The sequence below is a fragment of the Electrophorus electricus genome, chromosome 17 (genome assembly GCF_013358815.1).
Source record: "Electrophorus electricus isolate fEleEle1 chromosome 17, fEleEle1.pri, whole genome shotgun sequence".
In the NCBI taxonomy this organism is placed as follows: domain Eukaryota; kingdom Metazoa; phylum Chordata; class Actinopteri; order Gymnotiformes; family Gymnotidae; genus Electrophorus; species Electrophorus electricus.
Window position 1 is genome coordinate 2,654,774 of NC_049551.1, and position 71,933 is coordinate 2,726,706.

A 71,933-nucleotide genomic window follows, 5' to 3' on the forward strand; every position below is an offset into this window, starting at 1 on the left:
GCATTAACTGATCAGGGTAAAAGGAAAGCTGAGTTTGTCTGTTGTTGCAGGTCTTTTTTTTTACGCTGGATGCTGATCTGTGTTTTCTGCTGGGTTTTGTTTTATAATGTACTTATGTGTAAACACCACTGTGAAGTATTTATCAGACAGAAGAAAACTAATTTTCTCCAGATATGCAGAGTGCAGCTCTGCATATAGCTCTGTGTGTGTGTGTGTGTGTGTGTGTGTGTGTGTGTGTGTGTGTGTGTGTGTGTGTGTGTGTGTGCGCTTGTGAACGTGTGTGCATATGCAATGGCAGATTTAGGTAGGTGTGTATGTGTGCGCATGTGCATTGGTGGATTTAGGTGAGTGTGTGTATATGTGTGTGTGCACACAGTAGCAGATTTAGATGTGTATGTATGCAATGGCTGATTTAGGTATGTGTATATGTGTGCGATTTAAGTGTGTGTGTGTGGGTTAGGTGTGTACAGGGCAGCATCTTTTGGGGGATGGCACCAGATGGCCACACACACACACACACACACACACACACACACACACACACACACACAGAATCGTAATTTGCACAATGTCATCATCAGTCAGTTAACCTTGGCGGAGCGGCTGGCCTACTGCCTGGGAAGGTTTCACTGAAAATTACAAGGTGTGGAGGGGGCAGGACTAGGTTGACCTCAGGTGTTCCCATTGGAAGCCCAAGACAGAAGGGAATAGGGGAATGTAGTCAAATAGTGCACCTGTACTAACGCAATTTATTAAAATCACCAAATACATTCATTCATAATAGAGCAATATTGTTGCATCTTTGTTCAGGTTTGTGCAAATTAATTAAGAATAATATAAAACCAGCCTGTACACAGTATACAAACAATGTTTTAGTCTTGGGTCGGGGGGGGGGGGGGGTGTATAGGCGACCAGTTTAGGAAAAATGGGAAAATGGGAAAGAAAAAGGAAAAATGCACAAAAGATAAAGCCCTGCAGCTAATATGTCATCGCTTTATGAGTATATTATGAATATAATGAATAGGCTGGTATAATAACATTTCTTCATTAGCCCTTGCTATGGTAATCGATATTACACACAGGGTGACAATATTCTGATTTCTGTCCAACCACCTTACATTCGATATTTCACACATTTTCATCATCATAATGAGTGTAGCCTGAAGCAAAACAATTACAACAATAACTATAAGATGATTGAATTTGTGTTTATTTGTGTTTTTGAGTTTATCTAGCACTGCCCGAGTGAAATGGCAGGTATTGAAAGTGCACTAATGTAATTTGTGTACTCCTGTCTCCATCTTGTGGTGAAAATGTCATACAGTGAAAATGACATTGACATGCAACTTTCCTTAAATGTATGGAGGCTCACAAAGAATGCTTGCTACAGCCTATTACAAAAGCATAATCTAATAATGAACATAATTTGGTGTCTTTTAACGTGGAATATTGGTACTTTATCCTTCTAAAATGCTCAGTGATTTAAGATTAAATGCATTGCATTTGAAGCAAATAAATATCAGTTTAAGTCAGCAGTAGAAGATTTGATACATTAAGAAAGAAATATTGACAGATAAGTCATCTTGTTAATGAGAGGGCTCATTAATGGTGGCTGTAGTGAATAGAACAGAACATAGTCTCTGATCAGTTGTCAGATTTAAATTAGATCTGATATAAGTCACATTAAGTAGCTAATATTACACTTCAGAATCTTATTCCTTTTCATTATACACAAGAGTGAGGTACAGGTAGAGAATGCTTCCAAGCTTTTATGGTTATTGGCCATCCTGATTAGGCTACAGCCTCCACAATGCTGGAGGAGAAAGTCCTAAATAAAAAGGGCATGAAAAGATCAAACATGGGGAATTACACTTCATAGTCCTCTCCGATATCTGCACAGGCTCCACTGTTCATACACATGGCGTTTCAGTAGCACCCAATGATAAGATTTCAAATCTCAATAGCAGTTAATGATTAAACTTCCAGTCCCAATTCTCTCTACTACAAGAGCCTGTCTTACTTAGAAAGAGAAACAATTTCATTAGTGTGGATGTTTTTTGAACATGCTATTTCAAAAGCATCTGTCCAGTCTCTGTGCTCTTAAAGCAGTATATGAGTGGGTTCATAAGTGGAGGGAACAGCCCATAAAACATAGCTATAGCAATTTTTAAAAATCTATGTTCACCTTTAAACTTGGTATGTAAGGCATAATATACACTAAGAGACGTGGAATGTAGTAGATGCTAATTATACACACCTGGGAGGCACAGGAAAGGAAGGCTTTCAGCCTGCCCTGATTATCGGTCTTTGTGATTACAGTCACCACGATGATGGTATAGGACATGGCCAGGGAGAGTTGCACTTGATAGGCAGCCCTTATGTCTGTACAGGCTAAGTTATTCATAGAAATTGTGTCACAATAGCAGTTAATTATCAGGTTTGGTCCACAGAAAGGCATTTGGGCAGTTAGAGATGTAGAAATGGGGGGGAGAGATCACTGCTGAGGCCCAAATGGACGCTGCCAAGATCCTCATAGTCTGGTTGGTCATCAGTGCTGGGTATCTGAGTGGGAAGCAGATAGCCAGATATCGATCTAGAGCCATGATCATCTTGATCAGAGAGTTCAGTGTGCCAAAATAGTGGATGAGCTGGAAGGAGATAGATCTGTTGTTGAACCAGTAGCGAGAGATCAGTTTAGGTAGAGCCACAGTGCAAAATCCAAAATCAGATAGAGCCAGATTCAACATGATAATATACATAGGCTTGTGAAGTCGTGGTTCAATCGCAAACAGCACTTCCAAGATAGAATTCCCCAATTCTATAATCACATAGATGCTAAAGAAAAAGGTGCCCATGAGATTATAGAATTCAGATGGAAGTCCAGGGAATCCCACAATAAAAAACTCTGTGACAACAGTCAGGCTTTTCAGCAACATCCTGGAAAATTTTAAAATAGGTGAAAATTCTTATTGTACTACCATAAACAGAATAAACAATATCTTAGAATTCTGTTAGATTTTTACTTGCTTTCCTGAGTTACATTTTTGAATACCTATTTTAATGCCCTACTATGCATTGGTCTGAATAATGAAATCAGTAATAAAATCAATAGTAATCAAAATACATACAAAATTAAATATTTGGGAAATGAATGATTATAATTAGAGAGTTTAGTGTTCAAAGCCATTGTTGAATCAAAACATCTAAAATTTCAGGTAATCTATGTGTGTTTCTACTGGTGCACACATTCAAGGGTTTTGTTTAAGTGAAACATAAAATATAAATATAGCCTCTACAAATGTTTGCATTTTGCAATTAAAGCAGTCCTTAGTTAATATTACCCACCAGTCTGTGTGGAGAATTCCAATATGACGTGGTGGACAAATACAGCGAATTTATTGTTTTTAAAATTTGTTTATTTATAAAAAATATTCTTATTACACCAAATTAAAGCAGTATTGAGCACTGTGCTGTTTTCTTGTGGCCAATTCACACCAACATGCCTCTTTAAATTGTAATATTGTATAAAGAATTCAATAACATATCTATGGCTAAGATACGGCCATTAAATATGCACTGTTAAGTGTCGTCAGGGTTTGAAAAACCATTTGATCACTTTTGCTTAGTTCATTTTTAGCTCAGTCTTCATATAGTGTGATTCAAATTTCACACCAGATTGTCAAGGTTGAAAACATGTTGGAAAAAAGGAGGAAGCAAACACAAGCATCCAAGAATTTAATGCAACGAGTGTAAATGAGACTGAAACGAGTATAAACGAGACTGCTAACTAGAACATAAGAAGCAAAGGTAACACTGGTGACTGACAAATAGTGTCTGAAACAGAACAGGCTTATTAAGAATAAAAACATAACACAGGTGGTGTGGAGAATGAGGCAAACATGAACCACCTGAGTGGGGTGTGGCGATAAATTAAAACAGACTTATAAACCAACCAAAACGTAAACAGAAGCCATTGGCAAATAATTTGCTGTGGCTTCAAGATGCACACTTTCTGGCCCATAATATGTGTGAACATGACTGAGTATCTGCATTACTCTGAAATGGGAGCATCTAGGAGCAACAGAAACTCAGCCATGGAGCAATAGACCTCACACACTCACAGAGAGAGAGAGAGAGAGAGAGAGAGAGAGAGAGAGAGAGAGAGAGAGAGATAGAGAGAGAGAGAGGGAGAGAGGGTGAGAGAAAGAGAGAGAGAGGGAGAGAGGGTGAGAGAGAGAGAAAACGAGAGAGCGCCAACACAAAACCTGAGGAGCAGCAGAGGGCGGCATCAGACCACAAGTAAAGCCATGATCACAGCTTCATAGTGTTATGGATCATATACATCTCAGTGTGGAGCAGGTCTGAGTTTAGTGTAAATAGCAGCAATTCCTCCATCAGAAACTACACCTTGCCTGCATTAGCAGTCCTGGCACCCCAAACTCCTGCAGTCCATCCTGCATGGCGTCACTGAGTACATGGTCATGCACTTTCAAGAACACATGTATGCTGCAATGGCATGCTTTCAAGCACCCTCAACAATCAGGGAGAGGATAAAGCGTTGGTCCAGAATGCACTTTGTTCCTCCTGAATCTTCGACAGTCAGCTGGTCTCATTTCCAGTTCCCTGCAGTTTTCCCACAACTATTTGCAGTTGTAACGGATATGAGGCTACCAGAGTCTCTCAGCTTCATTGCAAGCATTGACATAAAATCACTGTTGGGATTAACAGCACATTCTATCCACACATCTCACAAGATCACCTGGAGCACAGCAGCAAGGGGCAGTGGAAGAGGAAACCCCATGTACCGCATGGACAGCTATGTAACCATCCTACGTTGGTTTGCTGTACAATCATTGCTTGGTAATGCCTGCCATTTGTGGAATACCTTAAGGACAGTGCTGATAGTGACAATGGAAATGAAAACAGAGTTACCTCGGGAGCTGAAGGAACAATTTTTTGACAGCATTTTGTCAACCTAAATTTTGCTTAAGAGAGCAATTAATCATTCTACTGCCAATGTCTATGGAGATTGCATGGCTGTGTGCTTGATATTAAACCGCTATTAGCAAAAGGTCTGTCTAAAGTACCTGAACTTAATAATTGGGATGGCTGTCCAAATATGTTTAACCATATAGCATATGGTAATTCAAAACTATCATTAACACGTGATATTACAAGGATTTTCTGAACCTGATGTGACACAGTTTAAACTGCGTTTACAGCAAAAATGTAAGATAAAAGTACAAAACTTCTATTTTATTTGGGGGGAGGGCAGCTGTAAATGACTTGTGTGACAGGTCTGTACTACTTATTTATTTTGTTCTTGTCCAGGAGAAAATTCTAGAAATGGGTGAACATAGCAAGGATAAAGGCAAAGCAAAATGTAATAGCTGGAGGGAGGGGGACTAGATGGATCTATAAGTGTATATGGGCTCTTTGATTCTGAGAAAAGAAGCCACCCCCAGTTTATAGAACGCACAAGACATATCTGGCAACAAAGAGACAATCTGGCAGCCAATAGAAATGTCTAGCACAAATGGGTTGAGGTTTTGCAACTCATTTATAATCCTGGTCCTGAAGTCACTGGATATGAACCCTTAATCCTTTTCAAAGGCTGTCGAAACACGTCAGGCCCAAGTGTGGAGGAAGGGTAAAGAGTAGACATCCTTCAGAAGGCATAAGGGTTGGAGTTGAGGGTGGACTTGGTAAAAAGTTGCAGTTGCCACCATCATTGAAACAGCTTTGCGGCAAGATAGTGTTATCTGGTCAGAGCAGGCGAAAAAAGGTAATGACAGTCCCACGGGAAGAGGAGTGTGAAAAAACAACAACAACAACAAAAAAAAACCCACTGCTAAATAGCAGGACCTTATCCAGGAGTATAAGGAGAAATGGTGGCAAGCATGTCTTGTTCCAGTCAGAGTTGGGTGTAGAGGGTTCCCAGCGCAGTCAATGTGGACGATGTTCACTGCACTTGGAATATCAGGGAGAGGAAGGAGAACAGCTGTGTGCAGGATTTCGGAGCATAAAGAGCCTCTTTCTGGTTTTGGTATAAGAGGGAGGATGTGAACTGGAGGCCTTGACCTGATTGTCAGTGATTTGAACAGAAAGTTAAGAACTGTTTTTGAAAAATGCATACTATATACTGACTCTGTCCAAAGTAACGAAAAATTAGGACGTCGTCAGCATGAATTTCTCCTGTATGCCAGTGATACACGGCTCATGTACTACTCCAACTGCCACATTGCAATGCTAAGGTTTGCAAAAGCATCACTGGATGTCATGAAGCAAATGGCACCAGCAAGTATAAATGGTTGTGGTGTAATATATTTTCATGCAAATACTGCAAATGAGTCCTAGCTATTGCTAATGTTATAATATGAACTGGAAGCTTGAAAATTGGTAAATTAGCCAAAAGTACTGACAGCTAACAAGCTAAATGTCATTCAATTGAATGGTCTGATATTAGCAACTTGCCTTACCGATATTAGCAGTTATACCATTAGTAGCTAATTAGTCTAGTTTTTTATTTGATGTTGCTAGGTGTTAGATTTCACATTCTTGCTGCTTCTGTTACCTCAGAACCTTCATAGTAAACACCAGCAACATGTAGATTAATGAATAAAAATTGAGGTCTGTACACCATCCAGTCTTTTTTCATTTTCAGTCACGTTCAAAAAAGTGCATTTTTCCAACAGATCCCTCCCTCGGACATGTTTCTGTCACATCAAGTGCACAAAGCAGGTGGACCGGCGGCAAGGAGGAGTAAGAGGGTGTGTGCCAACGTGGAAAGTCTTAAGAACAGCAGTGGACGAGGAAAGAGAAGAGAGCTCCCAGCACAATAAGGCAGAAGCCTTTCTCAGATGAGCAGCAGATGCCCAAGTGTGGACCCTCCAGACACAGTGTTTGCATTAGTTAGGCTAACCTTGCTCACTGAAACATATGTTCTCTCAAAGCATCAGCTTTTTTACAAGCTTGCATATTTTTCTGCGTCATGGCAAAACGGTTTAAAGCACATGGCAATGTTTTTGTCTATAAAAGTCTGCAATTGTTGGTGATCCAAGGATAAAGACAGCATGCATTTTCATTCTAGATGCCTTTGGTGTTGTCTCTAAAGAGCGATCCAAGTTGTTTGTGTGCTGATTTGCAGTGTAAAAAGGAGGAAAAAACTTTTGTTGTAGTCATGCTTGTTGATGTTGTACAGCTCCTCCTCAGTTTCCACTCACACCATCTCTTAATGCTCTCATTGGCTGTAGCTTGTTACCAGACTAGCTGCCAGTCAGTACTGGGTCCCGACACTTCTTCACTAAACATTTGGACTCACTAACAGGTCCAGATATTTAGCTTGCTTGATATTTTTCAGTTCACACATAACAATTGAGAGCTGATTTTTGAGTCTTAAGCAAATACACATTTGCCTCTGATCTGGGGCTTTTCTCGGCGAACTTCAAAAACTGTGGATGATTTGAAAATCGGGGCTAAAATCATGTAGTAAAATTAACTCCATATAAGATTTTCAAACTAGGATTCTTTAGGTGTCTCTAACACGTTCTCAATGCAGATGGCTGATGTGACTCTCCAGGCTACTTAGCCAAGTACTGTGAGTCAAGATGTTGTGGCCTAAAAGGTTATAAACTGCACCAAAGTTTCCAGCCCCAATACCATGGAACTGATAGAGCTCTACAAATTCCTAAAGAAATGAGGGTCTGCAGTCCAGAAAAAAAACATGAATTTGATCCCTGGCACGTGGCAAAAGGAGTTTAAAAAACTGGCCACTGCAGGTTAGATATAGGAATGTAAAGGCTTGTGAGACCATGTATTCTATCCATTAATAATTTGTGGTGGAGAGCACAGGCTGTGAGGGTAATGCTGAGATGTTGAAAGAGAAGTGGGTGTTGGTAATACACCATGGCGCCAACCAACACGACTGGCCAGGAGACAGGCACTGGCACTGGTGTGCTCATTTAGGCCCTTGATGGGCGAGCCAGAGAAGTAAGCTTTTGTTAAAGCCATGATCAGAAGCCCACAAAACATTCATGAAGACTGTAAAAGACAAGGTGCTTTTGAAAGACCTGCACCCACACTACAGCACTAGAAGTATGTTCAAATATTAGAAAAAGTTACACCTTAATGTAATATGGCAGCATTTTGTATGGCAGGATGTGACTCACATACCTTATTTTTTGTTTTTTAAATTCAAATGTGTTCAGATGTACCTCTCCATATTGTTTGAATACCTTCTGAAGAGAACCATTTCAGAAATGAAGTGATGATCCATGTCTCTATGCTTGCTGCTCTGGCTCATAATATGACCAGAGAACAGGTGGGTTAACTATCATCATTTCTCTCCTTTGTAAACACCGTGTGTCTGTGTGTCACTGGCCATTGTACATCAAACTCTTCTTGACCCATGTTATCTCTAATCTATTTTTGATTAATCTATTTTCTATTTTTGAACAGGCTATTTTTCAAGATGGGGAGAGTATTGGTGAAGTTCAGGATCTCAGAGCAAAGGCCACAAGACATCCAGAGCTAGCCCAGTGGCTGTTGAGGACTGTAGCTTCAAGATGGCTGTGAGGGCAGACGCTCTCTCCTCTGTGTCAGAGTCAAACCAGGGCATGGACATGAGAGAAGCAAAGAAATGTCATGGCCCCACAGGAAAGACTTCCCAGAACACAGAGCATTTTAAAACACAACAAGTTTCATGTTTCAAGCACATGGTGTAAAACAGCATTGTTTAAATCTTTAACTTTAATTTTAAATTCTAGTCAATAGGTCAGTGTTTTCAAAGACATAATATATCATAAATGGCATGAAACACACACACACACACACACACACACACACACACACACACACACACACACACACACACACATATATATATATATATATATATATATATATATATATATATATATATATATATATATATATATATATATATTTTTTTTTTTTTTTTTTAAATATACTTAAAATTTCACAATGCTTCATCAACTTCTGTATGATTGATATCCATATCAAGAGGACCTGTTCATATTTCACATATTTCACTGAACTATCACCATGGAAACTACACAACCTTTGGTCCTCCACTGTCCTGAATTACAAACATGCTACCTGAAGTAGGCAAATAGAATTCAAAATTCACAAGGATATTTTTTACAAGCTTGTATGGTTTCTCATTTGAGGACATCAGTTACTGATTGAGTCAGATAGAAAATGCTACTTAAATATAAACACTGCTTAGCTGTCCTGTAGATATGATAAGGTATAATGAAATATATGGTCAAAATTATGCATGTATGGATGCCATGTAGAGTAATTTCAGACATTTCAAATCTTTTTGGTCAGAAAACATTACGATATATACATATACAAATAAGCAGGAATCAAACTGAATTTAATGTATGAGGCACTTTACACAAGATACATTTAGTTAGTATGAAATAAAATACTAAAATAGCATGACACAAAATACAGGTGAACATGGGATGGTGTTTTGATTTGTGTGTTGGTGACCTGGTTCTGAAAGTGTGAGCTTTTTAACTGTTTAACACAATTAAAAATCTTATCTTCTCTTTGAACAGCCAGCTGGGGTCATGCCATTATGTTTTCATTGTTCTAAACCCTCTGCAGAATTTCTATTGCAGTGATGCATTCATCTCACACAAGTCTGTTCATTTAACTCACACATCTCACATGGGCCTGTTCATTTAACTCTCACCCATCTCACAAGTCTTTTCATTTAACTCTCATTCATCTCACACAAGTCTGTTCATTTAACTCTCACACCTCTAATATGGGTCTTTTCATTTAACTCTCATTCATTTCACATGGGTCTGTTCATTTAACTCTCACCCATCTTCAGCTTTAAGAAACAGACCAACACCCAGTTTAATAATTAATGAGGCCAAAACCTTAGTCTAAAGTATAGCTTCTCTGAAATAAATAAGGCCAAGTGCTTTTTAAATCATAAATTGTTCTACCCCTCACCTGACTTAACATTATTTTTACCTCACACTAAACATGCCTGACCTGTAGGGGAAACAACAGCTGACCACTGGACCGAGGTAGTCCATGCATCACAACCAATTTGGCTCGTTTGCAGAGAACTTTAATTGCTTGCTTGAACTCCTTTGTCTTTAGAGTGTAGATTATGGGATTTAACAAAGGTGGAATTGTCTGTGTCAAAGTGGAATTGATTATTCTGTCATTTGGGCTTATGGATGAGATCTTAACTGCTAAGTTTGTACTTAAAATTGGAAGATAAAATATGGCCACTAACAGGAGGTGGGATGTGCAGGTTTTCATGGCTTTGATTCGCTCAGTCCACTGTGAGATCCTAAGCAAGGCAGTGCCAATACAAACATATGAGATCATTATTACTATTACAGGGGTGCATATCAGTCCATAAAAACAAATAATTGCCATTACATAATTCATGTAATTATCATTGCAGGATAACATATAGACAGGCCCATGATCACAGAAATAGCTGTTAACAGTAATAGATTTACAGAAAGACAGTCTGGTAATCAAGGCTACAATGAGAGTGACAATAATTACAGAAAAAAGCCAATTAACACCAATGATTATAGCCATTGCCATTTTGTTGACAATAACATGGTACCTCAGTGGAAAACATATAGCGATTACCCTATCATAGGCTAGAGTTAAAAGAGTAAGAGACTGCAAGTTCATAAAAAGATAAACAAAAAACATGTTTGCTAAGCAAGCTCCATATGATATGTACTGGTTGTTAAATAGAAATGCATCCAGAATCTTTGGAACGAGAGCTGAGCTCCCACACAGATCAGAGAAGGCCAAGTTGAAGACTGCTATATACTTTGCTGTGTGTAGACTTCGTGCCAAGTAGATTGAACACATTACAGCGGAATTACCCAAAACAGTCACAACATAGACAAAAGACAGAAATATGTAGTAATACATTGTGTGTGGGACATTGTAAAATCCACTGATGAAAAACATGTTAGGAGGAATGAGTGTTGCATTCATGACAGGAGATGACTCCACAGAAATCACATAAGAAGTTTTACAGATTTATAAAGACCCAACCTGTAAGAAACAATGAACTGCATAAGTTAAAACTGATTCTGCACCTTATATTAATTTCCCCAATGCAGATCAGGACAAAATCATAGAAATATATTTAAAATGCTAAAATTAAAACAAAAATATAATCTAAATATTGCAGCACTATTAACATGAGGATATTAGATATAAGTAGATGGAGACAGTGATCCACAGTTGATTGATGTCCTTACCTCTGCAGCTAGAGTAGTATGTCAGTATACCTGATAGGATCAAACACATTTATACTTAAGCCGTGCTATTATCATGTGTGCATATAATATGTATCTCAGTCAAAGGAATGCTGCTAGGTAGGCCACATCCTTAGCAGCAGTGATTTGTTGAGGACCCTTCCTCTGTAGCTGGCAACAAATTATACAGTCTATCAAGCTACTGTGACATCATAGGTAATTCCTGCCTCTGATAGGCTAAGGGGCTAAACTTTGGTGTATGAAGAAAATGAGAGAAGAGAATGAGGGAGTTTGCAACATTGTTAGATATACAATGTTTGTGTTTTGTTTTTTTTTACATTTGAGGAAGTGCTGAGAATTTTCCAACAGATTCTAGAGAAGGGTGAGAAAGGTACTTTATCTTCTCAGTCAGTCTGGTACCAGTTGTCATTTAAACACAATACATTTTTTAAAAATAGATTTTTACATTCAGCTACTATTAATTACAACAATTTTGTCTGGCTTTACATAGGCAATAGTTTAGCATGGAATAAACCAAAATCTAACAATGACTGTATCTAGCATTTTATCTGATATAACTCAAATCAGATTTTCCCTGTATGATAATTAGAATTTTTAAAAAAAGATTATTTAAAGTTAAATGTGTTTATTAATGATGCAGTTATGCAACATGCAGTTATGATTTTTTAAAAACATTTTTATTCGTACATTTATTAGTATCATCAATATTAACATAACCACAGAATTATTCTAATATATTCGTATTATAGGATGAACAACAAGAATATTAGTAAGCAATCATTGTAAGTGATATACACGGTGACGGTGTGGCACAGAGAAGAGACGAGGATAAGATAAGTCAGGCTGCTGAGCTGCGATGCAGTGATAAACAAAACAACAGTAGTTGGTGTGTAGGCTTAGCGCTGTGGTGAGCAGTATGCTGCTCAAAGGTCCACTAACGTGCAGCACCTGTGGGCTTAAATAGAGACAGTGGAAACAAGGAACAGGTGAATGAGATCAGTAAATGGGTGATTGGGACCGGGACAGGTGCCTCCTCCTCGTCAGAAAGGGGACCCTCCACCCTCGTGGAAGACATATGGAAGGTAGACAATGCATGCAACTCCCTGGCAAGCCTATCCTGTATGTGACCTCGTTAATCTGACCAAGTAGTGTGTACAGATCGGCATATTTTGCGCTCATCCTGCCTGCAGGTCCCACCCGGAAGTCGTTTGTAGCTACCTATACCTTGTCACCTGACTTATAATGTGGGGTCTCTCCATGCCTCTTATCTGCCTTCTGTTTCAAAAGCCGCTATAACAGAATGCAAATGCTGGTGCATCTCTGCCACACCTGTTCGCTGCACTGACAGCATGTCTGGACAGTGGGCTCGTCTGACGTAGAAGGGTTCTAGGGATATAACGGTGGTTGGTAACCTAGGATGCACTCAGAGGGAGTAAGCCTTGTCCTTGCATGGCAGAGAGAGTTTTGGGCATATTCTGCCAAGGAGAGGTAAGTACACCATATCTCAGCGTGCTGCTGACAGTACAAGCGAAGGAACTTGCCCAACTCCTGATTGACTCTCTCAGCCTCTCCGTTAGCCTGGGGGTGATACCTGGACGTTAGGCTCACAGTGAAGTTCAGTTTTCCTTGTAATTCTTGCCATACCTGTGATGTGAACTGAACCCTCCTGTCAGACACGATGTCCTTGGGAAGCCCGAACTGTCTGAAAATGTGGTGAAAGAGCAGATCGACTGTTTCCAGAGCGGTGGGTAGTGCTTTTAGGGCAATGAACTGGACCATTTTTGAGAACCATATCCACAGCAACAAGGATGACAGTGTTCCCCTCGGAGACAGGAAGGTCAGTTACGAAGTCGACGGCCATGTGAGACCAGGGATGTTGGGAAATAGTGGAGCTGTGCATGTTGACCCGTGGTGTCCTGTGTGGAGTTGTGTGCCCATTTGATGAGAGCTCTGCAGTATCTAGGTGGAACATATAACCGATGTGATGGGCAGTGAGGATGGGGGTTAGCTGCCTCGATGTTGTGGTCCAGATCCCACTGTACAGCTGCCAAGAAGCAGGAGGGAGAGAGCATTATCTCCTGATTGGTGAATTGCACCTCGGCAGTGTACTGCCTACTGCGTGTCTGCTCACACATTCTTCTCTTCTGGTCTGAAGGTAATCCGGAAAACAAACCAGGAGAAAAAGAGAGACCAACGAACCTGCCTGGAGTTCAAACGTTTTGTTGTCTGGAGGTATTCCAGGTTCTTGTGGTCACCAGGGATCACCGTGAAAGGATGCTGTGCTCCCTCCAGCCAGTGCCTTCACTCCTCAAATGTGAGCCTCATGGTGAGAAGTAGAGATACTTTATAGTGATTTCACTTTGGCCTCGATAATCAATACGAGGGTGTAGACCATCATACTTAGAGATGAAGAATAATCTTACTGCAGCTGGGAATTTTGAGGGATGAATGTATCCTTGCTCTAATCCTTCCATTGGTTTCGTTTTCTGCCAAGGAAAGGTGGTATGGATGTACATGAGGAGGTGTAACACCTTCTATTAGATCTATAGCGCAGTCATAAGGACAGTAAGGAAGTAGGTCAGCACCTTTCCTTTTACTGAAAACCTCTGCTGATAACTAAATTCAGCATATGAAGGCAGTTTTGTCTACAAAAGGCAGACCAAGAAACAATGTCAGTGTGATGTTGCGACAAAACAGAGACAGAGTCACATGCAGTATTGTGAATGCAGTTTAATAGTGAATATGGGTAGTCCACAGACATAGTCCACAAAAAATATGCAAAGGTCTTAGAAGGGAACCTAGACCTACATGGAGACAGACCCTGCGGAGACAGGCCTGGTATGAGGCATGGGGACAAGCTTGGTACAAGGCATGAGGACAGACCTGTTACAAGGTACCGGGACAGGTAGAGTGGCATACTCCACGCTGGAGACAGGAAAAGGCAGGGCAGCATCCACCATGCCAGGAACAGGAACAGGAACAGGCTGGGCAGTGTCCTTCATGCTGGGAACAGGTACTGGAACAGGCTGGGCAGCGTCCTTCCTTGACAACGGGTCCCGGAGGTCTGGAGGATGTCCACGGGTCCAGAGGTACAGCTGTGGCAGGCGACGGGTCTAGGGGAGCAGCGTCGATCAACAGCGTGTCCATGGGAGTGGCTGCTCCTAAAGGCATGTCCTACTGTACTGGAGACCTGAGTTCACCGGGTGTGGCCTGAGCATCCCAGATCATGCCGGACACAGCCTGAGCATCCCCGTAGTCCAGAGACTGGCCGTTGCATTCCACAACAGGGTCTGGAGCATGTAGCACAGGGGAACACTGAGAAAGAGAAGCTCATGTGCAGTCCCTCAGGCCCCTAGTCCCCCCCCCACATGTTCTATTGGGCAGGCCTGCTGGGCCTTGAGGGCCCAATGCAAGTAAATAGAACCACCCCAAGAAATACATGGATGCCTCCATCTCAGCAGTCAGGATGTTTGGCTGAGGGGCAGGATCAGGCTGGGATTCCATTAGAGGAACAGAAGACACCGTCAACTCAGGAGCAAAAACCTTAGATTTCTTTCTACGCTTCTTTCCTTTGGCTTAGCCTAAACTGTCTCTGACATAAGGGAATAGAGGACCATTTAGAAGCTGGTACAAAAACACTTACCCTTGCCATACATGAATAACAGGGCCACCGCATCAGCTGTGATGGATCGGATTCGGTTCTCTCCCCACCCAGTAGCATTGCGTTTGTATAGCCAATCCAGGGTGTCTGATAGTTGTGATAGTTGTCCAGATATGTTTTTCCTCTGTAGTCCCATTAGGAACACTAATTCACACCTATTGAGCACCAATGTGTTAGGGAGAAAGCGGGTGGGGGGCTATCAAATTACTGCACAAGTGTTTTCCAGGTGCAATCGGTGTAATTGGCAGCTGTTTCAACAAATACAGGACACACACGAAAAGGTAGATGCCTCACTTGCCTTATTTGGTTACTCACTTAGTCAGCTACAGCCGTGTGCACAGCAAAACATAGCTTGCGCATTCTAAGAGAGATAAAGTGTTGTGCATGCGTGTGACACTGTTTCACTGTTTAGTGAAACTGGTACAGTCATGGATATTTTAATTATTTAATAGCCAATACTTTTGGACATCATAGAAAGGAAGAGGCTTATTTTATCTGAAGTTTACGTGGAGCTGTTTTGGTGCAGTTATGAGCTGGAAGCTGAGAGATGGTTGAATAGCTTCTAGCATGGACTCGTTAAGATGTGTGAAGTTTCCTCAGGACGCCCATTATGTGAGTCCACTCGGCATTTATGAGAAGAACAGTCGCAAAGAATGTGCCTTGACTCTACACAATACACACACACACACACACACACACACACCACAAGTCGGTATCTGTCTTCTCTTGAATGAGCTGAGATGAAGCTGCAGCAATACGAGAACCTTGCCGTAAACTGAACAGAATCTCACCACTAGCTCTGCCCTCTGAAGGGTGGTCGAAAACAGCCCGAAATTGATTTATGAGGAGATTATGTTCTCTTGTGACCTCTCCACCCTATGTCCACACGGCGTAAGCCCAGTATAACTTTTCCTTCTCAACAAAGATTTAATGAGGGAAATGTGGACAGAGTCTGTTCACGGAGGTTGATGTGCAAAACGCAAAGAGCACTGTAATAGGATTTCCTTACAGCCTGTTGGATTGCCGTTGTACTTGTCAGGAAAGGCACGAGGAATGGGAGAACTGTTATTAGCGGGTGGAGGGAATGTGACAATGCTGGGAGCTCTCACCTCACTGGTAGTTAGCATCGCTAGACGATGCGTCAACTCAGTGACTGAACAGCGAGTTGTTGCGTTTGCCTTGTAAGCTCTTCCACCATATTGCCCAAGGATTCCAGACACTGATGACACTGGCTTAGTAGTTGGCCTTGAGCAGCTAACGTGCCTGGTAACAGACCCTTACCTGCTGACTCCATACCAGGCAAAGTCTTCCGTCACTCTCAGGGAACACAGACGGAGTAGCATGCAGTAAAACCAGGCCTTATATAGGGAAACATAAGGAAAACAAGACGCAGGTGAAACTAATAATCTGGGGACTGAGAACATAGTCCACAGTAGACGGTGTCCTTGCGGAAGGCATGACATCTGGTCAGTGAATGGTAGGTATAGGAATTTTTTAATGAAAAGCAAATACTGCAACTAGGCAATGAATCGTCAGTTTGATTTTTTTTTATGAAGATGTGAAAGTACATTAATATTGGGACTATAAATCCTGTGTGCAAGGACTGTACTATATGCAAGGCATTGTCTTCAAGGCTAAACACTGCAAATAAAGTGGCATACATTTCCTACCCTACAAAAAAATAAATAAATCTGGGACTATCTTGAAAAGCACAGAGAAATAAAACATTTAGGCAATAAGTTGAACAAATGTATTATGAATGCAACATTGCTTTTGGATGACTGCAACTCCTTTTTTTCTGGAGGTGCGCGTCAGTCACTGACATCACCACATAAAGAGTATAAATGTATGATGACTTTAGGCAATGTTGAAATGTTCTCTCAGCTGCAAAATGTGGTATGCCTCAGTTTATCACTCCTCTATTTTTGTCCAATATGCATTATTGATATCACAAGTAACCTAATTGTTATGATACTTTAAAGCAATGCACCATAAATGACTATGTGAACTGTCCCAGAGGTTATATAAAACTCCTGACATGACTTCCCTGGTGTCAGCTTTGACTGCAAATGCAACATTTATTGGACCTTCTACTTTTTATATCAATGGATTTTACAGCATGCCAAATGCAAAATACTACTATGTATTACTGTGCTTTGTCTATGCTGTGGTTGTTTTAGGAAATTCTTTTATAATGGACACCATCTACTTAGCACGCACTCTCCATACAGGAATATATAGCAATCTTTAACTTGGCCTTCTCTGATCTGTGTGGAAGCTCTGCTCTCATTCCAAAGATGGTGGATAGTTTCCTTTGTGAGAATCAATACATATCTTATGAAGCATGTCTGGCTAACATTTTTTGTTCTAATCTTTATGACTTTATAGTCTCTTACTCTGCTTGTTTTGGCCTTTGACAGGGTGGTTGCTGTTTGTTTTCCTTTAAGGTATTATGTCATCGTCTCCAAAACAGCAATGACTCTGATCATTGGTGTTATGTGGATTTTCTCTGGAACTATGATTGCATTTCTTGTAGCTCTGATTACCCGCCTGTCTTTCTGTAAATCTACTACTTTTGATAGTTACTTCTGTGACCATGGCCCTACCTTTGCACTGGCCTTTAATGATACATCTATAAATCATATCTTGGCATATATTTTTTTTGTTTTAGTGGCTTGCTTTCCAGTGTTATTAATAATTGTCTCTTATGTTTGCATTGGTAATGCCCTGCTGAAGATCACACATGGTTCTGAGTGAACCAAAGCCATAAAAACCTGCACATCACATATCATTGTAGTGAGTGACACAGACTATTCCACCCATGTTAAACCCCATCACTTTAAAAACATAGGAGGCCATGCAGGCAATTAAAAAACTCTACACACAGGCAAAGGGTGAGGTGTTACCTAGGATCAGTCTGCACAGGCAGGTTTGTGATAAAAATACATTAATCAACAGGTCAGGTTAAAATACATCTATACCTGAATTTATGTTACAGAACCCTTTGTTTTATCATGTTCATAAATGGAAAATAATCTAATCACACAGAATAATTGTATATCAAATTGAACAAAATTCATCAACACTATTTTATGATGAAACTGTGAAGTGGGCTTGAACCCAGGTCAGCATGCCAATAGCCTACTGGGTGAGCAACCATGCTCTAACAATGGTGTGCCCATGCGCAGAACAGTTAGAGCTTGGATCAAGTGAAATAAAAGGAAAAAACTAAACACCACGCTGAGCGTGGAAAAAGGGAGAACAAAGGTCGCCACGGGAAGAAATGGCAACCCCGATACACTGGGGAAAACCAAACTAAAACTTCCCAAATAAAACCAGAAAATGGGGAGGAACTAGAATGGCTAAGGGAAGCCTCGGGAGAGAGACAGACTCGAGAGGGGAAAACTGGAGAAGGGAGGGGACGTGTCAAAACACTGACACCCTTGCAGAACAGAAAAGAGGCATAGCACAAGGGCTCACAGACCTCAATACCCAGAGTTACCGGCTAGGAGCTTGGCTCAAAACTTTAGCAGAAACCCAGCTCTGAATGACTGGGTCACTGGGCTTATATAAAGTTTAGCCCAGCTGTTGGGTGTTAAGCCTGATTAGTAGCCTATTTGACTCAAGGCCTCCCTCTGGTGGCCGGAGGGGGCCTTGGCCTGGTGCCAACCCTTACAGAAAGACTGAAAATCTTTCTGTGAACAATTATGAAAGCTTTTGGGATTATTCAGATTTATGCATAAATAGCACTTAAAATTTAATCTGTCATAATAATAAATGTTTTTATTTATTTTATTTCTTTATTTTAATTTAATTTAATTTTATATAACCCAAACTCTTTAGAGTTTTAAATCAAATGCACTGATGCGACCCTGTACAGTAGTTTTTCCTGATACAAATAGTAATTCATTTGTCCCTCTATAATATTAAGCTGTAGAGTCCAGGCAAAGTTGATTACTTCAAACTTACAAAGTAAAAGTCTTCTGCACTATGACCAGGGTTTGATCTCTAGCTCAAGCCTGCAGTTCGATGTACTGAAATCACATGGCTGAAAATCATGGCAGGGCATTTATTGATTAACCTGAGCTTTCTCACTGTGGTATGCAGTGCATTGTTTCTCCAAACATAACATTGTGTATATTTACCAGGCAGTTCACCTTTTTGCCTTATGTATACATTGTATCAAATAACACCCCACATTTTTATTTGGAAAAAAAAGCTTGATATTTTAAAAAGTGTTGTCAAAGCATAAACAGTCCCACATCTCATACTGAAATAAATTCGCCATTGCCATATTCTGCCATTCACAAATTTCATATGTGAATCAAAAACAAGCCAGGTACAAGTCCATTGCAATCACTTGTTGTAAACTACCATCAAATATTAACTCTTTCTAGTCTATGTGGAACATTAGCACTGGTTGGCAAAAAAAGCTTGTATAAATATTGTACACCATAGATGCAATATATACAAATCACTTTAACCAACAGACCCAGTTCTTTAGAGAATGTGAGCTATTCACAGTTATGTGAGTTATCCAGAATGAACATGTCATTCAAAAAGTTCTTTGCAATATTTAGTGATATTAAAATGTGCATATCATTCCTATTTCACATTACCTATGCCCAACATCATAAAAGGTAAATAAACTATGAGTATGTGTTTATACATATTGAGTTATATTACAATAATAATTTTGTATTATTTATTACATTTTTACTATGGATTGAATTATTAAAAATGTGTTACAATTTTTGGTCCAACCTCTTTTGTACATATTGAACTTTAAAAAACAAGACAAAGCAAACAACAACAACAACAACAACAACAACAACAACAACCCCCCACTGATGTACATTCATGATAAATGTTATATGTATATTTATTAGCATTATATATAACCTTATATAAAGTATGTTTGACCTGAGCCCATCAGCAGACAGGTCCCCACTCCTCCTCTTGGACATCATGTTTTAAAAGACAACATCTGTATTTATTATTTTGAGATGGACAAAGGCTTAACCACCCTCAAAATAATATATACAGATGCCATAATCCTTTAGCAAATTGTATCCATTTAGTATTATAAGATTTTAGATTACTGTAGAAAAACAAATCTTTATTGTAGACATTGCTGTTGACTAACATATTGTGGCAGCTGCCACTGGCCAGGAGAATTGGAAAGACCAGGACAACACAGACTCCCAGGATATAAACTGGTTTAAAGTTTCACTTAGTTTTTGGCATGTGCATGAGTTATTAGTTAATCTGTTGCATCTGCTTTTGTTAGCTAGTGTGCTAAAGTTATCTAACCTTCTTTGTGTGGTATATGCATTTCACCCTGTGAGTTTTGTTTCTGTTTGTACTCTAGTTAAGGGAACAGTGGTAAATAAAAAAACTTTTTCCTTCGAGCAGAAATGGCATTCTTTGACCCTTGTGTGCCGATGCTACACTGGTGTCAGACGTGGGATGTGGCCGCCAAGTTAGACAAAATTGAGTGGCGCATCAAAGAAATTGAGAGTGGATGGTGAAGAAGGAGCAGTCGGGATGAAGGGGTTACCAAGCGCTGTCTGAAGGGTCCAGCCAGCTGAGAGTAAAACGACTGGCTGGGGAAGATGCAGAACTGAGCACTGCTAAGCAACGGCGCCCGGCTGGTGCCTGGCGAAAGAGAGATGGCGAATATCCGCCTAGCACGCCTCTACTCTGCACAGATGCAGGTGGTTGCTTGGCATCACAGCTGGACAGTGACTGTCATCGCAATGATGATGTGTCTGGTACTGGAGGGGAAAGCACTACAGGATACTCGTGGATCTGCTGTTGTAGCAGCGTGATGACCTGGCGACATTGACAACAGCCCTCCAGCAAAGTTCCAGAGACAAATGCTACGGTCTCTGAGCAGTAGTGTTAACTTTATCATTAGCATCAGTATTAGATGATCACTAGCAAGGGTGGAAGACTAGAATACAGACCTGTATGTAGCAGGCCATTTGGCTTTGGTTCCAATGTGGACCCATTGCTCATTTATGTCAGTTGTACTCATGATGGACGTTCCATCCGTCCATTCCACTGGCCTGACAATGCGTGTATGTTCAGCCTGCTACTCTGCTGAGCCCACAGTCGGTGTTCTGTTACCAACACTCCCACACTGTAACAATTTTTCAGCAACGGTGTTCTGAAAGCTGAGAACACCTTTTAGGTTTCTTTGGCAGACAACAAGAACTTTCAAGAACTATTCAAGCTCCAGTAGCAATAATCTAAACAAACAAACAAACAACAACAACAACAACAAAACACAACAAAAAACACCCAAACAAACAGGAAGGCAACTACATTCCTCTATGCAGAATATCTCTACATCCCCTCCAAACCGTTGTGCACTTAATTTCCCTTGCCCTCAGGCTTGATCTAAAATGTACTGGTATTTTATTGATATTCATAGGCCTTTTGGAAGCATAGCAGACAAATTCACATATCACCACACTTCACAGAACAGGTCAGGGTACTCTGTCTCTCCATTACATTTTATATTGAAATAAATAATTTTTTATGTAAAAAAAAACCCCTGTTATGGTGACAATCTGATCAACACTTAGTCCAAGTTCCTATAACTCCAGATGCTTGGATTTGTGAGGTAGAGAATTTCCCTGTCAAAATTTGTAATTGCTTGGTGAAATGGAGGTATCTTCTTCAAAGAAATGGACACTTGGAAGAAATGCTGTTCTTTTAAAAAAATATTTATTCTCTCTGTACTTTTCAGCCAAAATGCAAATAAATTCTTCATATATCTAGTCATCTTAAATTCTAATATTCAAAATGCATGTTTTACTGTCATTGCCTGATTTATGAAGCTCAACAACCATTTGCAATTTTTTGAATACACAATAAAGCTGATTTTTTTTAAGGATGTTTTGTGAACTACCATACATTTTTTATGTTAGTTCTGTAAATCTTTACAAAATGCTGCAGATAATTAAAAAAGCCACTGTATTTTGTATTAACGTGTTAAGAATATATTTGTGGAAGAAGAAAAGTTTCTACACTATGTGTAGTAACATAATGCACAACACCATGTTTTTTCTGATGACCACTCCTACAATATGAGCTGAAGAATGTGTGGAAACTGCGCACACTTCATTGCAAGGAAAAGGTTTGTACTGGACCATCTGGCACAGGCCCATGGCAGTGGGCCAGATGGAGTGGAGCGAGGGGAGGTCTCCCAGAATGCTGTGTGTCTTCACAGACTTGACTTGTAATGTGCTTTTTTGTTAGTTAAACCTTCCCCACTAGAGTAGTTCCCTTTCTGTGATTTGCTGCTGTTGAGAAGACATTGCTATTGCAATAAATAGTGTTCTTCAAGCAGAAATGTCTTCTGGTGAAGACATTTTCAATGCATCTCCTCTGCTGACACTACAGTACAGTACTTTATTTAGCGTCTACACCCTTAAAAAGCTTGGGCTGTAAAAAATAAATCTATGATATTAGCAACAACATGTAAACATGTCATATTAAAAGTAAGATTGCTAAATTGTCATTAGTAGCATTTTCTAAAACAAAGGTAGTAATATGTATAACTAGTATACAAATTGCACCAACTAACTTCTTTTGGGACCGTGCTTAAAGAGAATGACAACCACACACATATTAGACCTACAACTCTTGCCAAAGAGGAACTTCTTATTTAACTATGCTAATTAGACTTTCTTTGTTGTGATGATTCCACTGAGACACGCATATGGAAACAACACTTGAGAGATTTGTGTCACCTGTCTCTCAGCTCATTAGTGATGTGGGTGCACAATAATGTGCTATTGTACCTAATTACACACTCCTGTTTGAACGATCCACCTTTTGACCGATATCTTGGGAGCACATCAGTGAAACATAACAAAGCACATTGCAAGGGCAAAAAAACAGAACTCATTGTGAATGTAGTTAACAAACATGCAGCTAAAAAAACCCTGTATCGATACTCGAGAAGGTCTTGCACTGTACAAGGAACAAGACATAACAAAATACAGAAATACATTAAAATATGTTTTCAGAACAGTAGTTGCCTTTGAATTAGTTTACTTTTTCTAAAAGCTCTGTCTGAATATTGTATTTTGCAAATAATATATAAATAGGCTACTTTAGATGGAGTCTAGATGGGAACAAACAAATTCTCTTTCACTTTTCTATGATATTCTCATTTCCTCTGTTCAAAACAGGGCATCTGCTCTCTTCGTACCTACCTGTTCTAGCTCATGACATTATGCATATTGTAGATGTCCAGATCTACCAGGCCTTTGGAGGACCTACCACTAAGCTGGAAAATGCATTCTTCTCTGGCTGGATGGGAAAGCATATGCTGCTTTAAGCAATTGTGCTGTAAAGATACTTACGTATGTAGGATTGCTTAATGTTTTACATTTTCTCCACAGCACATTTATTAAAAACACTGTTTGAAACGAAACAACAAAAACATTGTAAGTGTGGGGCATAGGACCCTCCAGTCCCATTAGAACTATAAAATTGCTGCAAAAAAGTCATATTTGTTGAAAACAAAGTTAACATTCTGCACCATTCCAGTTAATTTTCCATTTAAATTACACTGCAGGTTGGGATTTGTGTATCATGTGTATAATGTGTCTATAGCCTTCGATTCATAAAGAACATACATTAGCAAATGTATTACAAGTAATTACCAATCAACGAGCTGACTGAATATTTTCATTTACAATGAAACCCAGTGCTCAGACGTGGTGCTTACAATGAACAAAGGAGGTGTGCATAGGTCCCCTCACTTTTCCTTTTAATTTTTGTTTGATTTAGCAGTGTTCACTCACTCATATAACTAATCAAATATGCTTTTGCTGAGTTTAAGTTTCCCTTCATCTGTAAGTTGCATAGTCCTGACATGACTAATAACAACTGCACTTATCTAACTCTGTTTTCAAACCAGTTTTCAATTGGAGCACATACTTCTTGACACACTGGACAGTTTTACAACAAACACAAATCATTAACCTGTATGTCTGAAATGTCAAGTTAGACTGGGAATGAACTGGACTGTGAGTTCTCTACAATAGAAACATGTTTCAGTATTCTGGCCTCATGACTCCTAATTCCTTGGGGCAAGGAAAATATTTCAAACACCCCATATCCATTTCCCCAAAGAATAATTAAATACAAAATCTATTAACCTAATTAAAAATTCTAAGTACAGAAGATTGAATGAGAGAGAGAGAGATGTGATTAATCTCAGTGGGTAATAAATACAACTAAAGACCTGAAACTTGTCAGAACAAAGACTCTGCTGATGAATGGTGTTATGGATTGCATCTGCTACTGCCCATATTGCATAGTTGCTCAAGTTGTGCTTTTCTTTTTATATTGAATTTTGATGCATTGTTCAAGAAGTGTGCCAGTTCATGTCAACTATTATGCATCACTTTGCTATTCCATACATATTTATTATCTAATTCATTATGTTTTCTGAAAAATCAGTGCTTTAAATTAGGGGCATATGTATGGAAGCATTGGGCAGATGTGTTACATCATTCCAGGTCAAACAACCCCCCCCCCCCAAAAAAAAACAAAAACCCCCAAAACAAAACAAGGTACAAAACATGTACACTGGTACATGTTCACTAAACATGACTCATGAGAATGGCTACTGGAGAAAGCACGCTTGTTTGCAGCGTCTCTAAGCACATGCAGTATGCTCTTAATTGATTCTCCAAGGATGCCCAACAGACCCAAAGGGCCACATGTCAGGATATGCACCCTGAGAGACCGTACACACTTAGTAAAGAGAAACTGTAATAATCTTTAAACAATGGTTCAAAATAAGATTCCCTCCTGACAGTTCAGATTAGTTTTAATCCTTGTTTGTGTCCAGAATACTAGCCTCCTAAAATTGCATGTCAATGCATATAAATGTCTGTAAAATAGGGTATTATATTTTAAAATAAAATGCAAAAGAAAAACAAAATTAAGAAAAATATCAGAAAAAAAGTATTATATATTTTAAAATAAATGAGAGTCCACTATGTAAAACAGTTTATAGCCAAGAGTTGTTATAATAGAGAAAGCAATCTGAAAGAGATGAGTTGTCAGTTGTGTTTTAAGCAGGGAAAGGGAAGTCCACTCCAAGTATAGGGGTGTAGTGTTGCAGAATTTTAGGCCTGCAACAGTAAAAGCTCAATCAGCAGAGAGAACACAGAGTGCATAAAAGAGGATAGAATAGAATAGATAGAATGATGGAATAGAATAGATAGAATGATAGAATAGAATAGATAGAATGATAGAATAGAATAGATAGAATAATAGAATAGAATAGATAGAATGATAGAATAGAATAGATAGAATAATAGAATAGAATAGATAGAATAATAGAATAGAATAGATAGAATAATAAATAGTCCATGGAGGTATTTGAGGACAAGAACAACAATTTGGTGTATTGTATCCAGAAACAGACCGGACATCAGGCAAGGAGTTCAAGGGTTCTATGTTCTCTGGATCTGATATGAATGAATACCCTAACAGCTATTTTTGCAAATGCTGCCACTTCTTCAGGTACTGGGCAGCATGGCCACAGAGCACAGCAATTGAGTACTCGAGTCTAGAACCTCTAGCAAAAACAGAGGGGCTTGTGTGTGAAAAGAAAGGCTGACAACGAGCAAATATTTGGACCTTCAATAATGTATTCCATTACTGCATTAAGGTTTTAGGTGAAGATAGACCACCTGATATTACTAAAATATGTGTGCAAAATGCAATAAGATGGTAATAACAATGAGACTTGTGCATCAATACCTTGCATTCCTTCACCTAGCTACCCATTATCAAAGTTGAACATTGTGAGGTTTACACATTTGTTACCCACTCCTTATGTACATCCATTTGTACATGTGAACCTAGTTAAGACTCATTACATATAAGTTTCCAATAACCTCTTGAGCTATATCAGATCACTCATATTTGACTACCTTGATAGCTAGACATAACCTTATCATCAAATATAAGTCTTTCAGGTTGTTAGTCACAGCTATTGCAAAATGTGTTTGAAAACTTTGAGAACCTGTGTGAGTCTGGACCATGGGGTTTCTCATCTTTTAGTTAAACTAGTAAAACTGTATTTGGCAAGCATTTGCAGAAGGCATTTGGTGCCTTTCTACTGCATATCACATGGTAATACAAAAAAGGCATTATGTCAGTATGTTAGTTTGTATATTTAATTATTATCATGAATGACCAAAGAGACAGGATGAAATGGCAACCAGCCTTTAATGAAATCAAAGGGGCTGTCACAGTTCCCACAATGGTGCCTACACGTAACTTTTGTTTTGGTTTTCTTGGTTTTGTTTTAGTTGGTTGGTTCCACCCCTCATTTGGTTTTCCCCATCTGTCATTATCCTCAGCTGTTTCTTGATTAGTCTTATTAACCGGTGTCTTTAAGCCCTATATTTCCCTCATAGTTTTGTTGGCTAATTTGTAAGCTACATGTTTTGCTTTGGTCTATATTTAATTATTGATTCTCCCCACATTGCCTGTTCTGCATTTCATGTAATCTCATTTTTGGTTTGTATGCCTCGGTTTAGATTGTACTCTTTTTTCATTAAAATCGGTGTGCACTTGTACCCATCTGCACTTACCTCATTCCGTGCCTGCCTGCCTGCATTACATATTATCCGACCACATAAGGACATAGCGGAGGGATTTAGTCAAGTTAATAGAGAAGGTTACTACTTACCTGGAATTATCCGATTGTACTAAGGACCAGAAAAGGCTTAAGAGGCTAGCAGCACGTTGTTTGGATTCGTCGCACTGGCTTTGTGAACGGGATGCTTCCAGATGGGGAGACAAATGGATTACACACCAAGACCGGCAGGTCTGGAGGCACAAGCATGCCAGATGTGGACTGGGCATCCCTAAGCGTGCCAGGGTCTGGAGGCTGGCCAGCGTGTTCCATGCAGGGATCTAGAGGCTGGCCAGCACATTCCATGCCAGGGTCTGGAGGCAGATCTGGAGTCTGGTTAGCGGGGCAACACACAGAAAGAGCAGCCTTTGTACTTTGGGTCCCTCAGACCCATAGTCCTCCCCACATGGTTTATAGGGTAGGCCTGATGGGCCTTGAGACCAAAAATACTTGGATGCCTCCCTACCGGAGGCCAGTGTCTTGAGCTGAGGGACAGGATCTCCAACAGGGAGACAGAGGAAACCAACATCACAGGAGCAGACACAGGCTGGCCCTTAGATTTTTGTTTTTTGTGACTTTCCTGGCTGGGCTTAACCTTGATACTCACAGTCTCTGGGGAAAGGAGTTCTTCAGGAGGGTGGGCAGAGATGGTCCACTACGGACCCTTTCTGTATATAGTCAGCAGCTGATCAGGCTCTCTCCAAACCCAGAAATATCTCTCATTAAAACAAGTCTAGAGTGGTTGCTAGCTGCCTGAGGCGTTTCTCCTTGGAAGTCCGATCTGGTAACACGAGGAATTCAATTGGCTCCTTAACAATGTCGGCTAAATCCCTCTGCTGCATCCTTCCTGGGTTCGGTTATTCTGTAATACTTGCTGGCAGGCACGAAATGAAGCAAGAAGATGGACATATGTGCAAAGGGGCACAAACACAAAAAAACATAAACCAGGACAAGACACACAACGTATGGAACCCGCCTAATAAAGCGAACATAGACTAGAACACAGAACAGCAAGATAGCTGAATGGACAAAAATAACTGACATCCAGGGTGACAAAACACAGGGCTTAAATACTCTAACTAATCAAACCAAAACGCGGAAGAAAATAAAAAAAGAGGGCATCACCATGGGAACTGCGATGCCAGGGAGGGGCGCTCGTGACACCACTCATATTGAGGAGACAGTTGAAGATATTATGATTAGGGGAGAAGAAGGCAGTTTAAATAGGGCAGGTAAATGGGGAACAGGTGGAAAAGGGTGTGGCCGGTGATCAGTAAGCAGAACGAAGGAGTGTGAGAGGAGTCAAGCTAGGGCAGGTGACAGTTATGGTCTGCTGCAATAGGGGCAATACCACCACCACCAGTAGTAGTATTAGCAGTATTTATTCTTCTTATTATTCCTATTATTACCAAACAACCAGTTAAAGCTATCAAGAAGCTGCTTTGATGAGCAGTAATGCACCAAGATACAAAACATTCACCATAAAGTAACAAATACCAAATTTTGAAGTTGACCCACAGCAAATTTTCCATTAGTTGACCCACAGTGAATTACTTATTAGGCAGCTATCAGACATTCAGTACAACAGATGTAAACAGAACATATGACTGCTTTGAGCTATATTTCTTGCCTTTAGTATACTGCACATTAATTAAATTATACAAATCATACATTATTTCACTTTTTTTATGGCCATGCCAACAGCTATTACATAGAACGTCAATTCTGATCACATGTGTATAGGCGTGGCGCTTCCTTAAATTCTCTGGTATACTGTTTGTTGGACCAATATGTGCATCATGGACCCAATATGTGCAGTTGGGTAGAGCAAGGGTTAAAAACTTTGAATAAATTGAATAAAGTCCTATTTCAGGATTTCTGATTGTTAATACCTACATGCACAAAAATTCTGCAGTAAAGGTTTGCGATAGCAAAATTTAAATAATTTTTATGCTGATATGACAGCCAGTTCCATTTACAAGACAGAGAGTTTTAATCTCACACATCTGAGTCCTCTAAAAACAGAGGATTGGAATGCAATGAAACAGTATTGTCTGCTGTATGATGTGGCACTGGTGACTCAACGCTGACAGGCTGAGAAACCTCTGTGAGAAGACTGGAGCAGGCTTTGCTTATAGCTAAAAGTTTCTTTATACCAGCACTACTTCTTGCTGTCTTTAGGAGTCTTTAGCATCCATGGGTGAAGTAGATGACAAAGCACTTTTGTAAGTCACTCTGGATAAGAGCGTTTGCTAAATTCCATTAATATAAATGTAAATGTAAGTAGGCCATGGTGTTGAAATGCTAAGCTCCTCTAGATCACAGGGTTGTTGTTCTAGTTTGCATGGTTGGTGCTACAGGTCTCTGTAGCTGCTTCAGGGGTCTGATTAGGGTCTGATTAGTGTCTGATTAACACTAAGTTTATAGCTTTGCATATATGCACAGCATTACATGGGATGATGGCATCTCATGTAGATGGTACAAGCAAGGAGTCTTTGAATGATTTTGGCTATTCTCATTTGTCCCCTCTACAAGCTATTGTCCAAACACTGGATCGCACATTCCATTGCAGTCATGGGACGTATGACTTGTTGAGATGTAAGAAACACACTGCAAACTTAGTTTTGTGCAAGATATTTTATAATCACATTATGAATGATCTTTAGCATATGAACAACCTTTAGTACATCATTTGTAATATAAGATATACTAAATATATTTTAGATTGTTCTTGGGCATTGGATGGGAATTGATGCTGTCACACTATTTTCAGGGGACAGAAATAAAAGGTGATCTTGCTCTAAAAACAACAAACAAATAAATTTGTGAAGCACAAGGCACAGATGGTTCTCAAAGCCAGAGCCTTCAGTAACTTCCACTGGGATTGGGTTCTTGGTATCAGGAATTGCCCCAAATCCAGGAAGAGGGGTCCCCCTGGAATTATTTGGGGTGTGCTAATGGGCCCCTGAGCCCTGCTCTCCAGGGGCTGACTGGTCCACCCCTGACTGCTATATGGGCAGTGGTTGCTCAGTGGTTAAGGTGCTTACCATAAATGTAAATGTGGGCAAGCTGATTGGTCTGGAGGGCTGCTCAGGTAAAAATATTATGCTTTGCTTTGCAGGTGCAAGCATCTCTGAGCCCAGGGTGTGCACTGTGCCTGCTGTATTCTGCCGCTCCCTCTCTTTGCTTTATCACCGCTATGGTGTTTGGTGAGGGATATGTGATAGTGCTCCCCCTACTGGTAGCCTCCGTTGGACGGTGGTGGCATTGCACATGGCATTTTATTTATGTTTCATATTCTGTTACATGTGTTCTCTGTTTTGATTTATTGCCATGCACCTCTCAGGTGGTGCATGCTTTGCCTCATTCACTGAACCACCTTTGTGTTATTATGGTCATCAAATGGTCATTGTAGAAATGCATGCCAGCTCTCTAATACATGTTTATGATATATACTAAAGTCAAATGTACAATAAGAGGCTTGCTATATAGAATCTAAACAAATTTATAAAAAGCGTAGTGATAAATAGTCAAGTTACTTCCAAGTGATCCTGTAATCGTTTCAATAGTCTTCCAAAAATGTGTTGCCTTATTTTGCTGCTTTAAACTACTGCTCTTTGTCCACTTAAGTTCCACACTTAAACTGAACTACCTAGATGCGGTCTACTTAGATGAGGGCTCTCTTTTCCTGAGATATCGGGCTTCACTATAAAAGACTGAACGAGAGAGTGCAGGCTCTTTAGTCTGCTGAGAGTTCAGGGAGTGTGGTGAGGGCAGGAGTCAGCTGCTCAGTTTCTTTATAGACCTGATAACCCAACAACCTCAGCTGTGATCCATACGGTGGATATTGGATGACGAACATTTTCAAACGTTAACAGTTTGGTCAACTTTTCATTCATTCATCTCATCCACAATAGAGGTCTATGAGATTTAAACCCGTAATCAGCATAAAGTAGTACTTTGTACAGTGCAATCACCAATGAATGTTGAATTCACTCGATAAAATGGTTTATCTAGTACAACTAATGTCCATGATATTGTAGACATTGTAGTATATTTGTAAATTAAATTAAAACAATGAAATCTAAAATGCATCTAAAACTAAAATCAATTTGTCTGATGTTTTTAGTATGTCACAAGGAAACCAGAGTGCCCTTACAGTTGTAACGGAGTTTTTCATCGTTGGCTTCCCAGGACTTCAGCCGGAGTATTATAACTTACTGGCTACTACTTTTTTTGTCATTTTTGTATTGGCTGTATTGGAGAATTCAGTTCTGGTGGTGTCATTTACAAGTGCACCAAGCCTCCAGAAGCCTATGTATATCACTATGTTGAGCCTGGCTCTGTCTGACATTGGATTTTGCACTGCGGCTTTGCCCAAAATAATATCTCGCTACTGGTTCGACAATGGCTCTATCTCCTTCTCTGTCTGTCTCTTGCAAAGACAGTTCATCCACTATTTTGGGACACTAAACTCTCTGATTATGATGATCATGGCTCTTGATCGATATCTGGCTGTTTGCTTTCCACTTAGATACCCTGTGTTGATGACCAACCGAACTATGACCCTCATATCAGGGCTATCTTGGGCATCAGCCATGATTATTCCTAGCATTGGCACAATACAAACTGCCCAGATGTTGTTCTGTGGACCCAATCTAATTATTCACTGCTACTGTGATGGCATCTCTCTGTATAGTTTAGCTTGTGGTGATATAAATTTGCAGATGTACATTTCGACCACAGTGGCTTCAATTATACAACTTTTACCTTTCAGTTTCATTATTTTCTCCTATTTCAGCATCGGGGTGTCAGTGATCAGAACTACAAACAACCAGGGCAGGCTAAAAGCTTTCTCCACATGTGCCACACAGTTGTCCATCATTTGTTTATATTACATTCCACGTATCTTTGTTTATCTCACACCTTATTTACCCAACTTAAAAATGAATTCAGATGAGAAAATTGCAGTCACTATGTTTTATGGGTTTTTCCCTCCTCTAGTGAACCCACTCATATACTACTTTAGGACCAAAGAGATCCATCTATTACTGCAGAATTGGTGTTCTCAGAAAAAGGAGAAAGGCCATAAAATGAATATTGTAGCAATTTTAAAGTAGCAAATATTACTATTTGGTTAAAAGTGGTTTTAACATTTGAATATGTTACTTTAATACTTTAATTAATTACAATAGAAAATACTTGCTTGTTTTTTTGCTTTATAAATGCTTATTTTTACTATGCTTATTTCGCTTATTAAACCAATATAAAATATTATTGTGCTTGTCAAATCACAATTTTGTATGATATCTTATAGAATGTATGTATATCTGAAGAATTTTGGCTGAAGAAGCACTTTTTTAACCTCAAATAACTGAAAAAATACATTTACTTTTCTTTTTGGATCTGAAATTTAAGTTTTTATTAGGAAGAAAATTGTAATTGTAAAATGTAAACTATTTTTACAGATCATGAAAATAGAAAGCACAACAAGGTATGCACAGGCCAAGCTATAAAAGATATTCGATCTAAGCATATAAAGTGACTTGTAACTGCTTAGTTGGTAGTTGTATGCATCTCCACGAGTGTCCCACACCATATATTCCTTTGTTTATATTTTTACTCTTTAATCTTATGGCATATATCTTAGAAACAGGTTTACATGATTTTTCAATCTACACTTGAAATAAAACAGCAATAAAACTGAGGTCCAGCTAATCTTTGTGGCTTCTGTTGTCACACTCTGTTGTAACTTCTCTGTTTAATGCTAGTCTCTTGCCTCTCGGGAGAGACTAAATGAAAAACTTATCTTAATGTATTTTCACTTGGACAATGTTTAAATGTATGAACTCATAAATGAGGCATTCAAGTCATAAAATCCTCATTCTGAACTGAACTACTTATTACTTTTTGACTGAAAAACATATGAATAAACCACATGTCAGAAGGAGGATTTCAGAATAGGTATAACATCAGTCATGGAGGTAGACATAAACTCTAAATGGAGTGTCAATTCAAATTTATTTATACAGCACATTTAAAATCAACAAATGTTTGCATGAGTTTGCACATTATTTGATGTGCAATGGAATTAATTTGATGTGTTTTGACTTTTTGTTTACTCATAGCTTTTAGTGATTTGGCACTTTTGTCAGAAGTATCTGTTTACAGCAGGGACTCCATAGTGGATGTATGACGTATATTTATCAGCAAGTCCTGGAACTCCACTCACAAGCCAACAGATGTGCAAAGGATTTGGAACCTTTTTTACAGTTTTGAAAGTGATCCATATCATTAAAGTCATAAATACTGAAGGGAGTGCAGATACTATGCTAAATGCTGTAAATGAAAATGTAAATGTAAATGTACGATGGCTCTCAGCACAGTAATTACAAAATATTCCTCTCTGTCAACTTAAGTTATACACTTAAACTGAACTAACTATATGCAATCTAGATAAGGTCTCTCTTGTCCTGGGATAACATTTACTCCTTCTGACACCACTGAGATGTCCTTTCTCATGTGTGGGCGTATATCCCTGTAGGCGAGGCCTAGCATGCATTCTAGCCCTGTATGTGACAGAGAAGATGCAATAAGCCCACTATAGCCTGTTTGCCAGTGAAATGGAAATGCTAACTCTTGTGAGAATGACTCCAGCAACGGTGGCTTCCCAGTTTCACAAGTGCACCTCCACCCACAACACAAAATTAGAGGTCTCACACGATGACCTCAGCCAGAGGTCAACTGTTCACTGCACAAATAGAGAGAGTGGTCATGAGTAATTTTCAGTGCAGTCTCCCATATGTGATGATGAAGGACAAAGGTGCCTCATACAGAAGGGAAGTGAGACTGAACTTCTTATAATGCAGCATTCAAAAATCAACCCAGTTATGTGGCACATTTGTGCATTCTTCTCAGACCATCCCATGACATCAACAGGAAGTCAAGAATTTCCTAATTCATAAGGCCTTTAACTAAAGCTGCTCTGCCGTCACTGCACTTCTACCGTGCTCATGAGGACTATGCACTTTGGTTCTTAGTGTAGATGCGCTTTTGCTTCCTTGATGGGCAGAAATACAGTTTTTAACTGTCTTTAAATTAACTATTATTAAACTAATCATTTAAATTGTCTTTCCGTTAAATGGTTGTATTCTTCACTTAATTTATAATTTTTTTCATTTTAATTTTGGCAAATACATTCCTGATATGAAAGATCTCAGGATGTAATACACTATCAATGTATGTATTCCTCTATCAATTCTATTTTCTGGAAAGCACTTATTTTTAAGAAATTTCTATACATTTAAAGTTTATTAAGTATATTATTATATTCACTCTGTTCCAGCGTAGGGGATTTGGTAATTGTATTTACATACCCCTACCCACTTACCTACAATCAATGAAAATAGATGTTTGAGCACACTTATTAACTTATTCATAATTTATCTAACTCATACCGCCACAACCGCTCCACCGCTCCACTGACGATGCAATTGCACATCTGCTCCACACTACACTGACTCACCTGGACGAAGGGAGAGGAAATTATGTTAAAATGCTATTTGTCGACTACAGTTCAGCATTTAACACTATCATCCCCTCCCTACTCACTACTAAGTTGGGGGATCTAGGACTGCATACATCCCTGTGCGACTGGATCTCCAACTTCCTAACAGACAGACCACAATCAGTACGGGTGGGCAACTGCGCCTCATCCACCCTCACCCTCAGCACTGGAGCTCCTCAGGGTTGTGTCCTAAGCCCCCTGCTCTACTCACTGTACACCTACGACTGCACAGCCAGCTCCACCATCATTGTCAAGTTTGCTGACGACACCGTTGTCATGGGCCTGATCTCGGACAACGACGAGAGGGCCTACCTGGAGGAGATTAAACACCTGGAAAACTGGTGCCAGGAAAATAATCTCCTCCTAAACGTCAGTAAGGCAAAGGAGCTGATCGTGGATTGCAGCAAGAAGCAGGAGCGGCACTACCAACCTGTGAGGATCAGTGGAACCACGGTGGAGAGAGTAGATAGTTTCAGGTTCTTGGTGTTCACATCTCGCAGGACCTGTCCTGGTCCCGCCATACCAACTCCCTGGCAAAGAAGGGTCGTCAGCGTCTTTACCACCTCAGACGCCTAAGAGACTTCAGACTGCCCTCCAAGGTACTGCGGAACTTCTACACCTGCACTATCGAGAGCATCCTCACGGGGAACATCACAGTCTGGTTTGGGAATAGCAACAAGCAGGACAGACAAGCACTCCAAAGGGTAGGGCGTTCAGCAGAGCGCATCACTCACACAGAACTTCCTGACCTGCAGACCATCTACTACAAGCGGTGCCAGACCAAGGCCAGGAGGATTGTGAAGGACACCACCAATCCCAACAATAGACTCTTCTCTCTGTTGAGGTCAGGGAGGCGCTTTCGCTCCCTGAAGAGGAGCTTCTTCCCACAGGCCATTCGGGCCCTGAATCAGGGAAACTGATAAACTGTGGGGACCACCACCACCATGTAACATAACTGTATATCTGTATATATATATTTATATTCAATTACCTTGTTACACATCAACTGTAGATATGTTATTATACAAAATGGATCTGTACATTCTGTAGATTGTGTACATATATACACAACCATATACATTGTACATTGTGTATATAATCATAATATACATATATTGTACATACATTGTTAATATATTTTGTACATACATAGAATATATATATATTTATCTTTGCATATATATATTTCACATATAGAGAATATCTATATTTCTCTACGCACCCCTGTTTTCTTTTCCTCAGTTTGGACAGAGCACTCTCCACCATTTCACTACGAGTTATACTGTGTATGACTATGTATGTGACGAATAAACCAAACTTGAACTTGAAGTTCCAAATTATAATTTCAAATGTGATTATTGTGGTAGTTTTGTATTCTATTGATTACACCATTGAATAATCGAGTAATTGGATAAGAAATACTTTTGCAGGTCTCTTAAAAGGAACTACTAACTGGCTTCTATTTTAGAAAAATCAACATTTTTATAGCTTAAAGTGCATACCTATCAAAACTAAAACTAAACAGAATGGATAACCTATAATAAAAATAATTTCAAATAAAAAAAAAATCCTTGATATTTTTCACGTGACTTTTATTTTTCATGAGTTTTTCATATTTATAGCCTCTCTGCCACTTGCTAATGATTCAAGAAAATATGCAAAACACTTCCAAAAGTTCTTGGCTTCTTCCAATTATTCTCCCGTCCTTTTCACGTGACTTTTATTTTTCATGCGTTTTTCAAAATATGTGCGGAAACATGCACGTGTGAACAGAGTCGTTACTCATTATTTTGATGAAGTTGGTGTAGCGATGCTAAGTGTTTGCTGATATGAAAGGCAAACACAGTGCACTCAGTGGGCCTCAATATTTGTGTGAAAGTAGAGTTTTTGAAAACAGTAGCTAGATTTCTCAAAATACAGAGCAGTTTATTACTTCCTCAGCATACAAAAGGAGTGCACTGAGGAACTAAACTTCTTTAGTATGGTACATTTGTTCATTCATTAGTTTGAAATAAATTTGTATGTAATGTAATATATTCCATTTACTATAATGCCGGCTGCACAGTACCCCCACCGACACCAGCTCTGCACCCAGTCAATAAATGATGTCTCCACAACCCTGATGTATTAAAGGATCCCAGCGTAGGAGGAGCTGTCCACACTTCACTGATGAGCGGGGGGCCCTGTCGACTACAGGGGAACTGTCTCTGTGCCAGATTGTCAAGGGGCCCAAGCGGGGCCCCCTTGAGACAACGGGGTGCCTGTAGTCCTCACTGCGGCGTTGACTTTGAGGTTCCCATCAAGGAAACAGGCCAGTGTCTGTTTGCCTTCTTACTCAGTTGGTGAAAGAGGGCCCCACTGAAGAAGAACCAGACGCTACATGACCCAGGGATGCACAGTGTTGTCGTGCCCAGGGCACTGTGTGGTGTAGTGTCTGTTCCGTGTGGCATGGTTAGAGATTTGGGTTTGCTTTTTTCCCCTGCATGTTATACACCCATGACAATTAGATTTAAGAAATATTAAATAAAGAAAGTGAGCAAATAAATACCCTTGATGGGGTTCCCTTTTCATGTTGGACATGACTTGGCGAAACATATTTTGGCTCCCCATATTGCATGACTCCTGAGAAACAACTAAAAAAATGGCATTAGGAGACAAAACACTCCAAAAATTAGTTTGAAACTTCACATAATCACATATGTTCACTGAATATATCAACACATTCCATCAAATGTTCTTCATCTTAATCATAAATAAAATTGTTTTGGCTGTCATACTGTTGGTCAGCTGCATCCTCACCTATGAGTCTGGCAGCTATGAGCATTAAGACACCTGTTTTAAAGGAACATGATATATTGTATAGTCTCAACAAGGCGACTTTTACAAACAGTATGATGAAGCACTTTCTTTAGTCCTGAGATATCAGGCTTCACTATAAAAGACTGAACGAGAGAGTGGAGGCTCTTTAGTCTGTGCTGAGAGCTCAGGGAGTGTGGTGAGGGCAGGAGTCAGCTGCTCAGTTTCTTTATAGACCTGATAACCCAACAACCTCAGCTGTGATTCATACGGTGGATATTGGATGACGAACATTTTCAAACGTTAACAATTTGGTCAACTTTTCATTCATTCATCTCATCCACAAGAGGTCTATGAGATTTAAACACATAATCAACCTAAAGTAGAATGAATACACTGGTGAAAAGATTTTATCTAGTACAACTAATGTCCATGATATTGTAGACATTGTGGAATATTTGTACACTAAATTAAAACAATTAATTCTAAAATGCATCTAAAACTAAAATCTAATCTTTTTTCCCCCATGTTTTTAGTATGTCACAAGGAAACCAGAGTGCCCTTACAGTTGTAACGGAGTTTTTCATCATTGGCTTCCCAGGACTTCAGCCGGAGTATTATAACTTACTGGCTACTACTTTTTTTTGTCATTTATGTATTGGCTGTATTTGGGAATTCAGTTCTGGTGGTGTCGTTTACAAGTGCACCAAGCCTCCAGAAGCCTATGTATATCACTATGTTGAGCCTGGCTCTGTCTGACATTGGATTTTGCACTGTGGCGTTGCCCAAAATAATATCTCGCTACTGGTTCGACAATGGCTCTATCTCCTTCTCTGTCTGTCTTTTGCAAAGACAGTTCATCCACTATTTTGGGACACTGAACTCCCTGATTATGATGATCATGGCTCTTGATCGATATCTGGCTATTTGCTTTCCACTTAGATACCCTGTGTTGATGACCAACCGAACTATGACCCTCATATCAGGGCTATCTTGGGCATCAGCCATGATTACTCCTAGCATTGGCACAATACAAACTGCCCAGATGTTGTTCTGTGGACCCAATCTAATTATTCACTGCTACTGTGATGGCATCTCTCTGTATAGTTTAGCCTGTGGTGATATAACTTTGCAATTGTGCATTTCGACTATAGTGGGTGCAATTGTATTACTTTTACCTTTCAGTTTCATTATTTTCTCCTATTTCAGCATCGGGGTGTCAGTGATCAGAACTACAAACAACCAGGGCAGGCTAAAAGCTTTCTCCACATGTGCCACACAGTTGTCCATCATTTGCATTTATTACATTCCACGTATGTTTGTTTATCTCACACCTTATTTATCCAACTTAAAAATGAATTCAGATCAGAGAATCGCAGTCGCTATGTTTTATGGGTTGTTCCCTCCTCTAGTGAACCCACTCATATACTACTTTAGGACCAAAGAGATCCATCTATTGTTGCAGAAGTGGTGTTCTCAGAAAAAGGAGAAAGGTCATAAAATGAATATTGTAGCAATTTTAAAGTAGCAAATATTACTATTTGGATATCAGTGGTTTCAACATTTGCATAAATTATGTTAACAATAGAAAATACTATGTTTATTTTTTCCTCATTAATATGAAATGTTATTGTGTATGCCTTGTCAATTCACAATTTTGTATGCTATCTTATAGAATGTATGTATATCTGAAGCATTCTGTCTTAAGAAACACTTTAATTTACATATCATGAAAATAGAAAGCACAACAAGGTATGCACAGGCCAAGCTATAAAAGATATTCGATCTAAGCATGTAAAGTGACTTGTAACTGCTTAGTAGTTGTATGCATCTCCACGAGTGTCCCACACCATATATTCCTTTGTTTATATTTTTACTCTTTACTCTTATGGCATATATCCTATAAACAGGTTTACATGATTTTTCAATCTACACTTGAAATAAAACAGCAATAAAACTGAGGTCCAGCTAATCTTTGTGGCTTCTGTTGTCACACTCTGTTGTAACTTCTCTGTTTAATGCTAGTCTCTTGCCTCTCTGCAGAGACAATGAAAAACCTATCTTAATGTATTTTCACTTGGACAATGTTTAAATGTATGAACTCATAAATGAGGCATTCAAGTCATAAAATCCTCATTCTGAACTGAAATACTTGTTACTTTTTGACTGAAAAACATATGAATAAACCACATGTCAGAAGGAGGATTTCAGAATAGGTATAACATCAGTCATGGAGGTAGACATAAACTCTAAATGGAGTGTCAATTCAAATTTATTTATACAGCACATTTAAAATCAACAAATGTTTGCACGAGTTTGCACATTATTTGATGTGCAATGGAATTAATTTGATGTGTTTTGACTTTTTGTTTACTCATAGCTTTTAGTGATTTGGCACTTTTGTCAGAAGTATATGTTTACAGCAGGGACTCCAAAGTGGATGTATGATGTAAATTTATCAGCAAGTCCTGGAACTCCACTCACAAGCCCTTCATCATGGCAACAGATGTGCAAAGGATTTGGAACCTTTTTTTACAGTTTTGAAAGTGATCCATATCATTAAAGTCATAAATACTGAAGGGAGTGCAGATACTATGGATATCAGCATGGTAACTATAAAGTATTCCTTTCTGTCCACTGAAGTTACACACTTAAACTGAACTAACTAGATGCAATCTAGATATATTTTCTCTTGTCCTGGGATAACATTTACTCCTTCTGAGACCATTAAGATATCCTTTCTCATGTGTGGGCATATATCCCTGTAGACAAAGACCTGGCATGCATTCTAGCCCTGTATGTTCAAGTTCAAGTTTGGTTTATTTGTCACATACATAGTCATACACAGTATAACTCGCAGTGAAATGGTTTGAGAGTGCTCTGTCCAAACCGAGGAGAAAAAAACAGGGGTGTATAGGGAAATATATATCTTTATATATACAAAATATATTGATAATGTATGTACAATATATGTATAATATGTTTATATACACAATGTATATATGGATATGTATAAATGTATGTACACAATGTATAGTTCCAGCTTACAATTGAATATTTACAGTTACATGGTGGTGGTGGTCCCCACAGTTTATCAGTTTCCCTGATTCTGGGCCCGAATGGCCTGTGGGAAGAAGCTCCTCTTCAGTCTCTCTGTCTTGGTCTTCAGGGACATTAAGACTCACATTTCAGAGTTTACTCTCAGACACCTTTGTTACATGCAATTATCATGAATAATAAAGAGCACGTCAGTTCTAGTTCACCTCTCGCTCCTTCTGTGCCGCCAATGTCACAGAATGCGTAGCCTACTGGAAAAGAAGCGAGTAGCCCAGACTGGGCTCACCTGCTGATGGTTCAGATGGAGGCTCTGGACCAGCAGAAGCAGGAGATCGGGGAGATTCGCTCGTCGATACAGGTACTCGGGCAGTACGTGCACCGCCTGGGTACAAGCCCAGAACAGCTGGCAAACCCTCCCATCAGTTTGCCAATACCAGAAGGGATAAAGGGACTGATCGCTACTCCTGAGGTATACAGAGGAGACCCGGAAGTGTGTGAAGGGTTCATCGTACAATGCAAGCTTTTCTTTGGTTACCAGCCTCGGTTTATGGATCACATTAAGGCGTCAGTCGTGATCTCCAGGCTTACAGGTAAACTTCGCGAATGCGGTACGGCACTAGTCACTAGCGCATCATCCTTAATGAACAATTATCCTGAATTCATTCGAGAACTAAGGGCTGTGTTCAATCACCCCCATCAGGGGAGGCTCTGCGGACAAGCCCTGTTGTGCCTGAGGCAGGGTATCAAACCAGCAGCAGAATACGCCATGGAATTCCATACCCTGCTTGCAGGAACTAGATGGAATGAACCTCCGCTGATCAACGCATTCCTAGGAGGGCTACGTGCAGAGCTGTAGGCAGAGCTAGCCTGTAAGCAGGAAGCTACCTCTTTGAATGCAATGGTGCATTTTGCCATTACCTATGACACCTCAGCATCTCTGCAGGGGTTCACCACCAAGAGGAGGGAATGTGACAGCAAGACAGACTGATCCTCCAGAAGAGCCTATGCAGCTGGGCGCGGCGGGAGTTCAGCACAGACCTGGGGAGCAGACGAGAAGTAACACCAAGGTGAGCTGCTCCCCAACACCCTCCATGTGTAAACTACTGGTCGAGGTATCATACAAAACTCACCAGCTCAGTACACTGGCCTTAGTAGACTCAGGAGCAGCTGGTAATGTTATGGATTGGGGTCTTTTTTGCTAAGAAAAAGGATGGGGGCCTAAGACCATGCATCGATTACCGGGGGACTCAACAAACTATTGGTTCAGTACCCTTATCCCCTCCTGTTGGTTCCGGCAGCACTTGAACAGTTAAGGGGGGTTAAATGTTTTACCAAGCTGGACTTGCGCAGCACTTAGAACTTGATATGGGTCAGGGAGGGGGATGAGTGGAAAACTGCTTTCAGCACCTCCACCGGCCACTATGAATACCTGGTCTTGCCCTATGGCCTGGATATGGCTCCATCCATATTTCAGGCACACATTAACGAGGTTCTGAGGGAGTACTTGGGAAGATCGGTCATCGCTTACATTGATGACATTCTGATCTATTCCTCCTCCTGGAACCAACACCTGCAGGATGTTTAGGCAGTGCTCCAGAACCTGTTAAAGAACCACCTATATCGCAAGGCAGAAAAGTATGAGTTTCACAATAGGGAAGTAGATCTCCTAGAATACGTCATCCAGGAGGGCATTGTGTGAATGCAATCGAGAAAAATAGAGGCAGTGAAGGACTGGCCAAGACCCCGCACACGCAAGGCACTACAGTGGTTCCTAGGCTTCGCTAACTTCTACAGGAGGTTCATTTTAGTTCCATCGCCAAACCTCTCACTGACCAATTCCGGGGACCGGCTAGGCAGGTCAGGTAGAACTCCAAGGTGGAAAGGTCTTTTGAGGGGCTCAAGGGCGCTTTCATTACAGTACCAGTACTGCAACAACCCGATCCGGAGAACCCCTTTGTGGTGGAGGTAGATGCTTCAGACACAGGAGTGGGCGCAGTATTGTCTCAACACATGGGTGAGAGAGGTGGGATCAAACCTGTTGCCTACTTTTCCCAGAAGTTGAGCTACAGAAGTTGACCTCACCTACAGGCCGGGGGAGTGGAACACCAGGGCGGATGCGCTGTCACGACAACACCATGTGGGGGCCTTACCAATGAGTGCAGAACCCGTCCTTCCCCCCTCGTGCTTCCTTGGATCACTGGAGTAGGACATTGACCAACACATAAAGAACGTGAACCCGCATCCACAGTGCCCACCTGACCACCTCTACGTACCGCCAAAACACCATGGTGCCTTGATCACCTGGGCTCATACATCGATGGGAACAGGACACCCTGGTGCCACACGTACAGCACAACTAATAGGCACCGAATACTGTTGGCCCGCTATGCATAAGGACGAGGTGAGGTATGTGTCTTCTTGTGTGGATTGCGCTCGCAGCAAGACCCCACGCATCCCTCCTGCCGGTAAGTTGCTCCCATTGCCCACTCCTATAAGACCTTGATCACACCTTGTGGTGGACTTTGTTACTAACTTACCTGCCTCTGAGGGCAATGCAGTACTTTTAAAAGTAATTGACAGGTTTTCGAAGATGGAAGCACATCCCTCAATAAACTCGCCTCCGCCTTTGCACCAGGGGATAGAAGGGGGCCCGGCTTACAAGGTGATGGCCCTGCTTGATTCCCGGAGAAGAGGGACTACAATATCTTGTGGACTGGGAGGGGTACAGCCCTGAGGAATGTAGTTGGGTTCCAGCCTCCCAGATTTTAGACCCCGACCTCATTGACTTGTAGAGTAGCCTAATAGAGTAGCTTCCAGTGTTTTAAAATGGGCACTGCAGTTCAAAATATTGAAGCACCATGTTAAACTTTGAGTATGGCAAGCGATGACAAGTCCTACACTGGAAGTTGATCAGCTAAATAAAAGTGTAGTAACCAGACTAGAAGTCAGTGTAACAGGGTTATTAATGACCCACAAACAGAAATGGATCTTAAAGAAACTAACATAGTAACATAACTCCCAGGTGGTGTGGCAAATGAGGCACAACACACACCATCTGAGGGGGAGAGAATTGCAACAAAAAGATAAAACATACAAAAGCCATGTGCACTGCTACCGCCCTATGACAGAGGCTACCAGCAGGTGGTTAATACTAAGACCAGAACAGAAAGATTGCCAAACCAAGTGATCATCCAAACACGAAGTGAATAAACAGTCCAGGTCAAAACCAGCAAAGCCAACAGATTAGGCAAACTAATCCAAAATGGCAAAAGGCTTAGACAAAGGTCGGGGAACATAAACAATGCTGTTGGTATAAGCATCAGTAATAACAAGAAAATTGCTTTGTATGCTTTTTAGTGACAGACATGTATATATGGGCTGAATATAATTGCATAGAGTGTAGTTAATAGTCTGGTGATGAGGATCTTGTATGTCCATACTTGGAATTCTGGTCATTATAGGATCCCCCTTCCCAGAACTGAGCCAGTTCCAGACACCTAGATATTGGTCCTTGGGATGAGCTCAAGAACGCTTTGGTAGTAGCTCTTTTCCATTAAGTGGTGCCTCAGATTAATTCCTGGTGTGAAGTAGTGGCAGTACTGACATCCCGGGCTAGCTGGGGTATAACTATCGTTATTCCTTGGGAAAACTCTTTCTCACATGGAGAGCATCGGGGTGGAGCGAGCCTCCATTGAGCTCTAGGGAACACTGCATTAGAATGCCAGGCTGCCAATTCCACTGAAGAGAGAGAAAAGAGCCAACAACAGTCTGACAGATAAAAAGAAGTAATGAAAACAAAAAAGGACACAACTGCTTCCAAAAATTGGACATTCTGTCATGAGCGTAGAACATGCAGGAACAAAGGACGCAAACATGTCTCCCACTGAAGAGTTTAATGAAACAAATGTCAATGTCAATGTCTCCACTCCTTGAATGCAAGTTTCACCGCCAGGAGTTCTTGATCACCTACCCCGTAATTTCTCTCTGATGGGCTTAGCTTCTTGGAAAAGAAAGCTATGGGCTTCAGCTGTCCTGACTTTCCCCTGTGTTGGGACAACACAGAATCTACTCCCACATCCTACGCGTCTACCTCCACTATGAAAGGTTTCTCGGGGTCCAGTTGCTGTAACACCGGAACAATAGAGAAGGCGGTTTTAAGCTCTCCGAAAGGTCTCTCTGCCTCCGTGGTCCATTTTATCTGCTTGGTCTGTCCTCGAAGCAGATCTGTGAGGGGCTTGGCCAGAGTGCTAAAGGACTTAATAAACTGTCCGTAAAAATTTGCAAACCCTAGGAAACGCAGTAATTCCCTTCGTGTCTGTGGTCTTGGCCAGCCCATTACTGCCTGCACCTTGCATGATCGCATGCGTACACTGCCCTCCTGGATGATGTATCCTAGGAAACTCCCTGCAGTAGAATTCACATTTCTCTAATTTGCAGTAGAGGTGGTTCTGCAAGAGGGTAAGGAGGACAGCCCATATGTCACGCACATGATGGCCCCAGGAGGAGGAATAGATCAGGATGTCATCAATATAAGTGATGACGGATCTACCCAGCAACTCCCTTAGGACCTCGTTTATGGACATTTGGAAGACTGAGGGAGTCATGGCTAGACCAGATGGCAGGACTAAATACTCATAATGCCCTGAGGATGTGCTGAAGGCTGTCTTCCACTTGTCACCCTCCCTGATCCGTATGAGCACTGTGTAGGTCTAATTTTGTAAAATACCTGGCTCCCCTTAACTGCTCAAGTGCTTAATGGAATAGACACTGGCAGAGGCCAGAGAGGTTGGAGGGACAAATCTAACCCTGCTCCAGTGCCTTCTTACTCCATTGTCCGCTCCTCCTCCTGTGAGAGAGGATAAATTCTACACCTGGGAGGGAGAGCTCTCCTCTTCAGAGTGATGGCACACGATAGGGGGGAAGCTTTTTAGCCTTAGTGGGACTAAACGCCTCTGCCAAGTCTATATTCCCAGGGAATGGTGAAGCTTTTGTCAGTGTCGGGACTCCCTATCGATGTTGACTACAGAGGCACAGCCCGGTTAGGAAAGCATTGCCTGTCACAGGAGGACACCCACTCGAGGAAGCGATTCTTGGTCCACAGCAGCTGAGGGCTGTGTAAACGCAGCCAAGGCAAACCTAATATGAGGGGGTGAGAAAGAGAAGAAAGGAGAAAAAAGGAAATGTGCTCTACGTGATCCTTGTTTGTTTTGAGGAGGACACGAGGAGTGATGAGTGATGTACCCTGAACCCACAGGTCCTCTGTCAAGCGCTTGCACGCTTATAGCAGAGGGCAGGGAAATTGCTTCCCCCAGTCCATCACGTTCCCCGCTGCTCCAGAGTTGCCAAGTGTCCAATTGCATGGGTTCCTCAGGAGCCTTGGCATGTCCCATCGACAGGGTTCCCTCCCAGTTTCACTTATTTGGTGATCAAAAATAAGGAACAGGTGAACACAGGAGTGGGCGTGTCCCTCCTCCCTGATGAACAGTCAACCATGACACGAGGACAGCATGTAATCCAGTTTATCCTCTCTTCAGAGATTTGGGAATGGAGGTGTGATTTAGTGGGTGATGCAAACATAGGTCTGTTATAAATGTGATTGATCTCTACTGTTCCAGCTCCAAAAGTATTCGATCAAACCTTTGGAGATCTTTTTATTTTTCCTGCACTATAGGACTAATATGTTTAATATATATTACAGAGATTATCATTTGTTATTCATTCACTGGGTGATTTAAAATCTCTGCAACTTTACACAACTATTGTAACTATTTGAATTGTGATATGAAGTTTCTTCATGGTTCTGTAACTATATTTTTCTTTCAGTAAGAAGTTACAGATATTTCTTGCTAACATGACTTACACAAGATCCCTTGATAATGCAACCTTTATTCACCCTGCCACATTTTACATCAGTGGATTTTACAATGTTCCATATGCAAAGTATTACTATATATTTCTGTGTTTTGTGTATGTTTTGACGGTTTTAGGCAATTCTTTTGTAATGGGTGTTATATTCCTGGCACGCGTACTACACACAGCAAAGTACATAGCAGTCTTCAACTTGGCCTTCTCTGATCTGTGTGGAAGCTCAGCTGTCATTCCAAAGTATGTGGAAATGTTTTTGTTTGACAAACAGTACATTTCTTATGAGGACTGTCTGGCAAACATGTTTTTTGTTTTTTTCTTTATGACTCTACAGTCTCTTACTCTGCTTGCTCTGGCTTATGACAGACTGGTTGCCATATGTTTCCCTCTGAGGTATCATGCTGTTGTAACCAAAACAGCAATGGCTGTGATCATTGGTGTTATATGGGTTTTTGCATTGATTGTCTTTGCTCTGCTTGTGGGTTTTATTACCAGACTGTCCTTCTGTAGATCTACTACAGTTGACAGCTATTTCTGTGATCATGGCCCAGTCTATAGACTAGCGTGTAGTGACGTTAGTATGAATTACATATTGGCACATGTAGGTGTTACATCAATACTATATATTCCATTGATTTTGATCCTTGTCTCATATGTTTGTATTGGTTTTGCATTACTAAGGATCTCGCGTGGTGCTGACAGAATCAAAGCTATGAAAACCTGCACCTCCCATCTCATATTAGTGGCCATGTTTTACCTGCCAATTGTTAGCGTTTACATTTCTGCTCTTGTAACATCCATCCCTCCAAATACTAGAATAATTAACTCCGTATTAACACAAACTATTCCACCTATGCTGAATCCCATTATATATACTCTAAAGACAAATGAGATATTGCAGTCCTTTAAAGTTCTTTACAGACGAGCCAAGCTGATCTTTGCAAAAGAAGGGTCTGTGATTAGCATTGTAAAGAATTAAAATGACATTGTAATGATTGTTTAGTGTCAAAGCTTAGAATTTTCATGTGTACCGAGCTGAAAAGTTGACAGGCTACACCCCTCTATAGACTGTTATTGAAACTATGATTTTTTTTTACTACAGCTGGTCTATCATTGTACTATGATACACCATAGTTTAAGTTATAAAGTTTGGACATGTATTTGATCAAAGGTAGATGCATAGTATACTTCTATTGTATGCATAGTGTACATATACTGAGTAGGATAAATTCAAATTATGAATAATGTATGGCTTATGTTGAATTTGTTTTTATGGGTATTTCAAGTAACACTTTTTGTGCATATACAAATATATCATAATGATACAATGACACCCTTCAGAGATGAATATAAATAAACGTCTGAATTTCTGTATATGTGTTTAAATGATTCCAAAAGTATTGCTTTGTCTAGAGTGTTTACAACCCCTATAGATGGTCTAAAGATCTTTATTTGTGTAACAATGGGCTGTGAGGCAGGATGCAGAGTGGAGCCATGTTCACACAAACAGACGTTTATTTTAACATGTAACAAAACCAAACATAAAACATGAACAGCAACACTAGTGTTAACCCTGACCTGTACATCGATGGGAAATTTGCATCATTTCAACAACTTAAAGATACATTTTAGTTACCCACCAATACATTTCTGCAGTGTTTACAAGTCTGTAGCTTCATCCATGCCCAAACACCCCATTTTCCCTCTGAACCTGAAAGTTCCTAAAGCCGACCTCAAATGAGGGAGGTATGATTTCCAACATGTATGCCAGAATTTTCTGAGGGTATACAACCACGCTGTTTCATCAATTAAAAGCCAGTGGGAGAAGGATCTGGGTGAGGAGCTGGGAGATGATGATATATGGGAAGCAATATTACACTGTATACACTCTGCCTCTTTCAAAATTCAAAATTGTACCTCGCACTCATTGGAATAAAGTTAAGCTCTCACCCCCCCCCCCCCCACACACATATCAGTCCTCTGTACGATAGATGTCAGCAAGGCCCAGCTTGTCTAATCCATATGTTTTTATCTTGCAGTTAAATATTTACATCCATAAATATTGGTCTCACATATTCCAACTTCTTTCCAAGATTCTGAATGTAACACTTGATCCCACCCCTGTGACCATCTTGTTTGGTGTGCTGCCATCCACCCTCTTGATGCTAAGTTACAAGGCAGATTTTATAGCTTTTGCCACCTTGTTAGCTAGAAGGCACGTTTTACTCAAGTGGAAGTCAATTGTCCCACCATCTGTTTTTCACTGGCTGAATGATCTCTTAAATTTTGCCAAATTAGAAAAACAGAGCCACGTTATGAGGTTCCACCCGTAAGTCCTGTAAGACATGAGATCCTTTTCTTGAGTACTTAAAGCTACTCCAGTTCCCCTCTGCCACTAATGCAATTTCCTCTGACTTATCTGTTGCATCATATCATCATATAGCTGTTGCATCACATCATATCAGCTATCTGTCTCATGACTGTAGATTTCAAAGGACCCCCCCCCTTTTTTCTTTCTCCCTGAATTTTTACATATTTTTTCTTTTCCCTCTCTCCATCACCCCCCCCCCCCAAGCCCCCCTCAGTGTGGTGGTGTTTTTTTGCCTTTAAATGTTCATTCAGTGGTAGCTTACACATTTTGTACTAATGTTTTTTTTCCTTTCTTTTTACATTTATCCTTGATATTGTTGGCAGGTGCAGTTTCTGTAGTCTGTGCTATGTGTGCAGTACTGTCATTGTGTGAATGACTGTTAAATCTTAAAACCAACCCCCCCCCACCAGACAATGCAGCTAACAATAGCATAGGCTAGGTCGAACACCCAAAAGACAACGACTAAACAATTCATAGGAGGAGGGGGCTGTGCCATGATAACTTGGCTGTTTTCAGTAGTGCCCACCTTCAGTGGTTTTAAAAGTAGTAACCAAATCCAAGCAAACCCATGGAATTATTGGACTGAAAAATTTAAAATACTGCTTTTTGTCCACTGAAACAAAACATTTATTAGCTAACAGTTATGTTTCAAGGAAATGGTGGAATTTACCCAACTCAGGTAAACATTCCTACCAAAACATTTGACAAAATGTTTGACTAAAAGTTTTAAAAGTTTGAGCTCAAGAAAGTTTTGGTAGTGGCTCTTTTCCATTAAGCGGTGCCTCAGACGAATTCCAGGTATGAGGTGGTGGCAGTATTGACATCCCGGGCTAGCTTTGGGGTAACTGTCGTTATTCCTTGGGAGAACTCTGGGACATTCTCACACGGAGAGCATCGGAGCTGAGCGAGCCCCAGTGATCTCTAGGGAACACCGCAATAGCATGCCAGGCTGCCAGTTCCACTGAAAAAAATGTGACATTCTGTCATGAGCGTAGAAGATGCAGGAACAAAGCACGCAAACATGTCTTCCACTGATGAGTTTAATGAAACAAATGAAAACAAACCTGAACATAAAAGTGCACTAACCCTAAATAATGAGAGTCTGTGTTATAAAGACACAAGGACAATGCAGACCATGGGAGGGGACTCGCACCTTCATTTGTACCAGGGGTTTGGGTATGGCTCTCAACTAAAGACTTCAAGTTTGGGAGAGGATGCAAGAAATTAAGCCCCAAGTATGTTTTTCCCCTTAAGTCTAGTCTATACTGTGTGTAGGTGTAGGTTGTTGGACTCCTGGCAGCATTGGGGTGTTCTCCATTACCTGGTTGACTGAGAAAGTTATGTCTTGGAGGAGCAGTGTTGGGTACCGGCTAGTGATATTCTCAACCGGGGGTTGAATCTATCTACTATTACCAGAATGACTGTTATCTTTGGAGACAGGCAGGTCTGTAATGAAATATACCACGATGTGAGACCATGGGTGCAGAGTGGATAGGAGAAGCAGCTTACCTGTAGGTGGAGTGCATTTTGCTGCAGGTGCAATCTGCACACAAATCAGCTCCAGCATTGTGTTGCTGAGAGAGCACATCCATCCTTATGGTCTTCTCTCCCTATAGGTGATGCAGAAAATAAACCTAGAGAAGAGGAGCAACCACTGGGCATGCCTGGAGTTCAATCTCTTGGTGGTTTGGAGGTACACCAAGTTTTTATGGTTGGTAATGACTATAAAGGTGTGTCGTGCTACCTCCAGCCAATGTCTCCACTCCTCGAATGCAAGTTTCACCGCCAGGAGTTCTTGATCACCTACCCCGTAATTTCTCTCTGATGGGCTTAGCTTCTTGGAAAGGAAAGCTATGGGCTTCAGTTGTCCTGACTTTCCCCTGTGTTGGGACAACACAGCATCTACTCCCACATCCTACATGTCTACCTCCACTATGAAAGGTTTCTCTGGGTCCAGTTGCTGTAACACCAGAGCAATAGAGAAGGCGGTTTTAAGCTCTCCGAAAGGTCTCTCTGCCTCCGTGGTCCATTTTATCTGCTTGGTCTGTCCTCGAAGCAGATCTGTGAGGGGCTTGGCCAGAGTGCTAAAGGACTTAATAAACTGTCCGTAAAAATTTGCAAACCCTAGGAAACGCAGTAATTCCCTTCGTGTCTGTGGTCTTGGCCAGCCCGTTACTGCCTGCACCTTGCATGATCGCATGCGTACACTGCCCTCCTGGATGATGTATCCTAGGAAACTCCCTGCAGTAGAATTCACATTTCTCTAATTTGCAGTAGAGGTGGTTCTGCAAGAGGGTAAGGAGGACAGCCCATATGTCACGCACATGTTGGCCCCAGGAGTAGGAATAGATCAGGATATCGTCAATATAAGTGATGACGGATCTACCCAGCAACTCCCTTAGGACCTCATTTATGTACATTTGGAAGACTGAGGGAGTCATGGCTAGACCAGATGGCAGGACTAAATACTCATAATGCCCTGAGGATGTGCTGAAGGCTGTCTTCCACTTGTCACCCTCCCTGATCCGTATGAGCACTGCGTAGGTCTAATTTTGCAAAATATCTGGCTCCCCTTAACTGCTCAAGTGCAGCTGGAACTAGGGGAAGTGTATAAGGGTATTGTACCAGCAGTTCGTTGAGCTTGGCTTGCATGGTACCACGAACCCCTCACAGTTTTCTGGGTCTTGCTCTCCTGTAAACCTCTGGGGTAGCAATCAAACACCTTATCCTTTCAGGGACAGGTGGAGTAGCAGGAGAGGTCACTCGACTCTCAGGACTTGCAGATTTACGCATTGCCCAAGACTGCACTAAAGAGCAAATCTCTCCGATTTCCTGCTTCTGCTCTTCCAGTGCTGCCATCTGGACAGTGAGCAGGTGTGCCCATTCAGGGCTACTTCGCCTCACTTCCAGGTGGCTGCACATTCTGTGATATTCCAAGTAGCGTTGCGCTGTGTTGGGACATGTAGCTCCATGGTCCGCTAATGTGTGCAGGGCTACTTCCTGGGACCTGTGGGTTTAAATAGTGGTGAACGACAATAAGGAACAGGTGAACACAATTAATAGGTGTTGTGATCCTGAGCAGGAGTGGGCGTGTCCCTCCTGCTGGATGACCAGTCAACCGTGACACCAGGAAAGCATGTAATCCAGTTTATCCTCTCTTCGGAGGTTGGGGAATGAAGGTGTGATTTAGTGGGTGATGCAAATATACATCTGTTATAAATGTGATTGATCTCTACTGTTCCAGCTCCAAACGTATTTGATCAAACCTTTGGAGATATTTTTATTTTTCCTGTACTATAGGAATAATATGTTTAATATATATTACAGAGATTATCATTTGTTATTCATTCTGTGGGACATGGCATCAGAAGTCTCAGCCTAAGATCCTTGTTGGATAGCCACACCCACTGGCTAGGTTGCAGGGCTCGCACCTCCCTCATCCTTTGGTCAGCCTGCAGCTTTTCCACTGGACCACCCATTGCAACCTGATGTGGGCTTCCTCCTATGTCTGTTGGCTGTGGCCCACCCTGCCATCCACAGCTTGAACCTCAGTTGTTCTTTGATCCAGGGGAACATAGCTGACTGGTAACCCTGTGGTTACATAGTTGACTGGAGTGATGTGGAGTAATGTGCTTTCATTAATTCAACTTTCACCAGAGAACCGTCAAGACAGTGTGTCTGCCTTCATGTTCTTATATCCTGGATGGTAAGTAACTGAAAAATCAAAGTTGTTAAAGAACAGCACCCACCTAGTTTGGAGCATGTTCATCTGCTTTGCCTTTTAAATATATTCAACATTTTTGTGGTCAGTGAGTACAATAATGAGTACAATAAAATGTTTCAATTCCTCAAAAGCCATTTTCATGGCTAACAATTTGCAACTTTCTATATCATAGTTTTTTCAAGTGTCAGTGAGTTTGTATAAGTAAAACACGCAAGGAAAAAGCTTTGGTGGCTCACCTGACCTCTGTGACAAGATTGCTCCAATTCCTGCTTCAGATGCATCCACTTCAAAGAACAGACACAAAACAAGGAAGAGCATGGCTAGGCATCACCTGGGAACCATGATGCCAGAGGTGCCAAGGACAGGAATGAACATGACCGCAGAGACAAGAACAGTGCCAGCAATAGGAGGCAGAAAAATAAAGGGGCAGACAAAAAAGCAAACGAAGTGGCCACAGGAGTCACAGTGGTGCCACAGTAGAAGACCACAGCAGAAGGCCAACAGGACAGCCACAATGGAGCCATGCTGGTGGAGGTGGGCCAGGCAGCTCCGGAGATGTGGCGACCTCCTCCAAAAAAATCACGAATGCTGTGGGCCTTCATATAAGGCAGGAAAATGAGAACATAGGGTGGAAAAGAATAGAAACAAAATAAAGGAGCACATGGATAGGCATTGCTGTAGGAACCGCAGTGCCAGGTGGGGCAGAATTGTACGCCTGTGGTGGCTGCAGAGCAGGGAGGGGGTCGGCAAAGGAACTGAAGGTGTTGCCTGTAGTTTCTGACCAAAAGGTGGCATATTGGTCCTGACATCCTTTCGTGGGACCTGTGCTCACAGCCCAGCACCATGCAGCTCGACTGGAATTTACCAGAGAACTCCAGAATTGGCAGGTCCACCTCTAGCACCCCATTCTCCTCACAGGTGAGTGCAGGTTCACACTGAGCACATGTGACAGACATGAAAGAGTCTGGAGACACCGTCTTGCATGTTTTGTTGCCTGCAATACCAGTCAGCATGACCGGTTTGCCAGTGGGTCTGTGATGGTCTGGGGAAGATTACCAGGATTTGCAGTGGTTTTTAGGCTTCTAGTGACAACTCATCCACTCTTTCAATTCCACCACTATCACAGAGGCACTTTACCTGGTCTGATGCTGCAACCACAGGCAGCTGGTCGCGGCAGTCAACAGCACTTTACATGGTCTGCTGCTGCCTCTCATGCTTTTCAGGATCTTAAGAGCGCATTTACCTCCGCAGCTGTTGGCTAGCACCCTAACACTGCCATACCATTTGTGCTGGAGAGAGCTGCTGTTCTTTTCCAGCACTCTGGTCAGTCCCCCAAACTCCATCCAATAGCCTGCTTCTCACACAGACACTCCCTAGCTGAGGGGACTATAGCTGAGAACACCTGGCCATGAATCTAGCCTCTGAGAATTGGTAATCTAGAGTACCTCCAGTCTGCTAAGAGATTTGAAAAGGAATGAATAAGTAAGAAGGGAAGCATTTCAGTGTTTAGTGTGCTAGTGCAGAGTGTGACAGGTGTGGCGTAATGTCGGAAGGTTCCCTCATTAACACGGCGATTGTCCTATTGATTTGTACTGGCAGTGGTATTCCTCTCCACAGGTCAGTTCTGCCTGCAATTTTTTCTTAAGGCCCCTCCACAAACAGCACAATCATTCTATTTACCTTCTATAGCTAGGGTTTGGAACTCTACAGAGTAATCCAGGGGATTATGATCGGTGGCTAATTGAAGTGGTGATGTAGTATGTATGTGGATGTGTGTGTGTGTGTGTGTGTGTGTGTGTGAGATTAGGACAAATCTAGCATGAGGGATGTGCGGAATCCTGGAGACTGGACTGCCTGAATGCGCATAGTGTGACGTAGTGTGACAGTACTCCATGGGGACTGCACCCAAACCCCACACGTGGCAATATATGTATTGCAGGGTGAAAAACACTTATATATTATACATGTTACTTATCCCAGCATGCAAATATTATAAATTGCTATTTACTTGAATCCAATCACCTCACCAATCATATGACATAATTAATTTCTTATTTACTGTGGCACTTTTATGGTTTGTCCAAGGGGCAAAAAATAATAAATAAGCTACACTTCACAAAAAATGTACGAGGTCCTATATGAATAGAATACCCGTCCCCCAGCCCAAATGTAAGTTGGTTTGTCTCCTCTCAACCATTCTCTCACCATGCTGGATGTTCTGTGCTACCTTTTGGATATTCTCGTCTCTCAGATGTTTCATTGACATTGTTGTATTGTATTGTTATATTGTGTGAAAAATCTTGTGAAAGACCTTGTGAAGTTGTTGGCAGTCCAGGAAAAGTAGCTATATATATATATATATATATATTATATATATATATATATATATATATATGCTTTTATATATATATGCTTTTGGACATTTACCTTTTGGACATATCTATACCTATCACTTTATGAATAATTTAAATTGCCAGTTAGGTTGCCTGTCTTCAGAGGTTTGTGTTTTGGAGGTGTGCTTTAATTGGATGACATAAGCATAGGTCTGTTATAAATGTGTTTGATCTCTGTTAATATTATGTTACTGCTGCTGAAGGTATCAAATGTTTGGCAATCTTTTTTTTTTTTTTTTAACATCCTGTACTCTTGCTTAATATTTATTGCAGAGATTATCATTTCTTGCTCATTCAGCATATGTTTTGACAATTTATTGACAATCTATTTTGACAGTTTGTATTGTGAAATCTATTCCAATATTTTTCTTGCAGTAAACGGTATATTTGTCTCATGATAATATGACTTATGTAGGGTCCTTTGATAATGCAACACTTATTCATCCACCCACATTTTTACATTTTACATTTTACAGGTGTTATGACAGATGACTGCTAAAATGACTTCCACTCAGTTTGTGTCATCAATGAATGAAACATTTTTTCGTCCAACATTTTACATTAGTGGACTTTACAATGTTCCACATGCAAAATATTACTATATATTTCTGTGTTTTGTGTATGCTGTTACTGTTTTAGGAAATTCTTTTGTAATGGGTGTTATATTCCTGGCACGCACGCTGCACACAGCAAAGTACATAGCAGTCTTCAACTTGGCCTTCTCTGATCTGTGTGGAAGCTCAGCTGTCATTCCAAAGTATGTGGAAATGTTTTTGTTTGACAAACAGTACATTTCTTATGAGGACTGTCTGGCAAACATGTTTTTTGTTTTTTTCTTTATGACTCTACAGTCTCTTACTCTGCTTGCTCTGGCTTATGACAGACTGGTTGCCATATGTTTCCCTCTGAGGTATCATGCTGTTGTAACCAAAACAGCGATGGCTGTGATCATTGGTGTTATATGGGTTTTTGCATTGATTGTCTTTGCTCTGCTTGTGGGTTTTATTACCAGACTGTCCTTCTGTAGATCTACTACAGTTGACAGCTATTTCTGTGATCATGGCCCAGTCTATAAACTGGCATGTAATGATACTACCTTGAATTACATAATGGCACTTATCTGTATTGCTGCAATACTTTATATTCCACTGATACTGATAACTGTTTCATATGTTTGTATTGGTTTTGCCTTGCTCAGGCTCTCACATGGTGCTGACAGACTCAAAGCTATTAAGACCTGCGCTTCTCATCTCATGTTAGTGGCTATGTTTTACCTCCCAATTATTAGCGTTTACATTGTTATTCTTACAACATATATTCATCCAAATACTAGAATAATTAACTCCGTATTGACGCACACTATTCCACCTATGTTAAATCCCATTATATATACTTTAAAGACAAAGGAGATATTACAGTCTATTAAAGTAATTTACAGACGAGCCAAGCTAAACTATGTGATGGAAGGGCCTGTGATTAGCAATTAGTAATTAAAACTGACATAACAATAGTTTAGTATCTTAAAGAAAACAGAATTCTCAGTGGTACTAAAAGCTGACGCGCTCACAGACTGTGACCCTCTATAGACTGCTACTCTAACTATTGTATCTTTTATTACAACTGTTGTACTGTGTGCTGTGTTACACTTAAATACATTGTAGTTTAATCTGTATAACATGTATCCGAGTCACCTTGAGATGCTGTTTACATTTGCTTTAAAATGTACTGAATATTTTACTATTTAAAATTGAATATAATACATTTCAGCATAAGACTCAAAGGTACGGATGACGTTGACTATTTTTGGAGCGTTTCAAATAACACAGTTTTGCCACAAATGTAGATAAACTACAGTATATATACCCGCCAGATATATTTAAATAGAGAACTTTGAATTTTTTAAATTTGTTTAATGTAGCCAGAAGTGTTTCATTGTACACAGTTTTCATTCCATCTCGATATTCTAAAGATTTTTACTGTGCTTTCTTCAGCAATGCCCAAGCAAAACCATGGAATTACTGGATTAAAATAAACCAAAACTTTTAGTGTTTTTTGTCATTGCAACGAAATACAGCTCCATAAAAAAATTATTTTGTAGTGATCTCTTATCAGTTTCTCTAATTTTACAATTGATGGGTATGTGTTTGACCAGGCTGAGCAGTTTTGTTTAATCCTATAAACTACAGGCAACATTTCTTCCAAATTCCAGATAAAAATATTGTATTTTAGAGCATGTTTTTTTTTTAAATGAAAATAATTGTCAAAATTGTGGAGGAATTCAACAAACATTTGAATGGAGTGAGTGAATTGGAGTGGTTTCTTATTTTTTTCTGGAGCTGTATATCTGGGTTTTCAATGAGTTTCAGAGCAAAAAAGCTGAGGAATAGACTTTTTTCATGTTAAATTAACTGGCAGTTATTTTTCAAGGAAAATGTTCTCACACTCAGGTAAACATTCCTACGAAAGAGCTTGACTTAAGTGATGTCCTGTCAGTTCCACTGAGCATGCAACATGACAACTATATACAAATTAAAAGAATTACAAAGAATTTTACTGTAAATGTTTATTAAACATTTTAAAATAAATTTTATTGGACAAAAGTCATTATTAGGTCAGAAGGGATTTTTTTAAATGTGTGTGCTTGTCCTACAGTTAGATGTTTTCTTCTGTCACATGCCAGTTTTATAGAGTTGAGGTTAAAATAATATATTCATATTCACTAATGCACAGGGCAAAATATGTATCTGGTAGATTTATATTTAAATAAAATCATTTAGCAGATGCTTTTATCTAAACCAACTTTCTAGTTGTGACTGAGTACAGTTTGAGCAAATAATGGTAAGGGTCTTGCTCAGGAGCCCAAGAGAGGTAACTTAGCAATGGTGGTGCTTGAATTGGCAATCTTCTGAATACTAGTCCAGTACCAATACATTCAGTCCAGTTTTTTAATGCAGGTATAGTCATAACTATGTACAGGAGTGTTAGGTGATGTAGAATATAATAAAGAAGGTGTGGTAAGTAATTAGCATCTCCATAGTCTGTCATGTTACAGCTTTTAAACAGCTGCACTAAGCTCAGTGCCTAAATACAAAAATAGAGTAGAAAAGGCAGTGCCAAGTGTTTCATGAAAGAGGATAATTGGTTGTTTCATTTTTTTCATGGTGCTTATTTGTTCCTGAAGCCACACCTGCAGACCTGCCCCCGCTGATTGCCACTGCACCCGTACCCGTGGCCTCACCTGCGGACCTGCCCCCGCTGATTGCCACTGCACCCGTACCCGTGGCCTCACCTGCGGACCTGCCTGTTCCTGTTTTTGTGTCCTTTCCTGCGTTCGTTCATGTGTCTGTTCCGGTGCATGTGATGTTTTTGTTCCTGTCCCGCTGTTCCTGGCCTGATCTGTGTTAAGTTTTTGCTTTCCTCATCCTCCTGTCCCTCCAGTTATCCATTGTTTGGGGTCGTCGTGTTGTGCCTTTTTTGTTAATCTCATTAATTGGACTTGTGGGAGTGGGCTACATTCTATTTACTCACCTGTGCCTGTTTTCTCTTGAGCAGGTAAGAGTCAGGGATTGATGATAGCATTGAGCAACCAATAGTCCGTGCAGAAGCTCGAGATGTTGTCCGTTCTTTTCAGCAAGAGCACCGGCACTGACCATTCCCAAAGCCACACTATCCCTCACTTTTTGCTCTGCAGCCTCTCTTTTAGCCAACATGACCAAGTGATGGTGTTATCAAATTGGTGCAGCATGGCTGGTGTTGATGCTGTCAGTCCAGTGCTCCGTCCTCCATGGCCACAAAGATATCAACATAGTGCTGCAGAAGCTTCCACAGCCACTATTGCTTTCCTCTAATGAAGCCTGACCCACTCCACTGACTCAGTTCATGCACCCCCTCCTGCGTCACGCACACCTCCACTTTATTAGTTGCTTCTGTTCTCTGTGCTTTCCACGTTCTCCATCATCTGCTACTTTATCGATCCTGCTCATGTGCTCTGCCCATGATTTTCAAGTATCAAGTGTTTTGGTAAAAAAATATATGCATTAATTCTAACTTAAACAAATGAAGCTCCATTGTACAGTTTGTGGTAGAAAAACAGTCTACTGACCAGCAAGTACTAATCCTACCCATTCACTTATGTCAAGGACCCCAGTTACGTGCACATCTAAAGTCTATGGTTCATTGAGCTCTATGTACAACCAGAGAAAGGAATGTACAACCACGAAGGCACATGGGAAAGCAGGCTTTAACTAAGGCAAGGGAAACACGAAGGCTAGGATAAACACAAAGGCATGGAGTACGAAGAAACAACCACAAGGAAAAATACACAAATTCAATAATTCAAACAGTCAAACATCCAAACAAACAAACAATGAACAGCCACGACCAAGGCAATCAACAGGGTTTAAATACATGACATTCACAAAACTAGAAATGAGAGACAGGTTGACCCAAGCTGTTTCATATAGCTTGACCACATCACCACCTCCTATGACAAGTAAGGTTTTCTTCCCAGTATCACCTTCAAAGACCATAAAATCACAGAGAACTCTTGACGAAGAGCAGAATGCCCAATTTCAATGGGGATTGCCCTTCCCATTCTGCCTTATTGGGCTGTGTGTCCCTCTGAAGGACACCATTAGTACATTAGTAGCGTTGTGCTCCTCTGGGATGATATCTAGGCATTGTTTGAGAAACATATCAATCAGCCATGGATGCATCTTCCAACACTTGTCCTCTTCTTGTCTGTATGACAAATCAGTGCTGCCAGTAAAATTTAAAGAAGCCAGCAGGGTCTGAAAATGGCTGTGACGTTAGCCACCATGTTATAATTTTCCCCAGTATGTATGATTTGCTTCCATACGCAGGTAAAGGCCAATCAATATTTTCATTTTTAATAGTGATATTAACATTGCCATAACATTTAGATTTTTGTACACTGTACAAATCTTTTTGTTCCATCAATAACTGAAGCATTTCTGCTGTTATTAACTTTCTGAAGTACTCCAGTGGAGTATGAAAATTGTCTTGAGTTGTGACACACTTATATGGTTGTATTTTGCTGTCTGAGGTTTATGTTTGGTTGTAGTATATCATCTCACTCACTTGATTCACTTCTGTCCAAATCATCTGACCCACTTTACTCATCACTCTCCATGTCTTTGTATAATCAGGCTCTTCATCCAAGCTATCTTCACATCCCTCCAACTCACTGGCATATCCAGTGTTGATACTGAATGCATCCTGAATACTGTATCGGTTCTTGAAATTCAGACTACAAGTAATTAAAATGGCATTGAAATAGGATCAACATAAGATAGTAAAATGCTTGTGCCTCAGCTAAAGCCAAAGTGCAGTTTCAGTACTGATATGCAAAAAGATGGGTCAAATGGGTTATGTGTAACATAGGACATGTTAAAGCATTAGACCTGTTAAAATGGGATGGAATGTACATTTAGAAACAAAAGAAGCTTTTTAAAATGAGCTAGGTTTGTCTCATGTGATAATATAGCACACCAGCATTTTGTACATGAAGTCATAACTACACAAATTCACAAATTGTCTTATAAGTGCAAACAGGATGTTCAGTATGTCACTTAGGGACTTCATGAGTTAAAGTGAAGGATAAATCTATATAAGGAACTTTCCAGACCATTTAAAAGATTTGTGACATCATTTTATTTTTTAATATTTTACCTTTTATTGTTAAATGAATTTATTACATTTAATTTTTTGTAGTTCTGTGCTTTATATGTTATATCTTAATTTATTTGATTTCATTTTATTGCTGATGATTTCTGTTAGTTTTTTCGATTTCATTTAATTCCTATTTGTGACGCATGAGGTGATACAAACAATCCATGATGTTATTGTTACAGGCTAGAATAGATATCAATGCTTTTAGATCTACAAAGAGAGCAATAACAATCACAAAAAAAACCCCAACCCATATACCACTGGAGATTATAGTCATTGCCGTATAAATGAAAACATCATGATGCTTCAGAAGAAAACAGCAATTAGTCCACCATATGTTAAAGGTCAAAACAAGCAGAGTACTACAGGGAATTATGTCAACAAGAATTAAGAATAAATACATCTGATCTTTGTACATATATCAGCATTCTGTCTCCTCTGCAGTAAGGTAGCATCAACGGGTTTTCACCGCTCATGCAAGTCTAATAAGATTATTACTATTGTTCATTTGCTGTTACTGTTACTCCAATGCAATATTAGCATTCACATTTACATTGTAACAAAGAATTAATTTTGAATGCTTTAACAGAAATTGAATACAAACCATTATTTTTACAGGGGTTATGACAGATGACTGTTAACATGACTTCCACTCAGTTTGTGTCATCAATGAATGAAACATTTTTTCGTCCAACATTTTACATTAGTGGACTTTACAACATTCCACATGCAAAGTACTACTATGTATTTTTATGTTTTGTGTACGCTGTGACTGTTTTAGGGAATTCTTTTATAATGGGCACCATATACCTGGCACAGAGTCTACACACTGCAAAGTATATAGCAGTCTTCAACTTGGCCTTCTCTGATCTGTGTGGGAGCTCTGCTCTTGTTCCAAAGCTTCTGGACATGTTTCTGTTTGATAACCAGTACATATCGTATGGAGCCTGTTTGGCAAATATGTTTTTTGTGTATTGCTTTATGACTCTACAGTCTCTTACTCTGCTTGCTTTGGCTTATGACAGACTGGTTGCCATATGTTTCCCTCTGAGGTATCATGCTGTTGTAACCAAAACAGCTATGAGTCTGATCATAGGTATTATGTGGATTGTCTCTGTAACTGTAAATGCTCTTCTTGTATCTCTGGTTACTAGATTGTCCTTTTGTAGATCTACTACAGTTAACAGCTATTTCTGTGATCATGGACCTATCTATAAATTAGCTTGTAATGATAAATCTATCAATTCTGTAATGGGTTATGTCTGTACAGCTGCTCTGCTTTACATTCCATTGATATTAATAACTATATCATATGTTTGTATAGGTGTTGCATTGCGGAAAATTGCACGTGGTGGTGAACAAATCAAAGCTATGAAAACGTGCACCTCTCACATCATTTTAGTGGCTTTGTTTTATGTACCAATTATTAGTATTTACACTGCAGCTCTTACAACATCTATAGATACAAATATCAGGATAATCAACACTGCTCTTACACAAACTATTCCACCCATGTTAAACCCAATCATATACACTCTCAAGACAGAGGAGGTCATGCAGTCAATTAAAGTACTCTACAAACGATCCAAGATGAAGTCTGCAATGAAACAAGCTGTGAGGAATTAAGTATGAGATTTTCTATTTCTATGATGAATTTGATCCAGAATTACAGTCTGAAAAGTTCATGAATGCGCACTCAGGTCAGTTATAGAAATCATTTCTGTTATATCTGGATTTGGATATATTTGGGTGTGTTTTTATATTATATATATATATATATATATATATATATATATATATATATATATATATATATATATATATACATACATATATTATATATATATATATATATTTATATATATATATATATATATATATTTTTATTTTTATTTATTTTTTTTTTTTGGATATATTTGGATTAGTAATATATAATTACTTTTTTTAAATTACATTGTCAGAAAGATAAAAGTTATAAAAGTTTTTCAGACATATATTTAATGCTTGTAACTCAATAAAAGAGTTCTTATATATTCAGTTCTCCTTCAGAATGTCAGATCCACAGTAGTGAAAAACTGAACTGAAAAAGTAAAAAAACTGTTTGAGGGGAGTGTAAATTTTTGTTGCCATTCATTTTTTTTTGATGAGAAATTGAATACTTTTTCTTTTGATCTTATGACATCAATGAACAATATAGGCTGTGTATTTAAATCCCTTAAGTACGCATATGATTTTTTATGGAAAAAATACATTTTTTGTGACTTATTTTTTTAGTACTTCTCTCTTGCTCTTTGTTACACCGATTTTGGCGGTGACTCTACATGTGATGCATATTAGCAATTACCCTTTTTGTGCAGCTTTTATCTAGAGAGGTAAAATTATTCACAACATTTGTTTATGGATGACATGGCTGGATGAAGATAAAATAATGAGTTAATTGCGCACTGATATGTAGTTTATAGAAAAGGAAAAATCTATTTGATAATTATTTGTATAGTGCTTTTCATGCGCTGTCACCACAAATGTCACGGTACGGCCCCTCCTCCCAAACCTCGGAGTGAGGAGTACCAGGACGTGAACCTGATTCCGAGACCAAAGAGCATCGGGCACCCAAGGCTTCGCGCAGGGCACGTTGCACTAGAGTCAGCAAGCTCCACGCGTGACTCACAGAGAGGTGGCACCGTCACCTGAGGACACTCCCTCACCTAATGCACACGCACGCCTCAAGGAGGCAAGAAGGAGGCGTCACCAGTGCCCGCCCCAGAGACAGGCAAAACCGCTGGTGCGCTTCCTGAGGCGTCTGCCCCAATGCCAGAGAAGCCGCCGCCACCCAACTCGGCGAAGGGCGAACCCCCACAGCAGAGTCAGACTCCCACCCAGCCGACGCCTGGGGGACAAGCTGGGGCTCCTGCCAGCTTCCCTGGACTTATTCACAACCATTTGTTGAATTTTGTTCATGTACCTGTCCAGGTAACTGTGCCAGTCCCAGTCACACTTAATGTGTCTGTCACTTTGTCTCCCTTCGTGTCTGTGCCTGTACCCATCAGTGTGTCCGTCCATGTGTCTGTTGTCGTCTTGGCTCCTGTCTTCTTCCCTCTGTCCTGCTCACGCTGACCCGTGTCGGGTCACTCAGTCCTCCGGCCTCGCCATTTGGCGTTGGTTTTGGGGCCATAGCCTGATAGGCTGGTGTGCCAGGATTCGCACCGTTAGGGAGGGGCTCTGTCACGGTACGGCTCCTCTCTCCAAATGTCTCCCTGTGTGTGTGTGTGTCTGTGTTCGTGCATTCGTCCATATGGCCACGCCCTTCCTGTGTTTCACACCTGCTCATCATTGTGTATTGTTAGTGTGTGAGCATATAAGTCTTTTGTTTAAATGTGAATATTGTCAGTGTTTGACCTTGCAATAGCCTAAGCGCTACGTTGTCTTTCGTATTTATCAATAAACGTCGTTGTGTGTCACACAGCTCGTCTATGCATCCTGCCAAGCCTCCCCATGTTAGAACAAAGCACCTTTACAGAAATCCTATCTACAGAGAATCCAAGTGTAGGCACCTAAGCAGCAAGTCAAGGTGACAAGTGGCAAGGAAAAACTCCCTGAGAGCAATGGAAGCACTTTTCATCTGGAAACCAATAGTTCAAGTCAGTCTATAGGAGTAATTCAGGAGAACTTGACAGCAAACAGTAGAACAATACATTGACAGCCTTGTTGAACCACCATGGTCTAACATCGTTTATGCCAAGTCCAAAGCGAAAAATCCTAATTGTCAAATATCCAAAGAGCAGCATGTGACCAAAATCTACTATTTGTGCAGTGTGCACATTTCCCACATGTAAATCCAAGTAAATATTTAAAATAAAGGAGAGACCAATTAAAGGTCAAAAGGTTATGATTTGATTGTGTCAAGCTGGAAAAATCAGACATCTCAAAAGAAAGAAGAAATTTACACAAGTTAACAACATCAGAAGGGAAAAAAATTCTAAGCAGGAGATGACTAGAAGATATACCTCTCCAACAAATAATGGATGTCAATATTTACCATTAGTTTGATTAAGTGTATTTTTAAAGTAGTTTCATCACAGGTGAAAAAGCCAACATCTTCACCATAATGCTGCTACATTCCCTGATTATATTTTGAGTCAAAATCAGTTCCATAAATTTCATTATCTTTTTGACTTTCCTGTAGTCAGCACAGAACCGAACAGTTCCATTTGTCTTTTGGACGAGCAATATGGGGCTGGTTCAGTCATGAATATGTAATGACAAATGGAAAATATAATTAAATCTTAGGAAAAAATCTAAATCTGTTGTATGTAGTTAGTAATTGGGAGATATATTTTTAGTGAGGTGATTTTCGTAGTCAAACTCCCATTGTGACAAATTGAACTTTTCTCTACATGCCTGCTTGAAGTGAGGAAAATACCGTCGTGTGCTTGCATTTGTGCTAAGAGAAGGTCTTAGGAGACAGCAGCACAAGCTCTCTTTTAACCCAGTATAGGAGTTTTTCAAAGGCAGGATATGAGTATCTACTTCACAAATATATACTAAGGTCATTATTCTTAATACCACTGCATCCTCAGTAGCTCCCAATGTTTTATATGTGGGCACACCTTCACCATTTCTGTACACTGCCATGGAGAGCAATGCATTCTGGGAGTTGTGCAAATGTTTTCCTTAGTGTGATACCAAACAAAAGAAATAGTTTTGTTACTCACATAACCTTGAGATACCTTACCCTGCCTAACAGGAGTGAATTCTCACAAAACTTCCCTTATTGCATTATTCAGAGGGCAACGAATGCTGTTCAGGTGCACCGCAGTGTTAGACATGTGTGAGCAGGGGCCCCTATGTTGAAATGTTATACATGTGTGAGCAGGGCCCCCTATGTTGAAGTGTTAGACATGTGTGAGCAGGGGCCCCTATGTTGAAGTGTTATACATGTGTGAGCAGGGCCCCCTATGTTGAAGTGTTAGACATGTGTGAGCAGGGCCCCCTATGTTGAAGTGTTATACATGTGTGAGCAGGGGCCCCTATGTTGAAGTGTTATACATGTGTGAGCAGGGGCCCCTATGTTGAAGTGTTATACATGTGTGAGCAGGGGCCCCTATTTTGAAGTGTTATACATGTGTGAGCAGGGGTCCCTATGTTGCATAGTTAGACATGTGTGAGCAGGGGCCCCTATGTTGCAGCGGTGAAAGGTTTGTCCTTTGATAGTGTTGGTCATTGGGTTTTCCATAGTCAGCCTCATCTGAGGCATTCGCATAGTAGCATACCCTACTGTAATCAGATGACCGGGTGTATACAAAAACACTTAACTTTCATTACTGGCTAGTTCAGATGGTCATGATCACAAAAATACCAGTGGTTGCAGATCTACACAATAATCTTAAAAATAGGCGTGGCTCGTTTATTTATATAGCACTTTTCATATGCAGTGGCAATTCAAAGTGCTTCACATCAGATATAGAAGTATAATTTAGTGAATAGGTAATCAGAGCTACAATGTATGTAATGCCAGTCACAGATTAAATCCACATAACATCAGTGATTAGAGTTATTGCTCTAATGAAAACATGATACCTTAGAGGAGAACATAGCAATTATTCATCATAAATCAAAAATAAAGACAAGCAGAATACTACAGGGAATGATGTCAGCAATGATTAAGCATAAATATGTCTGGTCTTTAAAGGTATGCCAGCATATCTTCTCTGATCCAGTAAGGTACGGTATCAGCTTCCCCTACTAGAACTCTGATATGCATTGATTTAGTGTTGATTTAATGTTACTGTCATTGTGCTGTAATAACTGGATTTAATTTAGAATGCTGCAATGGAAATTAAATAACAGAAAAACTTTATTTTTACAGGTGTTATGACAGATGACTGCTAACATGACTTCCACTCAGTTTGTGTCATCAATGAATGAAACATTTTTTCCTCCAACATTTTACATTAGTGGACTTTACAACATTCCACATGCAAAGTACTACTATGCATTTTTATGCTTTGTGTATGCTGTGACTGTTTTAGGGAATTCTTTTATAATGGGCACCATCTACCTGGCACAGAGTCTACACACTGCAAAATATATAGCAGTCTTCAACTTGGCCTTCTCTGATCTGTGTGGGAGCTCTGCTCTCGTTCCAAAGCTTCTGGACATGTTTCTGTTTGATAACCAGTACATATCGTATGGAGCCTGTTTGACCAATATGTTTTTTGTGTATTGCTTTATGACTCTACAGTCTCTTACTCTGCTTGTTCTGGCTTATGACAGACTGGTTGCCATATGTTTCCCTCTGAGGTATCATGCTATTGTAACCAAAACAGCTATGAGTCTGATCATAGGTATTATGTGGATTGTCTCTTTAACTGTAAATGTTCTCGTGGTATCTCTGATTACCAGATTGTCCTTTTGTAGATCTACTACAGTTAACAGCTATTTTTGTGATCATGCACCTGTTTATAAATTAGCCTGTAATGATAAATCTTTGAACACCGTAATGGTTTATGTCTGCACAACTGCTCTGCTTTACATTCCATTGATACTAATAATGACCACATATGTTTGTATTGGTTTTGCATTACGGAAAATTGCACATAGTGGTGAGCACATCAAAGCTATAAAAACTTGCACCTCGCATGTCATATTAGTGGCCATATTTTATGTACCAATTGTTAGTATTTACACTGCAGCTCTTACAACATCTATAGATACAAATATCAGGATAATCAACACTGCTCTTACACAAACTATTCCACCCATGTTAAACCCAATCATATACACTCTCAAGACAGAAGAGGTCATGCAATCAATTAAAGTACTCTACAAACGATCCAAGATGAAGTCTGCAATGAAACAAGCTGTGAGGAATTAAGTATGAGATTTTCTATTTCTATGATGAATTTGATCCAGAATTACAGTCTGAAAAGTTCATGAATGGCAACTCAGGTCAGTTATAGAAATCATTTTTGTTATATCTGGATTTGGATATATTTGGGTGTGTGTGTCTGTGAGGAATTAACAAAGTTTTTCACAATAAATGATAAGAAATAAGCAAAAATCTATGATAAATAAATAGACTTTCTTTTTGCAGTCAAAATGTTAAGACAGAAAAGTGTAAATCACAAAGTAATAAAATACTTTATATACTTTATATATACTTCAGTTATGTTAAATGACTGTGAAATTAAAAAATAAAAATTTATATTACATCATAAAAATTACAATAGTGATAAAGGTTTTTCAGACAACTATATAAAAAAGGCTTCATATAAAGGGATCCAGGGGAAATCAATACAAAAGTATTTACATACCAAACTTGAAAAGTATAAAGTCATGAGTTAACTTTGGACTGGAATATAGGTAACACAGGCTCATCCAGACCAAAACACATTCCCTTTGCTGGGGTACTGGCAGCAATTGATTTCCTATTATGCTTTATGTGGTTGGACTTAGATTTTGTAAGTAAGTAAAATGTATTTATATAGTGCTTTTTCCAGACATAAGTCACAACATGCTTTACAAGGACAAATCTGAAATCATAGGAAACACTCAAGAAAAGGGGGATCCAGTAGCAAGCGGTCTTTATTTTTTCACAGAGTAGGCTAGTAGCACGCTGGCCAGTAATAGTAAGGACTGGGCATCTTAGACTAGAAGCAGCGAGAGCACAGTCCTTCTCGTAGTCTTTCCACTCCGGGGTTGTAACAGGGAGACCGGGAGTCCAGGAGGTACCGAAGGGTCAGGCGGAAGGTGTAGTCTAGAAGTACAATATGATTATCACCAGAACAGGCAGAGAAAAGAACTGCTTGGTATACATCACAAGAATGGCAATACTTTGTGGTTAGTAAAAAGGAGAGCGCAGTGTTAGCAGGAGGTACTAGGGGGGAATTACAAGGTGAACATGATCAGGTGGGGCCAATTAGAATTCAGGTGAGTTTGATGGGACATGACCAAGTGTCTCACAGTAAGATCTTGGCGTGGCACCAAGGGTAGAGTGTCCACAATTTGTGACAAATGTGATGTGCGTGGCACAGAGGAAGCAAGATGCGAGTTTGTGAGGAAGTGCTCTTTATTATCCATAATAAGTAAAGTCTGAAAGCACTAATGAAAGAGAAAAAAAAAAACAGTCCAGTTCTCTAAGTAGCGTTGCGCCTTGCAGTGACACGTAGCTCCGTAGTCTGTTAAAGTGCAACGCTACCTTCCGGGACCTGTGGGTTTAAATAGTGGCGAAAGGAAATAAGGAACAGGTGAACACAATTAATAGATAGGTGATTGGGAGCGGGGCAGGTGTGTGGGGTGATACCGAGCAGGAGGGATGACCAGTCAACTGTGACAACAAAATCACACACAAAAAAGGTTTTTGTTTTACAATATCAAAACTAACCAGGTAAACGGTGTACATCTGATAAGTAAATAGCAGATTTCGATTGCAAAACAAGAAGTTAAAGCAGCAAGATACTCTCTTGGAGCTGGAGACAAAGACCTCCACCAGAGTTTTGATAACTAATTTTTCCAGATCATATTAGAATTTGATTAGGTGAATTCTTAACTTAAAGGAACCAGAACTGTTAGAATGAGGCCTTGGGTTTTTTGACAAGCAGTATATGACAGACATATAAGAAGCATCATCACACTCATCAGTATTCTTCCTGGAAGATTTTTCACACAGTGTGATAAAGCACCAAAGAGGGGATTGTGTTATTTGCATAAGTCCGAGATACCTCACTCTGTATAGCAAGAGGGAGTTAATTCTCCCAAATTCCCAAATTTTTGCATTATGCATGGGGTAGATGATGGCGTTCAGGTGTACTGACCTGGGACCCCATGTCACAGTAGTGTCATCGGTTCTTCCACAGTCAGCCATGCCTGACATATTCTTAAAGTGATATATACCTTACTGTAATCAGAAGGGGTATACAAACTATTTATAGATATCATTATAGGCTAGTAGAGATAGTCATGATTGCCAAAATAGCAGAGATCTACACAATAGTGTAAATAAATGGAAGTCAGCACTACAAAGTGTGCAGTGAAAATCCCTATAACACCAGTGATTAGGCTAGTGCTTTATGAAAGAAAACAGCTTGATACCTCTGAGGAAAACACTTCATCATAAGTCATACGTCAAAACAAGCAAAGTCCTACAGGGAATGATGTCACCAAAGATTAAGCATAAATGTGTCAGTACTTTACATGTATGCTGGTATGCTCTGCATTCTGCAGTAAGGTGCCATATCAAGGCAATTTCCCCTCCTAGATGTCTGATATAATTTGATTATTATTATCATTGATTTTGTGTTTCTGGTATTTTACTACAATAATTTTATTCCCATTTGCATTGTAACAAGGAATTCAGGACAAATAAATGCAAGCCATTATTTTTTACAGGTTTTATGACAGATGACTGCTAACATGACTTCCACTCAGTTTGTGTCATCAATGAATGAAACATTTTTTCGTCCAACATTTTACATTAGTGGACTTTACAACATTCCACATGCAAAGTACTACTATGCATTTTTATGCTTTGTGTATGCTGTGACTGTTTTAGGGAATTCTTTTATAATGGGCACCATCTACCTGGCACAGAGTCTACACACTGCAAAGTATATAGCAGTCTTCAACTTGGCCTTCTCTGATCTGTGTGGGAGCTCTGCTCTCGTTCCAAAGCTTCTGGACATGTTTCTGTTTGATAACCAGTACATATCGTATGGAGCCTGTTTGGCAAATATGTTTTTTGTGTATTGCTTTATGACTCTACAGTCTCTTACTCTGCTTGCTCTGGCTTATGACAGACTGGTTGCCATATGTTTCCCTCTGAGGTATCATGCTATTGTAACCAAAACAGCTATGAGTCTGATCATAAGTATTATGTGGATTGTCTCTTTAACTGTAAATGTTCTCCTTGTATCTCTGATTACCAGATTGTCCTTTTGTAGATCTACTACAGTTAACAGCTATTTCTGTGATCATGCACCTGTTTATAAATTAGCCTGTAATGATAAATCTTTGAACACCGTAATGGGTTATGTCTGCACAGCTGCTCTGCTTTACATTCCATTGATACTAATAATGACAACATATGTTTGTATTGGTTTTGCATTACAGAAAATTGCACATAGTGGTGAGCACATCAAAGCTATAAAAACTTGCACCTCGCATGTCATATTAGTGGCCATATTTTATGTACCAATTATTAGTATTTACACTGCAGCTCTTACAACATCTGTAGATACAAATATCAGGATAATCAACACTGCTCTTACACACACTATTCCACCCATGTTAAACCCAATCATATACACTCTCAAGACAGAGGAGGTCATGCAGTCAATTAAAGTACTCTACAAACGATCCAAGATGAAGTCTGCAATGAAACAAGCTGTGAGGAATTAAGTATGAGATTTTCTATTTCTATGATGAATTTGATCCAGAATTACAGTCTGAAAAGTTCATGAATGCGCACTCAGGTCAGTTATAGAAATCATTTCTGTTATATCTGGATTTGGATATATTTGGGTGTGTTTTTATATTATATATATATATATATATATATATATATATATATATATATATATATATATATATATTTTAAATTATTATTATTTATTTATTTATTTTTGGGATATATTTGGATTAGTAATATATAATTACTTTTTTTAAATTACATTGTCAGAAAGATAAAAGTTATAAAAGTTTTTCAGACATATATTTAATGCTTGTAACTCAATAAAAGAGTCCTTATATATTCAGTTCTCCTTCAGAATGTCAGATCCACAGTAGTGAAAAACTGAACTGAAAAAGTAAAAAAACTGTTTGAGGGGAGTGTAAATTTTTGTTGCCATTCATTTTTTTTTGATGAGAAATTGAATACTTTTTCTTTTGATCTTATGACATCAATGAACAATATAGGCTGTGTATTTAAATCCCTTAAGTACGCATATGATTTTTTATGGAAAAAATACATTTTTTGTGACTTATTTTTTTAGTACTTCTCTCTTGCTCTTTGTTACACCGATTTTGGCGGTGACTCTACATGTGATGCATATTAGCAATTACCCTTTTTGTGCAGCTTTTATCTAGAGAGGTAAAATTATTCACAACATTTGTTTATGGATGACATGGCTGGATGAAGATAAAATAATGAGTTAATTGCGCACTGATATGTAGTTTATAGAAAAGGAAAAATCTATTTGATAATTATTTGTATAGTGCTTTTCATGCGCTGTCACCACAAATGTCACGGTACGGCCCCTCCTCCCAAACCTCGGAGTGAGGAGTACCAGGACGTGAACCTGATTCCGAGACCAAAGAGCATCGGGCACCCAAGGCTTCGCGCAGGGCACGTTGCACTAGAGTCAGCAAGCTCCACGCGTGACTCACAGAGAGGTGGCACCGTCACCTGAGGACACTCCCTCACCTAATGCACACGCACGCCTCAAGGAGGCAAGAAGGAGGCGTCACCAGTGCCCGCCCCAGAGACAGGCAAAACCGCTGGTGCGCTTCCTGAGGCGTCTGCCCCAATGCCAGAGAAGCCGCCGCCACCCAACTCGGCGAAGGGCGAACCCCCACAGCAGAGTCAGACTCCCACCCAGCCGACGCCTGGGGGACAAGCTGGGGCTCCTGCCAGCTTCCCTGGACTTATTCACAACCATTTGTTGAATTTTGTTCATGTACCTGTCCAGGTAACTGTGCCAGTCCCAGTCACACTTAATGTGTCTGTCACTTTGTCTCCCTTCGTGTCTGTGCCTGTACCCATCAGTGTGTCCGTCCATGTGTCTGTTGTCGTCTTGGCTCCTGTCTTCTTCCCTCTGTCCTGCTCA

At 40.1% G+C, this 71,933-nt stretch overlaps 8 protein-coding genes and 2 pseudogenes across 8 annotated transcripts in view; 8 read left to right on the forward strand and 2 right to left on the reverse strand.

Annotated features, from left to right (window-relative positions):
• Positions 1–2,066: 2,066 nt before the first annotated feature.
• On the reverse strand, positions 2,067–2,936 carry LOC113584901 (annotated as a pseudogene).
• Positions 2,937–10,020: 7,084 nt separating this feature from the next.
• On the reverse strand, positions 10,021–16,307 carry LOC118242844 (olfactory receptor 1468-like). Its single transcript, XM_035535750.1, has 5 exons — positions 16,246–16,307; positions 14,947–15,119; positions 14,504–14,593; positions 14,201–14,367; positions 10,021–11,037 (listed from the first exon to the last, which is right to left on the reverse strand). The coding sequence occupies exons 1-5, from the start codon at positions 16,305–16,307 to the stop codon at positions 10,021–10,023; spliced, it is 1,509 nt and encodes a 502-aa protein (XP_035391643.1).
• Positions 16,308–17,002: 695 nt separating this feature from the next.
• On the forward strand, positions 17,003–17,721 carry LOC113584902 (annotated as a pseudogene).
• A 13,056-nt stretch (positions 17,722–30,777) lies between these two features.
• LOC118242845 (putative gustatory receptor clone PTE01) lies at positions 30,778–31,767 on the forward strand. The gene has a single exon (XM_035535751.1). The coding sequence runs from the start codon at positions 30,778–30,780 to the stop codon at positions 31,765–31,767; it is 990 nt and encodes a 329-aa protein (XP_035391644.1).
• A 5,780-nt stretch (positions 31,768–37,547) lies between these two features.
• LOC113584903 (putative gustatory receptor clone PTE01) lies at positions 37,548–38,538 on the forward strand. The gene is given in 2 exon segments (XM_027022118.2): positions 37,548–37,646; positions 37,648–38,538. Coding segments are annotated over 2 exon segments (990 nt in total).
• A 7,377-nt stretch (positions 38,539–45,915) lies between these two features.
• LOC113584906 (olfactory receptor 3-like) lies at positions 45,916–46,911 on the forward strand. Its single transcript, XM_027022121.2, has one exon. The coding sequence runs from the start codon at positions 45,919–45,921 to the stop codon at positions 46,909–46,911; it is 993 nt and encodes a 330-aa protein (XP_026877922.2). The 5' UTR covers positions 45,916–45,918.
• Positions 46,912–54,908: 7,997 nt separating this feature from the next.
• On the forward strand, positions 54,909–55,907 carry LOC118242846 (olfactory receptor 1-like). Its single transcript, XM_035535754.1, has one exon. It carries the CDS (start codon positions 54,909–54,911, stop codon positions 55,905–55,907), a length of 999 nt encoding a protein of 332 aa, XP_035391647.1.
• Positions 55,908–60,741: 4,834 nt separating this feature from the next.
• LOC118242847 (olfactory receptor 1496-like) lies at positions 60,742–63,225 on the forward strand. The gene is made up of 3 exons (XM_035535755.1): positions 60,742–61,725; positions 62,840–62,974; positions 63,082–63,225. Exons 1-3 carry the CDS (start codon positions 60,742–60,744, stop codon positions 63,223–63,225), a joined length of 1,263 nt encoding a protein of 420 aa, XP_035391648.1.
• Positions 63,226–65,989: 2,764 nt separating this feature from the next.
• On the forward strand, positions 65,990–66,985 carry LOC113584904 (olfactory receptor 1496-like). The gene has a single exon (XM_035535756.1). The coding sequence runs from the start codon at positions 65,990–65,992 to the stop codon at positions 66,983–66,985; it is 996 nt and encodes a 331-aa protein (XP_035391649.1).
• Positions 66,986–69,510: 2,525 nt separating this feature from the next.
• The window catches only part of LOC118242848 (olfactory receptor 1496-like), a 2,429-nt gene continuing 6 nt past the window's right edge, over positions 69,511–71,933 (forward strand). Inside the window, exons 1-3 of the mRNA XM_035535757.1 lie at positions 69,511–70,494; positions 71,554–71,688; positions 71,796–71,933. The exon at positions 71,796–71,933 is cut by the window's right edge and continues 6 nt beyond it. Of these exons, the coding sequence (XP_035391650.1) occupies positions 69,511–70,494; positions 71,554–71,688; positions 71,796–71,933 (1,257 nt within the window). The remainder of the gene's footprint in view (positions 70,495–71,553; positions 71,689–71,795) is intronic.

Coding starts and splice junctions, on each gene's coding strand:
- LOC118242846 (XM_035535754.1), top strand. CDS start 54,909: ATGACTGCTAAAATGACTTCCACTCAGTTTGTGTCATCAATGAATGAA.
- LOC113584906 (XM_027022121.2), top strand. CDS start 45,919: ATGACTTACACAAGATCCCTTGATAATGCAACCTTTATTCACCCTGCC.
- LOC118242844 (XM_035535750.1), bottom strand. CDS start 16,307: ATGCTACTCCGTCTGTGTTCCCTGAGAGTGACGGAAGACTTTGCCTGG. Junction 15,120..16,245: donor GCCTGGTATGGAGTCAGCAG/GTAAGGGTCTGT, acceptor GGTGCTCAATAG/GTGTGAATTAGTGTTCCTAA. Junction 14,368..14,503: donor GGATGCTCAGGCCACACCCG/GTGAACTCAGGT, acceptor GACATCCTCCAG/ACCTCCGGGACCCGTTGTCA.
- LOC113584904 (XM_035535756.1), top strand. CDS start 65,990: ATGACTGCTAACATGACTTCCACTCAGTTTGTGTCATCAATGAATGAA.
- LOC118242845 (XM_035535751.1), top strand. CDS start 30,778: ATGTCACAAGGAAACCAGAGTGCCCTTACAGTTGTAACGGAGTTTTTC.
- LOC118242847 (XM_035535755.1), top strand. CDS start 60,742: ATGACTGTTAACATGACTTCCACTCAGTTTGTGTCATCAATGAATGAA. Junction 61,726..62,839: donor AGTCTGCAATGAAACAAGCT/GTGAGGAATTAA, acceptor GCACGCCTCAAG/GAGGCAAGAAGGAGGCGTCA. Junction 62,975..63,081: donor GGGCGAACCCCCACAGCAGA/GTCAGACTCCCA, acceptor GTACCTGTCCAG/GTAACTGTGCCAGTCCCAGT.